This window comes from Mixophyes fleayi, chromosome 2, assembly GCF_038048845.1.
Source record: "Mixophyes fleayi isolate aMixFle1 chromosome 2, aMixFle1.hap1, whole genome shotgun sequence".
NCBI classification, from domain to species: Eukaryota; Metazoa; Chordata; class Amphibia; order Anura; family Limnodynastidae; genus Mixophyes; species Mixophyes fleayi.
The window spans coordinates 222,131,787-222,203,875 of NC_134403.1; the positions used below are offsets into that span (position 1 = coordinate 222,131,787).

The following is a 72,089-nucleotide window of genomic DNA, read 5'->3' on the forward strand; positions in this document are numbered from 1 at the left end:
CTGAATACACAAGTAATACAGGAACACCTTCAGAGACTCATGAGGAATGAGACTCCAAGATCAGGCAACGTGGTGGTGACCACAGGTGCTTAATATAGGGAGGTTGCCTGATCTGCCAATTAAGTTAAAGGGGTATACACTGAAGTATAGAAAAGGGCTGCGCATGCGCAGACCCTCAGGATGGTGGACGGCCACGGTTCCTAAATGTCCGGGAAGAGGCACTCACGGTCCGGTGAGTGACACTGTTTTTATTCCCATATTACTATTTATAGCATTAACATTCATTTATAGTCATTTCCAGTCTATTTTCTAATGATCTCTTCACAACTGTCCAAAGTTTCACTAATTTTGGCCAAAAGTCTGCAGTGAGCTGACTGGCTAAAACTAGTGCAGAATTGCGGCAAAAATACATGGCAGATTACTAAAAGATACCATCACCATATCTCACATTATAAGTCAACATTTCGGTGCTACATTTGGACCTTTGTCAAGAATACCACATAGAACAACAGAAAAACCAGATCTTAACAAAAACATGTAGTTACCTGACTTCGTATGCTATCCCAAGTTGTCTTCAGCTGCAGCTCATTATTCATCAAAAGGTGATAGTCTGCATATGAATGCAAAAAATATGAGGCAATGGCTCCAATGCATTCTCTATAAGGCACTAAAACAATATGTATTCCACCCTGGAATGCATAACCCAGGAAGTACACAAACACTATAACATCCAAACACAGAGATTCCTACGTGAGTCACTGGGGCACCTTCCTTGCAGGTGTGTACCTAAGACATGTACCAAGGAGGTACAATAATGCACCTCCTCTGTCAAATGCACAATCCGGCAGTATGCGTTCCAGCTTGGAACACATTAAACAGAAGTTTCCTGAAAATTACGTTGTGCCTTGTTTCCATATGGGATTTTGGCGCGAAGAATTGAGTCGTGTTTTTTATCTGTTCGGAACCCCCAATCTCAAATGTGTTGGATTTCTACGAACCTGAACAATTCATCTCTAATATTCGCAATTGATTTTTAGTCAATTTAGTGCATGTTATGTGAGCATGACTTGTTATTAAAATAGTGCTTTCAGAAATCACATTGAAATTTTAGGATTCAAAAAGTCTGACCAATTTGACTCTGCATGCAATGAAAGTGTGGAGTCTAACAATGATAGATTTTCACCAGGGACCCCTGCAAGGAGGTATGGGCTTAGCTCAGGGGTGGGCAAACCTGTCCTCAAGGGCCATATCCAGTTCATGTTTTTAGGATTTCTTTAATCATGTACAGCTGAGTTAATCTATTTGGCTGGGTCAGTAATTATCCCACCTGTTTCTACAGACAGAAATCCTAAAAACATGAACTGGATTTGGCCCTTAGCTGCTATCCCTCCACAGGTCATGGCCTTCCATACTGGAACTGATTGAATTGCCACAAACACATTGGAACAGATGAAATTACCAGGAACACACTTGGAGGACCAAGAAGCCAACTTATCAGGAGACTTCATAAACTGGACTCATCTTGATGTCACTGGTTTCCTGGATCTTTGAAAGTTGGGACCCGTTTTGGAGAAGGTTTAGATACAATTCACCTCCTAGAAAGCTGAGTAATGACTGAACACATAGGCATCCTTCCCCACAGACAGCCCCAACATTAAATAAATAACACACACATTAATACACAGATTCCACATTGCATTAGTAGCCTGTACAATATATTAACAACCCTCATTAAACACAAACCACAAACAAATATAATTGCACTATAAAGAATAAAAAAAATAATAATAAAAAAGCGACCTTATATTAAACTAAAATCACAAACCAGCTGCTACATTACATGAATTGCACAAGCTTTACATTTTTAAAACAGTAAATACATTTATTTCATAACATGATTAAATAATTTTCACCCTGGTATTTAATATGTACTTCTTTATTTTATTTAGGTGTTTGACAGTGCATGGTAACTTATTTTCCCCACAGCACCACCCTCCCCTGTTATTCCATTCCCCCACCTTCTACCTAATTCATTACCCCCCACCATTCCCCTTCATCATCACCCAGCCGTTATTCATTACCCCCCTCTCTGCTATTAATCATCCCCTTCGTCATCATCCTTAATCACCCCCACCCCAGTTATTCATCACACTCATCAATCCCTTTTCAACCCTGTTTATCATATGCCACCACAGCCCCACATTCACTTTCTCCTTCACCCCCACAATTTAATTTCATCACTCCACCCGTATTATTCATCACACCCACCTCCCCATCCCTCTTCAAAATCCCCTTCACTTAGCTTACACAGTGTAACACTTAAAGTCACAACTCCCAGTCATTACACTGTAAATGCAAAGTTTGGTGATAAGGTGATAAAAGCACCAGAAACTGGGAGCCACCACATCACATGATCAGCTACTGTAACTACAGCTCTTCTACTGTTTGTGTGAAGTAGGAGAAGCTGTGGAGAGAGGACTGCACAGCATACCATGCTATGGAAAAATAAAGAGAACAAGTGGCAAAGAGCACAGTAAAGGGGCCTGCACAGAGCCCATGTACACTGCAAACACTGTACCTGTGATGCATATTTCACTTAGAGAAGGGAAAGTCAGTCTCAGTACTGTGAAGCTGCTGCCTGCTGCTCATCCGTGTCAGTGATAGGCTGGGAGTGCAACCCTGCATTGTGATGTCACCTCTCAGCAGGCAGCAATATGATGTGTGTGTGATCATCACACTGAGACTGACTCCCTCTCCTCTGGCTGCTGCCGCCCCAACTTGCTCTACACAAGGTAAGAAAGGGGAGGGGAAGAAAGCATTACAGAAGAATCAGTAAGTGGGAATTGATTTGCACGGATGGTGAGAAAGGGGGTGTGACGAGACCAGGCACAATCGGGGAAATATTGTGCCAAACTGGTCTGCCAATCAGTGGACCAATTGTGCTACATTGACCCACCACATTTATTAAATGTCTCCAGGTGGCTAGATCTAGCATTGTTTTGTTGACCAAAGAGGGAGAGGAGGAAGCCCACAGGAAGCATGAAACAGAATCTGGTGATCCTGTGACATCACAAAGCAGGGGAAAGTGTTAAGAAAGGGAGAGTCAGGACTATATCTAAGTTCATGAGGTGCGATCTGACTATTTACTGACCATTGTCTCAGCATGTCCCAAACCAGACTTGATGGCAGGGACACAGCATGGGGCTGCTGCTGAGGTATTTTTCTGCCCCACCCCTGTTTCCACTTAGATTCTACCCACACCCAATGAAAACAGAACATGGCCGGTGGGGTGACCCAGAGAGGGAGCAAGGATCGGGGGATTTTGGGGATGAACAAGAAGGGATAGCCAGATGGGAGAGGGAGTTGTTGTTGGGAAATTTTGGAGAGAGAGGACTTGGAGTGATGTTGATTAGCCGTACTCTATCAGGGCAAGAGGAGATCATTTAAACCAGGAACCTGCTCAGCCACACCGGGTGCGAAACGTGTAAGACTGATTTGTCAATACTCCATTGGGAGACACTCAAAGATTCTGGGGAATTGGTGATCCTACAGTGGTAGGGAGACTGTTACACAGAGTCCCACCAAGTTGGTGGAGAGTTGGCCGACTAGCAAGACACACAGATCCACCTATCGGATCAGAGCACCTTGCCAACTCTGGACTTCATTGCTGGGAGTTTTTCCCTGTTAGGACTTTGGGCTGAGAGGTAATCTGCTAGAGACTTTGTCTTTATTTTTTTACTGACACTGGTAAATTTACTGATACTTGGTTACAGTTGGTGGGTGAACACATTTCTTCTTGATGAGCACTATTGAATTTACTTATGCGCTTCATGTCTTGTCCATCAGGTAACAAACCCCAGGCACCAATCTGCAGCCCCTTTTAATAACTCCTCTTTTAGAACAAATAGGGGTAGACTGAACTCTTTGTTAAGGGGTATAAATTCATATTGGTGACTGTAGATTATACCATATACCTAGCTGCCTTTCCGCTACAAACTGCCACAGCAAGTCAAGTGGGCAAAAATTTATAGAACTCTTTTTGTCCAGAGTAGGTATATATTGTGGCAGGGAAATATCTCCGGTTGCAGCCTTTTAGTCAGTGCCTAGTGTTTTGGTTCAAAATAAGAGTCTCCAGGTATCAAATTTGGAGATTAAACATAAAAGTGCTTTTATTTTTAGCATTGTAGAATCTGAAAATCAAAAACAACTAGTGACCAGGGCACTACCTCAATTCATGGCGCCTCTCTGATCAATGGGCGGCTAGAGCATTTACCAGTTTCTATATTGGTTGCATCAAACTCCTTGAATTGTTGGGGCTTCCTCCACAGTCAGTCACTGTGGTCTATCTCTTTGTAGGACATGACTTTTAATAGCTCCTGTCCAGAGGCGGAACTAGCGAACTGTGGGCCCCGGTGCAGGGAAGTGGGGAGTAGGGAACCAGGACCCAGAGCTCAGTAGTTCCTCATGCAGCGGACCACAGTGGGCCTCATTATCTCCATGGGCCCGGTGCACTGCACCTGCTGCACCAATGGTAGTTCCCCCACTGCTCCTGTCTTTTGCAAATCACTCTCAGTGACCAGATATGTCTTCAATTTGTCAGGGCTTTCAGCTTCTCTTGCTTGCCTCCTGCAGGCCACAACACAGCCTTTAAATTGGTTGTCCCTTAAGCTCTATGCAACGATCCAGCTCCTCAGACCTTCTCTGGGAACTCTCCTTGACTACTCGCTGAGCCTTTGTCTGGTGGATTCCAGTCTCTTGGGACAGGCCTATTGTCTGTCTCCATTTTGTCCTCTCTGCTTTCCTGCCTTCTGCAGGATAGATAGATATATTTTATGCAAATTCAAGGTAAACAAAACAACTTGTTCTGTGTTCTTTATTTCAATGAACATTTTCTAAAGAGAATATCTCAACATATCACATTATTCACTCATCCAATTAAACTCTTTGGAGAAGAGTCATCACTTTTTGTTCATACGAGGTGATTTAATTGCAACATTGCATGATTGAAGTAAATCATCACTCTACACAGCTGTTCTGTAGCATAGGAAACAGAAAGTTTCAAAATTAGTGACTTCTGTTATGAGGTTAACAAACTTTATGCTATCTATCCCTAGAAACAGCACTAATCTTGATAGTAATAGATTTCAATTTGATTACATGTATCCAAATGTTAGACAAAGATTTAAGTGAACACATCTAAAATATTAGTATGATACACACAAGCTTCTATGTGGTCACTGGATGCTAGTGGGTAAAAGTGAAGTGACATTGCTTTAGGGGTGCACTATAAAAGTGTAGAACATTCTCAACAACAGACTAGCATTAACATTTAGCAAAGGGTATGTGCCTTTAGTTAGTTATGAATTATTAACATAGTAAATTTAGATTTTTGTGTTTAAGCTAGTTTTCATTTTATCTTAGCAGAAGAATAAGTATATAAACTCAGTATCATACTACGAAACGCAAATATACACAGACATAAAATTCTCTTTGCATACTAAATAATATATTATAATATTTACAGTAAGTTATAATGTAAATAGCTTTTTAGCTTTTATAAAAAGTGTCACTGTTGAATAAGTGAGACGAGTAAATGAAATGCATAAATATAGCTTTGACAAATTTAGACACAGAAAAAATGACAAATTCAACAAAATTGGACATTAATACAACCATTAGATAATTTTACCCTGCACTTATTAATGACAGATTTCTCTTGGCAGACGAAAGTAACGCTCTAGTCTGAAATCTGTTAGATATTCTAGAAGATGAATCTGTTTTCTGTATTTAGTCATCTATATTTCCTAGTAAATATGAAGTTGAATATTTTTCAGCATTAATATTGCCATTTATGAATATGTAGAGTGTAGGTGTGCATCTTTATGTGCATAGAGTTCACCTTCTAGACACGCTGAAGCAAAAAGGTATGCATCAATTTTGGGTCTATTATATAAATTTTATTAGACAGGCAAAAGCTAATTGTAAATCGGCTTCTGTAGTACAGTACACATTTTGCACCTAAACGCAACATTAGTAAATTACCCCTGTTTTGTGTTACTTAGATACATTTTATCCAAACTTGCACATGTTGCATGTATGTCATCAAATATCATACCTCCCAACAACAGTGATATTTTCAATTTTTTTTTTGCAGATTTAGCAATAGAAATTTTGTATTATGTGTTCCTTGTGTTCCTAGTCCTACCCAACTATACCATACAGTAGAATGAATTGACCGGCCACCATTACAATGTTATTCATAGACTATAAATGTGCTAAATGCGATTTTACAAATAGAGTTTGAAATGGCCCTCAAAGCAATGGCGAAGCAAAATACAAAGATTGTATTGCCAGAACATCACACTTCTGTAAAATTGGTAGCTGTCACAATTGCTCTCATCCATACTCTCAACATTTTAAAATGCAACACAATTAGTCCTGCCCCGAATCTGCTCAAACCCTGACAATGATTCACACACACCCCATAAAAATCTGCCCAGCCATGTGAATGTATTCTTTATTTGCCAGTTTCTTAATTATACACATGAGCTTTTAACCTGTCAGATTTTTTGTATAGTCTGAGAAGGAATTGCACCCTCTTTGCATGTCATGTCTTCCTGCAAACCATGATAATGCTTAAAAAATACCTTGTTTGCTTGAATCTGGATTGCAAAAAAAAAATTCTCCTCCAGGTTTGCCCTGATAACATCCCATTTATTTATTGAAATATTAGGATTGAATAACATTTTTTTTATAGTTTTGTACTGTGCTTGTCGTAGAAATTGCTCCTAACTGGTTCAATTTATGGCATATTGTTAAGCCCGAATAGATAGAGAGATCTGATTCACAGTCATATTTGTACATGTATTTCTCAGCAGTTTAGGTTGCAGAGATATGTAGTTCTTCCTGCAGCCAACAGTAACAACATGCCTCAGAGTCAGAACACCTTGGTCTCCCCAGGTGTATGACTGCCTTATAACTACCGAAATGTAGTGAATACAACTGGAACGATTTGCAATTTGATGTGTGTGCCTTTTACTGAACTGTCTTGTGTGTACCAACCATTATCTATAAATGAAAAAGCACTGGGACCTTTTACTCCATTGTGAGTAAAACAGAATGAACTCCTACTTGAGGATAATGGGCTAGATACCTTTAACCGCATGTTCCTGCTAATTCTTTAATTAGGTTTCTAAGGAATAGGTCTGTGTAGTAAAATTGTGACCAGTAATAGATTCTGTGTATTCTCCACATGTAGTTGACCAAATTGGATAGATCCAGGGTCTAACAGTTTGGAACAACAACTGGATTACACAAGGTCCAATAAAAATGACTGGTCGAGGACTGCATACTCATACACATTGCTGTCAAAAGCCAATAATTTTTTCTGCATGCAACAGTAACAATTCAAACAGATTTCCTATTACTGAAAGGAGCAAATATAGAGAAGAATACCCCAGCACACAGCTGTTAACCAGTAACAAAGCTGATATTTCTACTTGTACATAAAAATGCAAAACTGCAGCCAGCAGTGTGTATTAGACCACTGACAAGTCAATTTTGACCACCTCACAGGTCCCAATATTATTTTCATACACTTTCAGACAAAGACTGCAGATTTAGAAGACCAAGCCTGCAAGACCTATTATTTCTATTTCAGTAATGACAATTAGCAATGGAGCAATGGAACTCTCCTCTTTGTGTGTAACCTATATAACACGGTACAATTTGACTGCACAGTCAGAAGAAAAGCCTGCCAGCCCTAGTATTTGTATTTCAGTAATGACAATTAGCAATGGAGCAATGGAGCTCTCCTCTTTGTGTGTAACCTATATAACACCGTACAGATTGACTGCAGTCAGAAGAAAAGCCTGCCTACTATATTAATTCTATTTCAGCAATGACAATTAGCAATGAAGCAATGAAGCTCTCGTCTTTGTGTGTTACTTATATAACACTGTACATTATGGGACTGCAGATTTAGTAGACCAAGCCTGCCCTATTAATTCTATTTCAGCAATGACAATTAGCATTGGAGCTCTCCTCTTTGTTTGTTTCCTATATAACACTGTACAATTATGGGACTGCAGGTTTAGAAGACCAAGCCTGCCCTATTAATTCTATTTCAGCAATGACAATTAGCAATGGAGCAATGGAGCTCTCCTGAATGTCACTGTAGACTTTTAAAAACACTGCTACCCCCCCCTCATTCAATTCTACCTATGTTGCTGCCCAGCTGCTCTACAGACTGTGCTACCCCATCTGTGTCCCTCTGTGAAATGGCACTGGATCGCCGCGGAGGGCGGTACTTATAGAATCCAAAACTCGCGAGATCTGACAACGTAATGATGACGTTTTGCTTCGTTTTCAATTCCGAAAAAGCGTGAAAGTGGTACTCGGATATGCCATGTTTGGGTATGTTCGGTTTTCGGGGGAACCGAGCCTGAGCATCTCTACTTACAATGCAGGTCTCAATGGGTGTATAATACCTGATATGTTTCATCTAACTGATTAGACTTTTTCTAACTGATTAGACTGTTTCTTCCTCTATATATACCAAAGCAGGGAGGGATAACCACTCTCTCATCATCTCATTAGTTAACATTCAGCTGTGTTCACTTCTTTAAATGTGAGTTAATAAAACATTTGAATCTAAAATGTACAAATTCAAACTAAAACCATACCTCTCAACAGTCCAATACCTGGCATCAGGACAGAGGGTCTGGCCACATCATGATGGGTTTGTAGCCAAATCACAATGAGAACATTGCCACATCAAGATGGGGGTGTGGTCTTCCTTCTCTTACAAACACTACAGCACCTGGTGTGCTTTGCCTCCCAATATTCCCAGGTGGGACAGCAGGACAGAGCCCTGAAATCCGGAAATTTGGGAGATATGCTAAAACTCAATCTCCTGTATATTCTTTGTATATAAAGAAAACTCATGTCTGTTCTTTGTAAATACAAAAGTCTCATATCTTGAACTATGTGCAGCTCAACCTGGACATGCAATTTTTGTGATGCATACTTTCAGATTGCAAAATGAATCAACATTTAAATGAGGCCCTTAATATCAATATACATTAGGCACCGTTTACGAGGGAATTGATAGGATGGATTTTCAGGAATATTGGGTTTCCATTGTGTACAGGAGACAGATTGAATAGACACCTACACACATAACACATGTGGAACATGGGTTCCAGCAAAGCAGTAACTCCAATCTGTATTGCTCTGGGGCCCTGCTTCCCTCCCGTGTCTGAGGTCTGCAGCAAACTTAATGAGCTCCATGCTGTGTGACTGCAAACACGACAAGAATGCTGTGAGTGTAAGCCTTCATTTTGTGGCTTCAAAGTGAAAGTTTGCATAAAGGGAAGGGAACTCTCTGAGAAGGAAATGAAGTGTAGAACTGATCACAGCGGAAGAAGAGGCAGCTAGCTGTTAAGGTAAATGAGAGGAAGATAATGAGTGGGGTCATGACAGTCCCATTAAAATTGCACAATTAGGCCCCCAGATTTCTAGTTATGTCCCTGTCTATTCATCTACTATACTTCATTTTATAAAGGCTATTCAAAATTGTCTCTCAGGGGAAGAACATTTCCCAAATTATATTATCACTTTGTCAACTTCACCTGTTGTCTTTTATACCTTGCATCCTTTTTAACAAACTGTGTGAATGGTTAAGATTATTAACAGGAACTATTTTTTAACAGACTTCTGTGCTATATCTGCATTGACTAATTTATTTATACAAGCAGCCTGGATAACATCTCTCTGACAGCTAGAGAAACAACAGCATGAGCCAGCAGAGAAATTAACTACTGGCAACCACAAGAAAAAATGACCTGTAGTTGCCAGTACATTATATTAATACAGTGCCAGTGTTCTATCTCTTTTTCAATTGCTTTTATAAAGATTTTTAATGTTTGCAATACCAAAAACAACAATGAAGTATATGTTACATATGAATTCATTGAAGCAAGGTAGTGAAATCGTTCAGACAATGCTAATATTCACATGCATCGCTGGTTTATCTAAATACATACTTATCAATGTTCTTTGAGGATTTTTCATGTTAGCCTGAACAATTGAGGTACGGCATTGAAAAGGGAACATCACAGGCCTGTATTCCTCTGAGCCCTGAGGCCAACCAGTTTTTCCAGCCAGTCATGTCAGCAGGTTCAGTCAGTCAGTCTTGTCAAACTAATATCACAACACAAATAAGGCACAAGGTATCTGTTGCCCACCATCACCTCATAAACAGGCAAATCTTGATCAGTAGCAACTGATTCCTATGGATTTAGTACACTTTTCATCAGAGGCATGTTTCCTCCTCACTGGACTAACTTTCTCTCACCTCTCCCCACTTCATTCTAGAGGCTGCGTGTCCCATTTTTCTCTCCTGCCATTCTGCATCTGCCTCCTCTCTCTGCCAGTCACTACACTGACTTCCTTTCACGTACAGAGCTCAGTTCAAACTCCTCACCCTCACATTTAAATGTCTCACCCAATCCTCTCCCCTCTACATATCCAACCCATGCTTGCTAACCTTTGGCAAACTAATTCCAGGAAATCCCAGGCAGGGGGGCGTGGTTGGAGGGCGGGAGGGGTGGGCGCGGTAATTCATGTAATTTTGGCTCCGCCCCCGCATCAAAATGCCGTTTTCCGTGGGGGGACGGGGGGACAAAATGACGTGATTCACAGTGAATCGAGTCATTTTGGGGAGCATGTTACTATATGCAGGATATTTGCCTGATCTCCCGGGAGTCTGGAGACCTAACCAAATTTCGGGAGTCTCCCGGACATTCCGGAAGAGTTGGCAAGAATGATCCAACCTCATCTCCCTTTACTCTCCCTCTCGCCATTTCTTGGTGGTATACCAGAACATTTTGTAAAACTATAAAATGCCATTCACTTACATTTTCCATAATATCATATTAATAGTAATGCAATCAACAAATAAACGTTCATGTTTATATTATGCTACAGTAATGCTCCAGTTCATAATATGCCCTAGTAATGCCCCCAATTAATAGTATGCCAAATATAAATGCCCCTAATTAATATTATACCACACATAAGTGCACCCAATTAATATTATGCCACATTCGCCAGCTGTGTGTGCAACTCACCTCTTGTAGACACACAAGTTCCTCAACGGGACCCGGGAGGAACTGCTGAGCATTTCGGCAATCTTCTGCTTTAGTGAAAGTCGCTCCAGCATGCCAGACTACATTGCGCTGCGTGCCATGCCGACTGTTGCCGACCCCTGTATTAGACTATATCGTGGCATAGGTATCTATGAGGTAGCATTTTGAGGCTACAGGGTTGGACTTGGGGATATGATTGTGCCCATTTAATTTTTTACCCACTAATTGAACACATTAAATGTGCTGCATTGGGAGCAAATTGTGTGCAGTGGTCATATAGTCATAGGAATTAAACTGGAAAAAACTCAAGCTGGCAAGCCAGATAAGAAGGGCAAAATCAAGGTGAGAGTTTATTCCATCAACTGTAAATTTGCAACTGAAAATCAGAGGCAAACAAGCTGTAGTTCGCAGAGGCTGTCAGGGCATATTGGGACTTGTAGTTCCATAGCAGTCTGAATGGTCTCTTAAAGAAAGTACATGGAAAGGTGTTTTTTCAAGATTTTAAATGTGAGCTTGCAAACCATTGATTTTATTTATTAAACCAAACAGCACGAACATTGATGAATTATTAATTTATTGCTCCTGCAAATAGAATTACTCAGTAGTTTCACCTTTTCCACTTATATTAAACCACCTATGTCTCCATTTTTGCTGAATTTCCTCTATACACAAAGGTGCAGTGATTCAGATATTTTGGCCCTTGTAGATCAATTCATTCAGGAGCAATATCATAAAGAACAAACAAGGGGATTCTGTCTATGAATGTTGTGGAGCTGCGTAGAATCTCGGATGTGCAGATGTACTGAACCCAGACTGTCACACCCAAGATGTTCTCATGCTCTTGCCTGTGCAGAGACGGTAGGTGAGTTACCTGTAAACCAGCCACAGTAAGGGGATATGAGTCTCATTCAGATTTGGAGGACAAACCATTGATTGAGAAAGTCGTCCAAGACCTGATGGATGCTTTTTCCTAAACAAACAACTGTGCAGGTCTCTTGGGTCCAGCTATTTCCTACCACACTGATCAGCTATTACCCACCTCAGGGGCAGAGGAATGTGCAGATTCCGTTGACACAGAGAGCTCACTCATCTACAAAAGTCATACTACAGCCTGAGCTATGTGGCCTGAACACAAGAAGCTTCTATGTGCAGCTGCGACAGAGAGAGAGAGGTGTCCACTTGGAATGTCATGATATAGAAGAAGAATTCTCTATTTGACATAGTGATCCTTTTTAGCAAAGTATACACACTCATCATTATTTTACAGTTATTTTACTTATTGTTGATGTTTAAATCATTTGGTCCTTACTGCACACATTTTTTTCTCATTATACCACAATATACTTATCTAATGTTCTCATACATTTCACAATATAAATTTGCATAGCAAACATTGTTGGTAAGCTGAGATATTTCTGTTATTACTACAAGATATATCACTTGGCACAAATGTTGGTGAAGTGGCAAATTTGACTTCTGAACAGGAGACTTATAGTACCCCTAGCTTTTCTGCTTACTCATTATCATAATACAGTGCATATGTGTTTATTTCTTTGTTATAATCTGGACTTTATAGTGTTATTATTATATACAGCAACTACAAGAAAGTATCAGTAAAAGTACACCGGCCACCCAATTTATTATCAGTGTAGGATGATTATTAACAGAGTGAATTGAATTTAGTTATGTGATCTAGTTCTTTGGCTTCTCCTTCACCTTGCACTCCGCTATGTTTAGATCTCTTTAAGTGAATGTCTGAATTGTTACATTCTGCTGTTTCTATATTGGAAGGTGGCAGTTGTAAATGGAGGTCGGAGTCATTCTAAACAATTGGGCCTAAATAGATCTGATCAGAGGTTCTAAGCCTTTTAGCACACTGACACCAAGATTAACTATGGGATTCTGCTATGGGTCTATTGTTATTTGAGGGTCTAATGTTATTTATTTACTTTAACTTACTGCCAGGTATAAGTTTAGTGGGTTCTTTTAACATGGGCATCCGGCAAGCTTGGAACAACAAGATACCAGCGTTCAATAAAATAGTACTGCTGTGTGTTAACTGAATGCAGGCCAGGCCAGCCATTTCTTTACAATTTGAATGTTTTACTTTAAACTTGAGGGGCATGGAAATATGATAAGGGTGTTCTGCATATCTCACCTTATTGGTATGTTTGTGAATGTCAGGTTTGTGGGAAGGAAAAAGGAAAGGAATACTTTCTTGGAATCATCATGCCCTGCGCGTTCAAACTTGTGGACAGTCCAGAGGCCATACAACCAGGGCTGCCAAGAGGGATTTTGGGCCCTGAAATAGCAGCTTCATGGGGTCTCCCTATAGTTGACTAGCATGTAAATTAATGTGCCGGTACCTAGGAGAAGCGTGCCGTCAAATGGATTGTGGCCATACAGCTGGGGGCGTGGATGTGCATGACACATGCCCCCTCTGCTAATATGCTTTACACACACATACCCCCTTTGCAAAGCAGCTTTACACACACGTGCCCCTTCTGCCGACAAGCTTTACTCACATAAAGCCCCTCTGCCAAGCAACTTTACAAACATGTGACCCCTCTCCAACAGATTAGCCCTTCTTCCCTTTTTACCACCGGTGATTTTCAACTGCACACGGACAGGAAGACTTCCAGCAGCAGTAGCAGCCTCCTGCACTGTGTACCATGTAACCGCTGCAGCCATACGACTTGTCTGAAGGGGGATATAGCCACTGCCTTAAAGAGATATGGTACAGGCAGCTTATGCGGTAATTGCATAGGCAGCCACATCGCATACTTACTTACTGCAGCCACATAATCTATTCATGAGGGGAATTCAATTAGCCTCGATGTTATGCTCAGGGGAGTCCCTCAGTCAGTACTGGTACCAGCTCAGTAGGGCACGGAGTCTAACAGCCTCTTCTTCACCAAGAACTGCCGCAAGGTAGGATGGGCTTGGCAATAATAAAAATTAAACAGAAAATATATAACCCCTTATGCTCCAGAGATAATAAAAATTGTCACTAGCCCAAATGAGGTTGCCAATCTCAAAAAATGTGTACCAATATATATCAAGAGATGGGAATCGCCACGATATAGTAGCACTAGAAAATACACACAGATGGCGGATAAAGTTTTACTTCAGTTTAATTAGCTTCAAAGTGGTATACATAAATAATAAAAGCAATATATTTGCTACCAATTAGATAACAGCTAGAAAACATATAAATGTTCAATCATATAAATATTGTGTGTCTGGCCAGTATACTAAATATATGTTATAGTCATTGGGCTAGATTTACTAAGCTGCGGGTTTGAAAAAGTGGGGATGTTGCCTATAGCAACCAATCAGATTCTAGCTGTCATTTTGTAGAAAGTACTAAATAAATGAAAGCTAGAATCTGATTGGTTGCTATAGGCAACATCCCCACTTTTTCAAACCCGCAGCTTAGTAAATCTAGCCCATTGAGTTTATATATTCAAAAATTGGCAAATGAAAAAGATGTCCAGATAATCACAAAAAATATGTGAGGTAAGAGATAGCGGAGAGAGTGTACAAGGATGTTTGAGGCTAGGCCCTCTCTGCCTTATATACTGGTAACAACCAATAGGATCATCGGGGCACAGCAGTGATCATCAGCCACAGGGGCTGATGATTAATTAGCCATATGCACGCGCGCCCGGCTGCCCTGAATGCCGGGACGCGGCACTATAACAAAAGAGCGTCCCGACCGTTGCCTTAGCGATGGCCGGGACAAACAGGAAGTGATGTGCCGGTCATCATGATGATGGCCAGGACGCTAGGCCAGAGGAAGGAGCGAGTCGCGGTGGTGCATGGACAGTACCCCCCCCCCTTGAGGAGGGGTCAAGGAACCCCGACATCCAGGTTTGCCGGGAAATCTTTTAAAGAAATCAGCAAGTAATTTATCTGAATGTAGATTTCTTTGCGGTACACAGGACCGTTCTTCAGGGCTGTACCCCTTCCAATGGACTAGAAAATGAATTTGGCCCTGAACTTTCTTCGAGTCCAGGATTTTCTTGACCTCAAATTCTTGATGTCCATCAACAGATATAGTGTCACGCACCGGACTCCCGCTGCCTCCTCGGGAGCCGGCGGGTGTACCCGCTAACTACAGAGGCCATCCCCACCAAGTCCCGCTATTTCTTTTTACTTACCTGGTCCACGCTGCTGCAACTCTCCAGCGCTGTCTCTCCCCTTCTTCCGTTCAGCGCTCAGTGGTTCTGCGCATGCGCAGAACCGTCTAACTGCTTTATGTGTTCTCACTGCCCTCTATTGGCTGGTCAATTGGAACTGCACTATATATACTTCCTCTGACCAGAACTCAATGCTGGTTCTTTCAGTCAATCCCTGACTTTAAGATTGGAAACAGCTCCTGTGTCTTTGCTATTCCCTCAAGCTTCCAAGCTACGTCTCTCCGGGGAACTCACCTCCAGCTGTCTACGCTGCTGCATTCCGGTAAAGCACTTCCAAGTGGCGACACTATCTTTTCCTGCTAACCAGCTCCCTAGTGACTACTCCGCTGAACGTCTCAGTTATATTCTCTCTCTCGAGTAACCACGCTGCCAACCTCCCGCCTAAACACCGCTATCAAGTGACAGCGCAGCTTCTACCTGATTCTACGCTCCGTCTGCTGTGTTCGCTGAGAACTTCTCCAGGGGACCGCGACCTGCAAGTGGAAGCCGCAAAAGCCCATATTCCCTTGCGGGAATCTCTGGTGAACACCTTTCACTTGTTAGACTCCGCGCCCCTCGCTGAAGTAACGTCAATCTCAGCTGAACTATCAGGATCCAGTTGAAGTCTCTCTGGTAACGTGACACTAAGAACCAGCCATGTCAGATCCTGATAGAGAACCTTCCGCCAAGGACATGCTTCAACACCTGGTTGGAAGAGTGGAGCGTCAGGATGCAGTTCAGATGCAACTTCTGCAAGGTTTGCAAACTCTTGCATCCCGTTTAGACGCCTTACAGGAGACCCCGCCTCAGCCGGCTGCTCAACCACAAGCAGTCGAAGTCCCTGCTGCAGCCGCTTCCTCTCTGCGTTTGCCTACACCCTCCAAATTTGATGGTGATCCTACCTCTTGCCGAGGCTTTTTAAATCAGTGCTCCATTCAATTTGAGTTATTACCTCAGAATTTTCCTACTCCCAGGTCAAAAGTCGCTTATATGGTCTCCCTCCTATCCGGGAAAGCCCTGGCATGGGCCTCGCCTCTTTGGGAACGTAACGACAATCTTCTCAATGATGTTTCCGCCTTCACTTCGGCATTCAGGAGGATTTTTGATGAGCCGGGACGAGTGACGTCCGCTGCTACTAGCATCCTAAGACTACGTCAAAATTCCCGTTCTGTGGCTCAATACGTTATTGAGTTTCAGACCCTAGCTTCCGAGCTCCAGTGGAACGATGAGGCTCTTGTTGCTGCCTTCTGGCAAGGGCTGTCAGATAAAATCAAGGATGCCCTCTCTTCTCAAGAATTGCCACCCACCTTGGATGCCCTAATTTCTCTCTGCAACCGGGTAGATCTTCGGCTTCGGGAAAGATCGTCCGAGAAAGACCTTCCTAGACGGTCTACCTTTCGTCTAGCTCCTCGTTTTCAACCACCTACGTCTACGGATGAGCCTATGCAATTGGGGCGCTCCTGTTTATCTCCGGATGAAAGAGAGAGAAGAATGAAGAATAAACTATGCCTATATTGTGGAGATCCTGGTCACCTCCTGGCTTCATGTACCCGGCGTTCGGGAAACGACAAACCCTAGCCTGCACTGGAGAGGTCAGTCTAGGGACTCTTACTTCCTCTCCAACTTCTTTTCCAGACCTAACGTGTTCTTTCCCTGTCACCTTACATTTGCTTTCAGGGCCCCAGTCGTCCAAGGCCTTGTTGGATTCTGGAGCAGCCGGGAACTTTATGTCACAATCTCTGGTTACTAGGCTAGCGCTGCCCACTGTTCCGCTGAAAAAGCCCTTGGCTACTACGGGCATTGACGGTTCCCGTCTCCCTAATGGAAGTATTCTTAAACGAACAAGACCCATCTCCATGCAAGTTGGGGCTCTCCACTGGGAAAAGATTTCCTTTCTCGTTCTTCCACTAACCATCAGCCCAATCATCCTAGGTCTACCTTGGCTTCATCTACATTCACCCCATCTGGATTGGCCTTCATCACAAATCATTGCGTGGGGTCCTGCCTGCCCTCGCCAATGCCTAACACCAGTCAAACCTCTCGGCTTCACACAGATTCCTTCAGAACCCACCACAGTTATGTTACCGCACCAGTATTCTTCCTTTTCGGATGTCTTCTCTAAAGCCTCCTCTGAGCGTCTACCACCCCATCGAGCTTGGGATTGCCCCATCGATCTCATTCCAGGGAAAACTCCTCCACGAGGTCGAGTCTATCCGCTCTCACTGCCCGAGACAGAGGCTACTACACTCTACATCAAGGAAAATCTGCAACGGGGTTTCATCAGACCTTCCTCCTCACCCGCCGGGGCCGGGTTTTTCTTTGTGAAAAAAAAAGATGGAGCTCTCCGTCCGTGTATCGACTACAGAGGCCTGAACTCCATCACTATTAAAAACCGCTATCCCATTCCATTAATCACCGAACTCTTCGATCGCATTAAAGGTGCGAGAATCTTCACTAAACTCGATCTACGCGGAGCTTACAACCTGATCCGGATTCGCTCTGGGGATGAGTGGAAGACGGCTTTTAACACACGGGACGGCCATTACGAATATCTAGTGATGCCGTTTGGCTTATGTAACGCCCCAGCCGTCTTCCAGGGGTTTGTGAATGAAATCTTTCGCGATCTGCTATATTCCAATGTCGTAGTATATCTGGATGACATCTTAATCTTCTCCAAAGATCTTCCCAATCATCGTTTACATGTGGCTGAAGTTCTTTCCAGATTACGTACCAACCATTTGTTCTGCAAATTGGAGAAATGCATATTTGAGGTTCCTAAGTTGCCTTTCCTGGGCTATTTGGTTTCTGGCTCCGGTCTACAAATGGACCCGGGGAAAGTTCATGCTATAATCAACTGGCCCCAACCAACTACACTCAAATCCATTCAACGTTTTTTGGGTTTCTCCAATTATTACAGGCGCTTTATTGCTGGTTACTCATCTGTGGTGGCACCTCTGACAGCTCTCACCCGAAAAGGGGCAAACCCGCAAAATTGGACCGCAGAAGCATTGGAAGCGTTCCAATTTCTCAAAAGAGCTTTTTCATCGGCACCTATCCTCCAGCAACCCGATGTCTCTCTTCCTTTTTTCCTAGAGGTGGATGCATCTTCCACCGGTGTAGGAGCAGTTCTTTCGCAAAAAAATATTCAAGGCAAGTTCCATCCCTGCGCTTTCTTCTCCCGCAAGTTCCTGCCAGCAGAGAGTAATTACGCCATTGGGGATAAGGAACTCCTGGCCATGAAGTTGGCTCTAACTGAGTGGCGTTATCTTCTAGAGGGGGCTCGTCACCCAGTTACGATCTTCACGGATCATAAGAATCTACTCTATCTCCAGTCAGCCCAATGCCTGAATCCACGTCAGGCCCGCTGGTCCCTCTTTTTTACCCGCTTTGATCTGCGGGTCACCTTCAAACCCGGTATCAAAAATAGGAAAGCGGATGCATTATCCCGGGCTTTCCCAGAAAATTCGGGATCAGACACCTTGCTGGAACGTCCCATCCTGGACTCCAAATGCATTAAATTGTTCTCAACTTCCTCAAACCCCATTCCCCCCCAGGGAAAAACATTTGTTCCTCCTCATCTACGGAAGAGCCTTCTTCACTGGTGTCATTCTTCACGATTTTCAGGTCATCTTGGCTCTCGTAAAACATTCGAACTACTCTCTCGACAGTACTGGTGGCCCAAATTCCACTCCGAGGTTAAAGATTTCGTGGCTGCTTGCCCTATCTGTGCCCAAAACAAAATTCCTCGCCAGGTTCCACAAGGGTTACTTCAACCTCTTCCACTACCTACCAAGCCCTGGACCCATCTTAGCATGGACTTCATCACTGACCTACCTCCAGCTAATAAATTTAATACCATCTGGGTTATTGTGGACCGTTTCTCGAAAATGACACACTTCGTTCCACTCATCGGCCTTCCATCCTCAGCATGTCTAGCTCAACATTTCATTAAGGAAATCTTCCGACTACATGGCTGCCCTGCTGAAATTGTCTCGGATCGTGGGGTACAATTTGTCTCAAAATTCTGGAGATCCCTTTGTCATCTTCTGGGTATCCGTTTGAAATTCTCCTCCGCATATCATCCCCAGACCAACGGCCAGACAGAAAGGGTCAATCAGGATCTGGAAACGTTTCTCAGGATATTTTCTTCAGCCAACCAGAGTAATTGGGTGGATTTGCTACCCTGGGCAGAGTTCGTACATAACAATTCCTTTCACGAATCCACATCAACCACTCCGTTCTCCGTGGTATTTGGAGGCCATCCGCGTATGCCAGAGTTTTCTGCCCTCCCTCCCACCCAAGTTCCAGCAGTTAACACTCTTCGACAGGATTTTCTATCCATCTGGTCTCGAGTTCGAAAGGCCCTTCAGAAATCCTCTACTCGCTACAAGCTGGCAGCAGATAAAAAACGCAGAGCTATTCCTCTTTTGAAGGTTGGCGACAAGGTGTGGTTATCTACAAAGAACATCCGTCTTAAAGTGCCCTGCATGAAACTTGCTCCTCGCTACATTGGTCCTTACAGGATCATTCAAGTAATCAGTCCCGTGTGTTTTAAGCTACGGCTACCACCCACTCTACGTATTGCCAATGCCTTTCATATCTCCTTATTGAGACCACTCATCATTAATCGGTTCTCGGTTCCTGTCACATCTACCACTCCCCTTTCTCTCCAACAAACTGATGAATTCGAGATCAGCCATATTCTGGATTCCAAAAATTCTAGAGGAACAATCAAGTATTTAGTGGATTGGAAGGGGTACGGTCCCGAAGAACGCTCCTGGGTACGGGCTGCAGACATCCGTGCTCCTCTTCTGCTGAAAAAATTTCATTCCAAATTTCCGAAGAAACCAGGTCCTAGGTGTTCGGTGCCCACCTCTAAAGGGGGAGGTACTGTCACGCACCGGACTCCCGCTGCCTCCTCGGGAGCCGGCGGGTGTACCCGCTAACTACAGAGGCCATCCCCACCAAGTCCCGCTATTTCTTTTTACTTACCTGGTCCACGCTGCTGCAACTCTCCAGCGCTGTCTCTCCCCTTCTTCCGTTCAGCGCTCAGTGGTTCTGCGCATGCGCAGAACCGTCTAACTGCTTTATGTGTTCTCACTGCCCTCTATTGGCTGGTCAATTGGAACTGCACTATATATACTTCCTCTGACCAGAACTCAATGCTGGTTCTTTCAGTCAATCCCTGACTTTAAGATTGGAAACAGCTCCTGTGTCTTTGCTATTCCCTCAAGCTTCCAAGCTACGTCTCTCCGGGGAACTCACCTCCAGCTGTCTACGCTGCTGCATTCCGGTAAAGCACTTCCAAGTGGCGACACTATCTTTTCCTGCTAACCAGCTCCCTAGTGACTACTCCGCTGAACGTCTCAGTTATATTCTCTCTCTCGAGTAACCACGCTGCCAACCTCCCGCCTAAACACCGCTATCAAGTGACAGCGCAGCTTCTAACTGATTCTACGCTCCGTCTGCTGTGTTCGCTGAGAACTTCTCCAGGGGACCGCGACCTGCAAGTGGAAGCCGCAAAAGCCCATATTCCCTTGCGGGAATCTCTGGTGAACACCTTTCACTTGTTAGACTCCGCGCCCCTCGCTGAAGTAACGTCAATCTCAGCTGAACTATCAGGATCCAGTTGAAGTCTCTCTGGTAACGTGACATATAGGTTTAAAAGATCACTTGGATCCAAACAGGTTTCAACAGGGAGCAGTGGAACATGTTGGGAATTCTTAAAGATTCCGGAAGCTTCAGTCTGAAAGACACTGGGTTGATTTGTTTTAATATGGGAAAAGGTCCAATAAATTTGGGCCCTAGCTTCTTCCACGGTTGGCGGAGTCTAATATTCTGAGTAGACAACCATATGAAATCTCCAACCTTGAAAGAACAGGCAGAACGATGTAGGTTAGCAAAGACTTTGGACCTAAAGGAGGCTTGGAGTAAGGACTGATATACCAACCTCCAGATTCTCCTAAGCCGGGTGGCCGTAGACCTGGATTCAGATGACCTATCGGCAGACAGAGAGGACAACTAATTGGCTCTGGGATGGTACCCAAGGTTGCAGTAGAAGGGAGAATGCTGGGACAAAGAATGGCATGCATTGTTGTAGGCAAATTCAGCCCATGGAAGAAGGTCCGCCCAGTTGTCGTGGTTTTTGATATGTATAACCGCAGATATTGCTCTAGGGAGTGATTTACCCTTTCAGTTTGTCCGTTTGACTGCGGATGGTAGGCAGATGATAGGCTGAGACTGATATCCAGCAGGGAGCAGAAAGATTTCCAGAAGGCTGCTATGAACTGAGAACCCCGATCAGACACAATATTTTCAGGGAGACCATGGAAACCAAACACTTGTTTGATAAATAATGAGGCCAGAGAACCAATCCACAGTTACCCAGGTGGTGTTGCACCCGGAAGATGGAGGTAAGTCAACAATGAAGTCCATGGACAAGTGGGACCAGGGTCTGACTTGAACTGGTAAGGGCAACAATAGACCAGTAGGGGATTTAAGAGGAATCTTGTTTTTGGAACAAATATCGCAAGATAATATGTATTCTCTGACTTCCGCAGCTATAGATGGCCAGCAGACAACGCGGGAGATGATTTCAATGGTCTTGGCAAAACCAGGACGTCCAGAAGTCTTGTTGTCATGACACTCTGAGAGAACAGCTTTCCTGAGGTGGATAGGTACAAAAAGTTTGTCAGCTGGAGTTTCGGGAGGTGCCTGTGATTAGGATTGTAGGAGGGTTTTTCCCAGTTCTTGCGTGAAGGCAAACAGCACAGACGAGGCCAGGACAATAGGACACGGCTCTGAGACAGGAGTCTGGTAAGAGACAAAACTACGAGATAGGGCATTCACCCTAAGGTTCCTTGAGCCAGGCCAGAAGGTAATTGCTCGGGGCAAGTATGGGTAATCCTAATCGGCAAGGACAAACAAGAGGAAGAGCACTTAGGGTCCCATTGATTTATCTCACCCTTAGTCCAGTTAATACAGGGATTATGGAGAGCAAGCCATGGATAGCCCAAGATCAGCGGTACTGAGGGACAATGAATTAGGTACAGTGAGATAGTCTCGGAATGAAGGGCACCCATCTTTAACTGCAGAGGAGGAGAACGATTATGAATCTCACAGTTGTTCAGGCGATTCCCATCCAGCCCATATACAGCAATTATGGAGTCAAGAGGAATGGCTAAGAAACCCAGGGACTGGGCGAAGGTTAAGTCTAAAAAGTTTCCAGCAGCTCCACTGTCCACAAATGCAGGAACAGAAATAGCTCATCCACCATAAATGAGCTGGGCAGGTATTTGTAGGAATTTTTTTGGAGAGATGACTTGTAGGCCTAAGTGTATTCCCTCCATGTTCACTTGGCCTGGTCTTTTCCCGGTTTGACGGGGCAGGTACAGAGCAGATGGCGCTACTTTTCAAAGTATAAGCAGAGGCCCAAAGTATGTCTCTGGGTACGTTCTTTAGAAGACAACCGATATGCCCCATTTGCATTGGTTCAACTTGATCGCTGGAAGAAGTTTGAGAAGACACAGGAAAATAGGGCGAAGGGCTTTGCTTCTCAGCTTTCCTTTCTTTGAACCTTCGGTTGATCCAAATAGCCAACTGCATAAGTTCCACGAGAGATCCTGCAGTAGGATACTGGACAAGGGAATCTTTAATCTGTTCAGAGAGAACCAAACGGAACTGACTGCGGAGAGCTAGGTCATTCCATTCACAGTTGGAGGACCAACGCCTAAAGTCGGAGCAATTTTCCTCAGCAGACTGTCGTCCTTGCTTTAAAGATCGAAGCTGTGCTTCTGCACAAGTCACTTAATCTTTGTCATCATAAATCAAACCCAGTGCTTTAGTAAATATATCCACAGATTGTAACTGAGGGCTGTTAGGATCCAAACTGAACACCCGAAACTGAGGATCCCCTTGTAGAAGTGAGATAATTATCCCCACTATCTGTTGCGGTGACCCTGACAAAATTGGCTTTAATTTGAAATAAAGTTTGCAGCTTTCTCGGAAGTTGCGGAAGAGTCTGCGAACTCCCAAAATGTGATCCGGTAAATTCATTTTCGGTTCCACAACAGAAGACTGGGCGGCTTGCGAAGCTCTTGAAGCCTGCTCCTGTGCAGCTTGCCACTGAGACAGCTCTTGGATCATTTGAGACAAGGTCTGGATTTGTCCTGCAAACACTTGAGTTGGGCTTGGTTCCATAGGACCGAATTTCAAGACAGTTCATTCACTCCTAGTGTTATTTTTTTTTGGGCCGGTTATAATGTTAGGGTTCATGCCCCAGGCATCAGCTCCTAGAACCGCTTCAGAGGTCTTCGCCTATAGCAGCCACCTTTCCCGTAGAGCTAGATGCGCTCACAGGTACTCAGATGCCCCCAGGTCTTGTTCTCTAGTAGTAGGAGCTGATACCTGAGAAAGTAGCGCAGGTGTACACAGAGATGGAGCGAGTATCCTGGCAAAGGTATTAGGGTCACAGGCAATACAGCAGCGTCAGAATCCAGGCCAAAGGTCAAAAAGAAAAGTATGCTAGGAAGCAGGGACTCTAACTGGCAGGGAGGCTAGGCCCTCTCTGCCTTATATACCGGCAACAACCAATAGGATCATTGGGGCACAGCAGGGATCATAATTGGCCATATGCGCGCGCGCCCGGCTGCCCTGCATGCCGGTGCTATAACAAAAGAGTGTCCCGACCTTGGCAACGGCCGTGACAAACCGTAAGTGACGTCCCGGTCGTCATGACGACGGCCGGGACGCTGGGCCAGAGGAAGGAGCGAGTCGCGGCGGTGCCTAGAGCCGCGGCGGCTCATGACAATGTATACCACTTTGAATCTAATTAAACTGAAGCAAAACGTTATCAGACATCTACTGCTACTATATCGTGGCGCATCCCATTTCTTGATATATATATAGGATGGGCTTGGCTGCTGAGAAACTGCAGATCGCGGCCCCTACTGAGTTTACAGGCGTGAGGAATAGATAGACTAGCAGCAAGGTAATACAAAATCGGTACCTCAGGCAGGGTCCATTGTACAGTGGGGATCCTTCCAGAGGTTGATGAGGCACAGCTAAAGGAGAATCCAAACAGAGTAGTGAGGGCCAAGTCGGGTCTAGTACACGTTAGCAGATGTCCGTAACGCCAAAGGAGAATCCAAACAGAGTAGTGAGGGCTGAGCCGAATCTGGTACACAGAAAAAACTCTGGAGATGCAGGAGAACACAGGGAGACACTGGGAGCTGGAAGATAGGGAGCAGGAGTCAGGAACGTAACTTGTTGCTCTGACAGAAGGCTTGTGTCAGAGCGCGATATATATATAGATAGACAGACGGAGTTTGAATTCCTTGCCGGGGGTCACATGATCGGATCTGCCGCAACCTGGAAGTGACATGTGGCTAGCAACGTGAGGATCGAGGAGAGGTGAGTATTACACGCGAAGAGTCTCGTCACCATTCCAGAGGCACTTTGCGGCAGAGAAATTTCTACTTTTGGGGGTCGAGGAAAAATGAGTGGAGATTTATACCGTAGGAAAGATAAAAATACACAGCTGTAGTACAATATTCTATGAATGACTGATGCAGCCGCATTTAGTATTATGTGATGTGGTCACCTATGCATGGACTGCGTAGGCTGCCTGCCCGACACCCCATTGCATTTCCTAGCCCCCCCAGGAAATGCTAAAACAAAGTAAAATAAATAATGAAAGGAGCAAAAAAAATGTTTTGGTCTGGTAATTAGTAACCTTCCCCACCCTCCCTATTGGGGCCCCAGCATAGACCTATACATTATATATTACACACTTGAAGAGCCTACACATTCCCTGATCTAACCTCCTCCTAAAAATAAATAACTAGATTGGCCAAAAAGGAAAAACAATAAAGGATGTCAAGTTTTAATATGACTATAGTTCATACTTGCCAACTCTCCCGGAACGTCCGGGAGACTCCCACATTTTGCGTGAGTCTCCCGGACTCCCGAGAGAGTGTGGCAATCTCCCTGATCTGCCCAGAAGTGGGCAGAATATGGTTCAAACGCCGCGATTGACCGGGAATCGCTGCATTTGGCCCCGCCCCCACTGTAAAATGACGCTTTTTGCGTCATTACATACGCGATTTTGGGGGCCCCGCCCCCTACACGCCTACCTCCTACTAGCAGCTCCCGGGAAAAAAAAATGAAATGTTGGCAAGTATGCTATAGTTACCAATGGGACCTAGACCAAAATAAGTAATTCAGATTTTTATGGCTGTAAGGAAATTCTTTTGTAGGCTAAAAGTTACTACAGGTGCTTAATAGTACACCAATATCAAACAATGGAAACAAATCAATTTGTCAAATAAAAGTTACTGGAAAATCTAAAACTGCTGTCATGTGTTTTCTTTATTGTATGACACCACCAAAGTTTTACAGATATTATCAGTACATCCTGATAACTTTGCTGCTGCAAATACTCTGAGAGGAACTGGACAGCCGCAGCCTTGAGGTCTCCATGTAGCAAGATTTCACATATATTTTCTCACAGTCACTTAGGGATACTTACATGAAGATCAGTCAAATAAAACTTAATAAAGATTATCCTGAATATAATCATTCCTTTCTAATCCCAGGTTTTCTGCAAGGACTGTAAATTATAGAGTAACAGAGCAGAGATACAATGATATTGTGCAGTGGGACAGAAATAAAAAGCAAAACTTTGATAAAATGAAGATAAGCATAAAATTGCAATAGAAAAATTGAAATGCACATAAATGATACAAATGAAGACTGGCATTTTAGTCTGTGGACATAGATATGGTTAAGTTAATTTGCACTGGATCTAGAGAAGATGCAGAAATAAAATACATACTACTGTATAAACCACTGAGTAGCCAGTTCCTAAAACTTTTCAAATAAATAACCAATTGAAATGACCAAAACCTTATCCTCCATAAGTACTTGGCTGACTTAGTATACATAAATTTAAAGTTAAAAGCTTAGACAGCAATAATTTATATATTGTGATAATTTCTTGTGTATGGTATGGAATTCTTCAATAGTTTGTGTTCTCTAACAGTAGTGTATATATTACCAATGTGATAGAAGACTCTATAAAGAAAGATAAACAGTATACTGTGCATCAACTTTTCAGCATACTGTAGAAATCATTTTTCGATCATTTAGAAGCACAGTCATCATCATCATCTATTTATTTATATAGCGCCACTAATTTCGCAGCGTTGTACAGAGAAATCCTTCACATCAGTCCCTGCCCCATTGGAGCTTACAATCTAAATCCCCTAACATACACATACACAGACCCATAGAGACTAAGGGGAAATTTAATAGCAGCCAATTAACCTACCAGTATGTTTTTGGAGTGTGGGAGGAAACCGGAGCACCCAGAGGAAACCCACGCAAACACGGGGACAACATACAAACTCCACACAGACAAAGCCATGGTCAAGCACAGTATAAAATATGAATTAAAGCATTTGTTACATCACTGTGCCTGCTATGTGCCTCAATTTTTCAGTATAAACCTGGCTGGATAAGGAGCAGATTGTGGTAGGTAGTTGGACTTAACTAGGTAAGTGCAATTTTTAGGCATTACACACAACAAAAGCAAATGTTGACCGTTTTTATTGTTATGGTTGATCCAAAACTGTGATTGATCTAATGTTGGCACTTAACATGCCGACATGAAAATCATCGTCAGTGTGATTGGTGACATTATCAATGCTGTCAATCACAATGCTGACATTTAAAGAACAATGCCGCCGGGTCCAGGGTATAGCCAATCACACTGACGACATTGTAAACCTGTTTGCATAATGTATGTATCAACATTAAGCCTCCCGACATTCTCATGTCGGCAGGTTAAGTGCCAACATTAGCTCAATTACAATTACGCACCCTAACCGCTGGGCGTGTGCTGGATATATTTGTGAAACATAACCAATTACTTTCTTGAATTTACTAATAAATCAGGGAGAACCAAAGAGTTAGACAATGGTAATTAAGAAAAATGTTATAATGAGGGGGTTGGTGAATTACATTTCAGACAGAGATTGCGGGATTCAGAGATGGTCACAAAATGGTTGTAAATTATTCTTAAAAATAGCATCATTCCAAAAATAGCATCATGTTGACCCATATGCAGAGACATAGACATCTCGAGATGTGTCCGCCTTTTCATCAGCAGTATAGGTGTCTGGTTTACATCAAGTCATAAGTTTGTATTTTCACTTGCCCTCTAGCAGAAGTAAAAGATACTCCTCCTGACAGGTGTTTCTGTAGGTCTGCATGAGTTGTATTTGTGTGAACATACCCTAATTGTACTCAGCCTGTGTTGCATGCCCCTACTTTACCCTGTTCTGCCTCTCCAGCCCATTCTCTTTGTGATCACTAGAAGTGCGAATTTGTGCAATTTACGCTAAACAAACTGAGATAAGTTCAACTCTACATCAAGCACAGTGGGCCTGAGTCATTAAGGAGAGCAAAGCAATAAAAAGGAGTAACTTTGCACCTTGTCAAAACCATGTTGCACTGAAGGGTGAGGAAAATTTAAAATGTGATGACCGATTTATATTTGGGATATGGCATGTCCTAGATAAACTTTAAATTTCAATGTAAAAATAAAGCTATCAAATATGTGTATACTACCTGAAAAAGCAGCCAGCAATTTCCTTACATGCAAAATAATAAACTAATTTGCACCCCTTGCAATGTAACATGGTTTGTCCAGGATCAAATTTACTCCTTTGTTTTGCTTTGCTCTTCTTAATGACTCAGGCCCAGTATGTCTTCAGTAGCTTTGCGCACAACCAATTGCAAGAGTGCAAAAGGATACACACATTTGTGCACAGTTTGCTATCATTCATCTCAAGACAATCAAAATATAAGAGGTGCAATTATACCCAGTAGATTTTAAGTATATTGTTTTGGAAATTGAAAAAAAAAAAGTTTAAAGCTGTATAGTGATGTATTTAACATCCCCTTTCTTTTTATATCTTTGTCACGGGCAGATACAATCTTGTTGGTTTTGACCTATTCATTTATGTAAAGGAGAATGAGCACAGGAAGGAAGCTGGGCAGAGTTTGAACATCAAACAGTTTTCTGCCTCATTGACATAGACCTAGCAGAAAGAAACGCAAGCAACAAACATGACACCAGAAACATCCAAAGGAGCCCTGAAGCTCAGCAACTTTAAGGGTCGAGCTGTAGCTCACATCTTGGCCATATACCATGGGGTGAGTTATATCTGTGTATTGGTCCTATTCACTTTATATGCAGGAAATCAACATATTTATTACTATCTATTACTTTCTATCTACTCTGATTTATTTGTATTGCCTTGTACAGTTCTAAAAGGTTCCCACATTACTTACTGTTACACCAGTGTTCAGAGCAGTGAGACTGGTCCATTTGCAGTGTAAGCTTAGATGCCATTATTTGTAACTGGTTTTCAAATTCATTTAAATTGTGATCTGAAAACCAATCAGGATGCATCAGTACTTGACTATGTAGTTGAAAACAGGACAGAAGGTAAACTTATTATTATACCATGCACCTTATTTATCATAAGATAGAAAAGCATGTGTCTCCTACAACACAGATCAACCATGAATGTGTCAGTAGGTAATGGGTGGGGTTGATAGGTAGTTGTGCTTTTAACATATAGGATATCTCTGTATTAAAGCAAAATAATAATGACAGTACAAGAAGGTAGAAATCACAATACCTTTCAAATTCTTCTAAACAATAGGTAAAATGCTTAGCTGTGCAGACAAACAGCAGATTTCGGCAGTATAATTTGAAGTAGTAGCATAGAATTATCTGTGGTAAACATACTAGTAGGTTAATTGGCTGCCAATAAAATGACCCTAGTTTGTCTGTGTGTATGGTAGGAAATTTAGACTGTAACCTCCAATGGGGCAGTGACTGATGTGAGTGAGTTCTCTGTACAGCGCTGCGGAATTAGTAGCACTACATAAATAGCTGATGATGATGATGATGATTAGCATGTTTGTGATATCGCCCCTGATGAAAGTAACTGGAACTGGAACGATCGTTGGCCAGAAATGTTTTGTTATATATTATCTTTTATTTTGGACTTTTTGGGGCAGATTAAATTCACTGCGTTATATTTTAGAACAACATGGGGTGCGCATTTTTATCATTGCTATGGTCATTTTAACGCAGATTTTTGCTCGCAGCTCACAGTAGTAACGATAATAATGTGAAACTATGACTGTAGTAACGGTAATAATGCTCAGCTATTACAGTAGTAACGGTAATAGTGTGCAGTCCGAGTTGTTCTAAAGAATTGAATCTGCTTCGTTTTATGATTTTGCTGGTGCTGGTCTGTTCATTCCTTTTGAACATTTATGGATATGATAAATAATATGGTTATAAAATATCTTTATATATCTATCTATCTGCTACTACCAGATTTAAATAAATACAGACGATAAGGAGACAAATTTTGTTGCACACTATGGACCTCATTTAGAGTAGAACGTAAAGTCTGTTTTAGGCGCAAGTGTCCAAGATGCAGGCGGATTTGGTGTTTCTGCACATTCATGATAGTGTTTTTTGTTGGATGCGCTTAAAACGGACTTTGCGTCCGACTCTAAATGAGGTCCTATAAGTCGTAAAATCATGTCATCTCATCTAATATTTATGGGTCCCATCTTATTTAAAAATGAATCTTTATTATTTATAATTAAAATGAAATCTTAAAAACAGCGATATAAAAAAAAGTGAAATAGTGAGTTTCAAAACTGCTGAGCATACTTGTAATCTCTCTATTACATTTATGTTTGTCTCCTAATCAAGCCAAAATTGAATGAAGGTTTTACCTTTTACTAAGGCAATAACTGAAGTCTGGATTCTGTTAAGTGCTGCCTCTATTGTGCTACAACAATGAAATAATATTGTACTAGATGCCTTGAATAAGCTACTCCAGCGAAATGTACCTTGGCATTCGCTGAGTAGACTTAATCCAAAATTTAGAAATGAAAGATTATACACCTCACTAAAACCATCAAATTAAAAGATTATTTAATCTAATATTAAATATCACAGCAAGATAACCTGTGAATCGATCTTGCTAAACTGAATTGATTAGGTCTGATTTGCCCCAAGTTCTAGTGAAGCAATGTTAGGTAGATAGTAAGTCATAAATTATAGACCTCAAAACCAAGCCAGTAGAGGACAATTCTATATAATAGAGGTATAAATCACAAGTAATTATACCCATTTTAAAGCAATTCATCTGGCTCTCTGGTATGAATGTAGCATATTGCAAAAAAATGTATCTACCTTTATAAATATTTTGAATAACCTTGGTACAATATTTATTCATTGTTGTAACACAATAGAGATGGCACTTAGATGAATCCAGATAGCAGCTATTGCTTTAGTAAAAGGTAAAGCCTTCATTCAAGTTTGGCTTATTTAGGAGACTTATATATAATAGAGAGATTACAAGTATGCTCAATAGTTTTTAAACTCACTATTTCACTTGTGTTATTTTTCTGTTTTTAAGATTTCATTTTAATTATAAATAATAAATGTTAATTTTTAAATTAGCTGGGACCCATAATCGTTAGATGAGATTATACCATTTTGAGACTGGCAGTGCATTACATTAAGCAAATTCTGTCTTCTTAAATTCTGTATTTTCAAAAAAAAGCCTGCTCTTTGTGTATCAAAAGTGCTAATAAATTGAAATAAAAACATCAGTATTGTTCCTATGAGTGTACATAGGTAAGGCATAATTAGAAATCAAGTGACAAGCTAACTTTCAGATGCCAATATATTGTAAAAGATTCTCAGATATGGCAAACATCTGGACTAAAACCACATAAAAAACATAATTTAAATCAATACATGGCCAAATACAGATTTTTTTTAATTATTATTATTATTATTATTATTATATCTACTATGTACAATGACATTAAATAGAAAGTAAAGACGGCTTTGCTCAAATTAGTCGTTGTGGCTACTGTAAGACAGAAGCATTATCAGCGACCAATTTTAAAGCAGCCATTAGCGACTGAAAGATTTGTGTGGTTATCATTGGTGCAGTATGGTTGGAAAGGGGAGAATTGGATGAAGAAATAAAGACAAACTAGTCATTGCAACAATGTTTAGATAGCCAGCTGCCATTCTACACAATTTCCTATTTCATATCATTTTGCTATTGTTCTGCATCAACACTCGTATAGTTATGTACCAGCTCTGATAACATATTAAATAAATAAACATCTTGCAGGTTGTTGAAACATCAAAAAGATGAACAGCCATGTATCACTGTCACAAAAAAATAAAACAAGAAAAAACAAATAAAATGAGCATTAATGTAAAATATGTATAATATTAGAAATGCGTGGCCTATTAAAAATAAGGTCTGTCTGTAAAAATTATTTGATGTATACCATCATTTGAACAACCTAATAAGTCTCTAGGGTTCATTTTGAAGTACAATCCAGTATAATCCAATAGTATAACTATAATGTTATATGTTTTGCAGTTTAGCAGTTTTGTGACATTACAATTCCTACCCGTACATCAATACACTTTTACTGGTGGATTATTTGTGGTCAAGACTGGAAATATACCGTGTTCTCTAGTCAAAACACATCGACTTTCACTATATTTTGTGAGATGTCCAAAACAAAGGGTTTATTTTGTAAATATAATCACTATGTTATCTTTAGTTGTTGGCTTGATACTGTTACAATGAAGGCTGATATTAGGACCCCTGGGTCTGTCTAGTTTGACTCTATTCAACCCAAAGGCACAGAGTCTAACAAAGCAGATGTTCTTCGCCAGGGACCCCCACAAAGAGGTATGGACTTTGCAGCCTCTGCCCTGTAGGTCGTGGCCCTCTGGGAGAGTGCTAGACGAAGCCCATTTAGGAGAATGAGAGGAGTAGTGGTACTACTGGAACAGTGGTGTAGAACGCTGAGAAAAGGTAACCAATGGCCGGAGGGTGTCACAGGAATATCGAGCCAAACACAGGAGATAATCTATGTGCTGAGGATGTCTCTGGAACAGCGAGCTGAGCACAGGAGCTGATAGTCTGCGGAAAGGGGATACTACTGGAACAGTGAATTGTTGTCACGGGCACTAGGAGTCTTTGCCCAGGATATCACCAGATGATGGACTTACCAGAGTGATATAGTTGGTACTATGGTTCTCTGGTAGCAGGGTGACAACGGAACAGGAGAAACAGCAGATGGTGAGAGAATGCTCGAGGAAAGTCTATGACTAGCAGCAACTGGTAATGAGTAGATGAATGTACACGAGGAACCAGATGGACAAGGGAACGTGAGGAGAGTCAGTGGTCTGCGTATAGCAAGTTGTACCACTGCTATAGTGAGGAGGAATATCCAGGAGTAGCGAGGAGGTAGTGAGAGTTAGCGGTCTGCGTATAGCAAGTTGTACCGCTGTCTATAGTGAAGGAATGGAATCCAGGTGAAAGAAGGTAATGGGGAAGTCAGTGGTCTGCGTATAGCAAGTTGTACCACTGCTTATGTGAGAGGATACTTGAAGCTGGTGTCACAGGGAACAGGAGTCAGTGGTCTGCGTTAGCAAGTTGTACCACTGCTATATATATGTGAGGAGGGGCACGAGGAGATGAATGTAAAGCAGAGTATACACGGGGCACACAGAACTTGATCCCACGATGATATCCACAATACAACGATAACTGACAAGCACTGCTTGAAATATACAAAGTCACAATAGCTATCCCGGCAATAGTGAACAAAGTCAATGGTAACAATAGCTTCAATGGATAGGAGGCTCCTGAGGAGAACTCAACTCAGTCCAGATGGATATGCAATACATAAGCAAAGTCAATGGAAGGTATGCATACCGCGGTTCAGGAGAGCAGGCTGTCAGAGAGTCGTGCAGGGATACCCGAACGGCTGAAGGCCAGCAGGAGGAGATACCACTGGAGAGTGGAAGCGGTAATCAAGTTGGTGCAGCGCACGGCAGGTAATCCAGAATCAACGAAGCAATACTCAGGAAGCAGTAGTAAGTAGAACTGGAAACATGAAGAACACGGGAGAGTTTAGGTTGTCTGGTATCCAGTAGTAGAGGTGGAGGCAGCGGAGAGCTGACACGATAACCCCTGGAGAGATGAGACGATCAGGAACTCTGCAGTAGTAACGGAGGCAGCGGATAGGAATCAGCTGAGTGCAGGCACGATGAACACAGGAGAGTTGAAGTGAACAGGAACTCTGTAGTAGTAATGGAGGCAGCGGATAGGAATCAGCTGAGTGCAGGTACGATGAACACAGGAGAGTTGAAGTGAGCAGGAACTCTGTAGTAGTGACGGAGGCAGCGGATAGGAATCAGCTGAATGCAGGTACGATGAACACAGGAGAGTTGAAGTGAACAGGAACTCTGTAGTAGTAACGGAGGCAGCGGATAGGAATCAGCTGAGTGCAGACACGAGGAACACAGGAGAGTTGAAGTGGTCTGGAAACCACAATAGCAGTCAACAGGAATCAGCAGGAGCTGAATACACGAGGAACACAGGAACACCTTCAGAGGCTCATGGGGAATGAGACTCCAAGATCAGGCAACCAGGTAAAGATCACAGGTGGTTTAAACAGGGAGGGTTGCCTGATCATCCAATCAATTAAAAGCAACAGGTACTGAAGGCTTGATAAGGGCTGCACATGCGCAGACCCTCAGGATGGCGGACGGCCACGGTTCCTGAATACACGGGAAATGGCACTCACAGTCCGGTGAGTGACAATTGTACACTAGAAGGTGTTTATCTGCGGAATGAGGATATCACTGGAGCAGCGGGCTGAGCACAGGAGTTGATAGTCTGTGGAATGAGGTTACCACTGGATCAGCAAGCTGTACACTAGGAGGTGATAGTCTGTGTGCTGAGGATATCACTGGAACAACGAGCTGAGCACTGGAGGTGATAGTCTGCAGAGTGAGGTTACCACTGGAACAGCGAATTGTACACTAGGAGGTGATAGTCTGTTACTGAGTATTTTATTCATACAAAGTATAACAAAGACCTAGTTATCAATCATCTTTCTAGGAACATTATGGAAATTTTATTGCAGAAAAAACATCATCATCATATCAAAAAGCACCTAAAAAAATCTCACAGCTGCAAGAAGCCAGTCTATTATGTAGACCAGTTGAGTGAAACAAAGAAAAGTGCAGCAAAAATAAATAGATAACACCAGTTTAGCTATACACATATACGTTATAAGAATAAGTTTAGGAACATCTCTAGAATAGTTTATAGGAGTACTGCTGAGTTCACTAAAAGATATAGACTATGCTCATGACAAAGACATGTTTACTAGACCAAACATGTTAAAAATATATCACACAGAGCATAATGCTGTTATAACTGTGCCAAACTCAGCATATACAGGAATTGGGAAGGAGTCTGTGTTTACAGGTAACAGCTGCAGATTTTAAACTCCCCTTTAAATCTCCAGTTGATGGTCCTATTCTTAATTTTCCAGATTAGAGGTGAGGAGTGGAGGAGTGTAAAGTGTTGACCCAGGAGAAAAGCAGAAGTAAGTACCCCACAGTACTGTAGTATAGTACCAGCAAGAATAATAGACTATTGCAGTAAAAAATACAGAGGAAGCTAGTCATAAAGTATTGGTACTTCCTGTACCATGTGCCAAGGTTATATTGATTTCATGACCGTCAGTGTAGAGTTGATTTTTTGTAGCACTGAACAGTACACTGACAACCAACCGTCTTCTGTAAATTTACCTCCCTTGCCAGCCCTCCAATGCGTGAATTAGCTCTGTTTTCCTGTGATGAAGATCCGCTCTGTTATTAGCATCTTACAAGAAGGGAGGGCAGGAACTGAAAGGGCCTGAGTCATTAAGGATAGCAAAGGATAAAAAAGGAGTAACTTTGCTCCTGGGCAAAACAATGTTGCATTGGAGGGGGAGGTAGATATAAAATGTGGGGACAGATTTATAATTGGGATAGGGCATGTCCTAGATCTACACTAAATTTCAGTGTAAAAATTAAGCTATCAAGTATTTGTGTGCTAGATGAAAAAACAGCCAGTATTTAACTTATGTGCAAAATAATAAACTCATTTGCACCCCTTGCATTGTAACATGGTTTGTCCTGGAGAACATTTACTCATTTTTTGTCTTACTTTCCTTAATGGCTCAGGCCCAAGATGTCTAGTGCAAAGGTATTGTGAAGGTATGTTTGGGAGATCTTGCAGCCGATAGCTGGAGTTGTTTTACACATTTCTTTAACAAAAGTGATTTTTTTACAATAATATTAACACTAATTAGTTAGTTAGGATTATTGCAAATGGGAAATAAATGAAGAAAGCAAAAACAGAATATTCTCTTATAGTTAAAATTGGTTTTGTTGGCAGGTCGGGTAGTCTAGTAAAAAACCCATTGTAAAAAGGGATGTCAGAATAACTGAGCCAATTGCTCCAATATACAACTAGTTGTGAAAAACGCAAGGATCAAACAAATTCTACTCTGTGGCAGAAAGTTTAAGAGCAGCATGAGTAGGAATAATGTATGAGTTTTTTTATATCCTCCTTTCTTCTATTCTGTTTTTAACAAGTGAATGGTAGAAAACGAGAGCTTACACAGGAGATCATGATCTTTATGGAGATAAAATAGTACAAGAACCACAGTAATGTTACCCAAGTAGATGGTGGAACAGTCATGGGATAAAGTAGAACATGATCCACTTCCCCTGCTCCCCCATCCACCTTGTCAATGCACTGATCAAAGATTTCTATATGAATGTTCCTTCTCCTTGTGAAGATATCGGGTTTTTCTGGCCCAATGCTACCACTTCACGCTGGCTGGCCACCCACGGATGCCTTACTATGCCAGGGAAGTCTACCCAGTACTTTCTAGGGTTCTCAGTCACTCAGACAAAATGAAGTTATAAAGTAAAGCAATAAATTTATTGTATTAAAAACAATCACTAGATTATTATGTACACACTGTAAATAAATGCCAGGCACGTTTACTACATCATCTGTCCCTTACCCCACTAGCTACAGTCACCTGGATATCCTGTCTTAAAGGCCCATGGATCTCTCTCAGCTACATATGTAGACTCTGGTAGAGAACAACAACTCACAACCAAACCTTGCAACTTCCGTAAATGAAATCCCAGAATGAACACCGCCTTCCCCCCTGGAGTGGCTCCTTATATCTAGGGTCAAATTTACACAGTGCTTTCCCCTCCCTCTGCAAATCCCTGGGTCTCCCTCTCTTTAAACATTGGTAACTCCTGGATCAGGGGGAGTGGAGATGAGCTGTGCTTCGTCAGAAGTCCCGCACTGGTACGCAGGCACAGTGTCTGGACTAGTCCTATGGAGAACAATGGATATTAATTGGCTTCCCCCAACTCCAAGATAGGGTAGCAGTCAGACCCTCCAAAAATTAACCCCTTACACTACTTTGTGATGTCACAGGGTCCCCTGCTGTTCCATGCTTCTTGTAGAGGAAGGAGGGAGACAATGAATCCTGTATCCTGGACACCACCTGATCTTTAACCATAACCCACCTGGCTTCAATTTAAGGATAATGAATAACAACCTCACTGCCACATCATCAATATACAATATACAATATACATATTTACAATGAGCTACAATGTCCGCTTATCCACATGTAATTAGACACTGCAGTGGTATTCTGTTGAGCTGGGGAACAAAAGCAAGGGCTATAAAAAGTACATGCTATAATCCACAAACGAGAAACAGGCTGGTTACGGTGTTATCAAATTCGTTTCGTCACACTCCTCCATTAAGGTTTTTGAAAGTGAACAGAGGAAAGAGTGATACACAAATATACATTTTTGATGGATTTGAATAATGTCCATTGATGAAATATCTCAGTTCAGAGTTGTAGAATATCTCAAATCCAGTAATTTGCAGGATCCCATACAGTATTGATTTACTGGGGGGAGATCATGTCAAACAAATCTTATTGACTTTTTTGACTGGGTGACTAAAGTAATAGATCAAGGGGGAGCGTAGATGCAGCTTATCTCGATTTTAGTAAGGCTTTTGAAACTGTCCCACATTGCAGACTGAAACAAATTCAAAAGCATATGATTGGATTCTAAGATGGTTAAATGGTTAAGATCTTGGATGCAGGATAGGAAAAAGAAAGTTATAGTAAATGGAGTGCATTCACAGGAGGGAAAGTTATCAGTGGAGTACCCCAAGGATCTGTACTTGGACCAGTGCTTTTTAATATCTTTATTGGTGACATTGCAAATGACATTGAAGGGAAAGTATGCCTTTTTGTAGATGACACAAAGATATGCAACAGGGTAGACAAACCAGGAGAAGTAAAACAAATAATAGATGATCTAGATAGACTATAGAAGTGGTCAAGAGAGTGGCAACTACGATTTAATGCCAAAACATGCAAAATCATGCAGTTGGGTCTCAAAAGCTCAAAGGCTAAATATAGTATTAACGACACTATAATGGAAACCACTGAGGAGAAAAAGGATCTAGGAGTCACTATTTCAGGGGATTTTAAGGCAGGTGAGTAATATAACAAAACAATGAGAAAGGCTAGTCAGATGCTTGGTTGCATAGGGAGAGGAAAGAAAAAATTAATAATGCCACTGTAATAGGTCATTGGTACAGCCTCATCTAGAATACTGTGCTCTTCTTCTGTGTATTCTGGCAAAATCTGTAGAAAGATATAAATACATTAGAGCCTGTACAAAGAAGGGCAACTAAATGATGCATGGTCTAATTCACAAAACTTACCTGGAAAGACTAAAAGATCTTAATATGTATAGTTTGGAGCAAAGAAGGGAAAGGGGGGACATGATAGAAATTTTTTAATATATCAAGGGTTTTAACAGGGTACAGGAGGGAAACATTCTTCAAAGGAAAAGAAGTATTAGAACACGAGGACATGCACTGAAACTGGAGTGAAGTAGGTCAAGTGGACATTTGAGGAAAAACTACTATACAGAAAGGGTAGTTGATAAATGGAATAGCCTCCCATCATAGGTGATAGAGGCTAATACAGTAGAGAAATTTAAACATGCTTGGGATAGACATAAGGTTATCCTTACAAAAAAATAAAGGCTCAAATAGGGTTGGAGGTTACTATAGGTTAAAAATTGGGCAGACTAGATGGGCTAATCTGCTGTCAAATTCTATGCTTCTATGTTTCTATGGAGTGCATCATCACTTCCCAAATTACTCCTTCTTTCCAACACATAGACATCTCCCCCCTATCTTTAATCCTATCATTAATAATACAGCGTTTGCAAATTCCTAATTGCAAAATACAGTCAACACATTCCCCCTCTGTGTCATATATGCGTTAGGAATTTATTTAAAAGGGTTTTAATTATGGGCAGATGGTCCTGGGACTCTAATCTTGCAATCTTTCACAGCCAATGTTCTGAAAGCTAGTAGTTTGATGATGCCACAGAATGTTTCTTAGGATTACACATGTTAACATTCTTATCAATTCTCATGAGTATTTACACGTACCCTAGAGATGTCTAACTTCATGCTTCATGGAAGAAACACCTGCTTGTACAGTGTAAACTTAAGCATGTGCTTCGTCATGTGCTATTGTGTGTAGGTGACAGGTATGCTTTTAAAATGTTATTGTGGAGATAATGGAAAACAAAAACTTTAAAAAAAAAGTTGCCCTAGTTGTATAATAGACGTACAAAGTATTGGTTTCTTCTCTCATTTAAAATATTTTCCAAAACTATGAGGTAAATTTATCAAGCTGCGGGTTTGAAAAAGTGGAGCTGTTGCCTATAGCAACCAGATTCTAGCTGTCATTTTGTAGAATGTACTAAATAAATGATAACTAGAATCTGCTTGGTTGCTATAGGCAACAGCTCCACTTTTTCAAACCCGCAGCTTGACAAATTTACCCCCATGATTCAAAACACACTGCAATGCAACAGAAATTCTGAGCAGCAAAGGAAACTGCATATGTATTAAAATAAGACTTAGTAACCCTGAATGCTGTAAATACAGACATTACTGGACATGTGATAAAGTTAGACATGATTGGCCACGTAATGACTGCAGACATAGCTGGATCCACTGCAGCAGCTGGTTCCTGTGGTTACATTAGTTACAGCAGGTGCAACCATGCAATCATCATCTTGTCTCAGAGATTACGTATTTATTTCCCAGGGGAGTCCAAGTTTAACTGAGAATGGAAACTGCGACCTTACCACTGAAACGGAAGGTGAAAACATTTCCAGTTAGTGGTGAATCGTGAGCGTAATCGTGTGAAATAGTCTCCAGTTATTGGGGTCTTTGATAGACCAGTATAAAAATACAGGTTGTGTGTTCTGCTTTTCTTATAGCTTTTGCTGGCAGATATTTTTGACTGACTTGAGGCTGAATCCCCGTTTGAAAGTTATATGTCTATGGCAAAAAATAAAAGGCCAGGAGGCATCCTAAGTCAAATGAGTGACTAAGAAACATATTTATCATAGGTTTGATGCACCACCAATAAGATAAGATAAGATAAGATAAGCTTATTTATGCCGGGCAGATGTCTTGGCGATCATTTCTTGATAAATTATGGCAATAGGTGATTTTTTAATGCTGAGAAAAGCAGTGATAAAAAAAATCAGTCTTATCACCTCATATTAATAAATATACCCTTAAGTGGTTGAAGGCGAATGTTAAAAACTTAAATTTAATTTCTGAGAATGTCCACTGATTATCTGCTTATTTTTTATTGATGCAGTCTTGTCAGCTCCTCCTATTGAAGTGTTAAATCTGCACACACACTTTTGAATTACACCTTTAGAAGCATGTGATATATATAGCTCACATTCTATATCTTAAGGGGTGGTTTGATATAATCTAGTCTCCACCACAAGCCACTTTTGATCTGCAATATCAACTGTATTTGTAGTAACATATGTACTCTCAATAAGGAAAAACAGACTGTAGCCCCTATACAACTGGTATTACTAAAACTCTTTGTTTTTTTTTTGTTTGTTTTTTTACAGATAATCAGCATATTTCTCTTTATCGAATATTCAGTTGAAATGAAGAAGAACTACTGCTGCCTTGAAATCAGTAAATATAATGAGATTGGTGAGCACAAGACTAATACCTGCAACTTAGCCTAGTTCTTCTTCTGCCAATATTACCTAGAAATAATTGTGTTTTCACACAAGGATAATTTTTAAAGAATCACAAATAGTCTTCCAGGAATAGAATAGATCAAATATATGTGTATATATATATATATATATATATATATATATATATATATATATATGGATAGATAGATAGATAGATAGATAGATAGATAGATAGATAGATAGATAGATATGGTAAGAATCACCTGTGTTGCCTACCACATTCCAGCTAAAGCAACATGTCGCTCTGGACTGCAGGAGGGGTGGATTGCAGGATATTTGAATCACCCACATCCCTGCAGAACCAAATCAATACATTTCACACATATTGTAGATGAATGTCGGCCACGGGTTTCATAGTCAAAAGCTTTGCAAACATTCTGATAATCACCAATGGGTAAAATCTTGTGGACATATGATATAGGAATCCCCAAAGTCAACTGCGGACAACAACCTTCTTCCTAGACTCAGTACATTGCACATAGCACAAACATAAACATAAAAATGATCAATTTGCAAAATATCTAACCACTAAACTAACAAGTAGGTTTGGGGGCTGCCTTCAACAGGAATCTACCCCCTCCTGAAGTTAAATTCATCCGATCCCAGCACTCTTAGTTCTGGCAAGACCCTAACTCCCTGGAGAGGGGCTCCAGCAGTCAGAAGAACATTCATTTTATATTGAAGTCCATATTCTGTGTATCAAAAATGAGATTGTAAGGCTGATTACAAAGTTTGATTTTGATTCAGTTGATCTCCTTCCTTCTTCCTGTGTCTACACCATTCCAAATGTGGGGAAAACTAGCTGTCATTTTGTGAGTGGCAGCAGGAAGGCAAACCATGTCTGTATTGCTTAAGGATCACATCCATTAAGCCTACTGCCTTAGTGGTCATAATTTCATTGCTACTTGGAGCTTAAGTGATAGAGTTTCAATAGTTTTCTTACATTTTAAATCGTGTGTAAGTTTAAGAAGCCTTAATCTGACTGGTTAATCTGTAAGGCTTCTTTATCTGGTTTGACAGACAATAAGGCTCATAAACAAACTGCCTTTCAATATGCACAAAAGTGCCATTTGTCCACCAAGCTCATATTAAGGGACCAACTAACTTTGGAGCTCTTTGCTACTGTCCCTCTAGAAGGAGGAGTTCAACTCTTTCTGTCAGTTTGTGGATCTAACTAAATAAGTGCATAGTAGAAAAAGCCGTTCAAAATCCAGCCGACTACCTCTTTAGGACCACTACAGTCACTAATTGAAACTTTTACAAGTTTCTTCTAAAATATTGTTTGGTTTAGGTTGATTTATTTCTTAAATTAATCATGACAGTAAGCGTACATTGAGACTGCATTTATTATGTGTCCATTTGGGTGTTTAAATGTTTTTATTACTTTAGCCAAAATACAAAATATACTTTCCTCTAAAAGTGCAAAGAAAGATACATAATGCATCCTAGTGAAAGTTTAGCATAGGCTGAAATATGTCACTTCACGGGATGTGGAAAATGTCAAGTCCTTTTGCAAAAATGCTTGTGCCCTTCAAGAAAATAGAACACAGAATAAATGTATTTTCTCCAAACTTTTATCTCACTTAAATGATATCATCTTGCAAACTGAATACTACCCATAAATGTCACATCTTGGCCTGTAAATCCATACATTACCCAATAACAAAAGGTGCATTTGCATAAAAATAAGCAAGTGGCGTGACAAAAGAGCACTTGTGTTTCAGTTTTCTGCTTTTGTTACCGATATATCTTTGGTAACATTTATTGTTTTATTTTGATAACTTGGCTTGTATGTGGGATTCATACTGTATGTATGTATGTAGGTGTATTGCACCTTTACCAAATAAGTCAAGGCAGCAGAGGGCAGCTCCTGATAAATAATAAGGTAGCAGAGGGCAGCTCCTGATAAATAATAAGGTAGCAGAGGGCAGCTCCTGATAAAAAATGAACTATCAAAAACAAGGAGAAAATATCATTGGTGTCTTTGGGAGGACACAGCTTATTTTTTCTATTAGTTAGTTTGGCAGTACCATGTTTTTTAGATGGGCAGTCATCTTAAGTTTCCATTAATGTGTGGAGGGAATAGCTGAGGTTTTAATTAGGGGGCTGTTCATTATTAAGAGTCCCTTCTAGTGATAAGTAAAAATTGGCACAATGTTATTAAAAATTGTCTCAGAGTGGTAAGTGTTACGTAGTAATTAATTTACCTAAAGGTAACCAGTTTCCCCATTTGTGCATATGTGACCTGGTTTATCAGAAAATAGGTAAAAAAAAAATTCAAAATGTAGCAAAAATTAAACATTTATGATTTAAGAAAATAATTTATGCAATAAATAAAGCATTCTTTTTAAGATTTTATTTCTGCTATCAGCATTGTAAGATGGTGATAGCAGATGGTGATTACAGGACAGGTGTCACAGCAGCACTTGTTAAGTAGGCACCCCATGCTATTGCTGACGGTTACCCCTTTGATGAATTAGGTCAAGTGAAAATGAGCCCTTTCATAAATATGTCCCTTAAGGTCAAATCGGTCATTAAAAATTTAAAAACATTTAATTAGAAACTGATTTTGCTATCTGCCTGATACAGAGAATGATGCTGAAGATGAATTATAGTGTATAAGTCTAGAAAAAGTAAAGAAATATTTCAGTACAATTATGAATATGGAGCTGCCCCTCCAAATTCTGACATACTTGGCACCTACCAGTATGGATAAAATAAATCCTAATTACCATCCCAATGACTGCACTACTTGTCACTTTCAATATGGATGGTGGGATTGCTACAAAATATGGTAATGATTCAATGATTAAGTGCTGGCATACTTCAAGCGCATTTCAACCATCTGGAATATCAGTTAACTTTCATTCTCTGACATCGATACTAATTTAACAAGGTGTGTAGATAATAAATTTAACTGGATTTTGGGGGTGTGACATTGATAGCCAATATTCAAACATGCAAGGTGCATTATAACCTAGTAGGCTGAAAAAGCAAGGCATTCAATAAGCCAGGTGGACTGACCAGATTTTGCTACCCCTTCTTATTTTTCTTTTACACATTTGAATATCTAGCTAACTATGTGTAATAGATGTATTAAAATCTGCTTAAAGCTGCATTCTTGGGTGGGGTGAAAAAGCCCTGTACTCGTCGCCCCGGAAGCTGCTCCATGCAGCTTTTATCAAACAGCTCCACTATTTATATCTCAGCCAGGGCCAATAGGAAACCACAGCTTGCATCTTCCTATTGGAATGGCAAACAAACAGCACTTTCCAGCTAGCCAAGAGTACACCTTTAATGAAATGTAGACTGCTTTCCTGGAGCAATGAATACAAATATATGTTTAAAAAATGTAGCATTCCCAAAAATGATGTGTAATACCTTGAGATATACTGCACCATGTGTTTCTGATTTCCCCCCCCCCCTCTTGTTTTCAGTATACATAGGTTCAGGCTACCTCCTACTTGTGGTCCTATTCCTGATCAGCATCCTATTGTTATGTGGCATTGTAGCAGTAAGTGAACTACAATCTTGAAAGTTTGTAGATAGCCCATATTGACACAACACATTATTCTCAGCTATGTGCAGATGGTGGCATCAGACACCGAATACAGGGGGGGTAGTAATAGACAACCATACCTATTTTCCCTCTTTTGTCCCAACTCGGTTTCCTACCTATTGCTTCTCCCAGCAACAAGTACAAGCACTGTTCTGACACTTGATCAGTAGGATCCCTCATGCAAAACTCCAGTGGGGTTATCATATGGAGAGCAAAATGTAAATCAAAATGGAAAGAAGTGGTTATGATATTTAATATTTAGCAAATAGTTTACTTTACCCATTAGTATGACGCATATGTGAATTGATATGCATAATTACCAAGCAGGTTACACATAGCAGTTTATGTAATTACAAAATGTCATGTGTTATCTGTTATCTAAGGATCATATTTTATTAAAAATGTGTTTCATTTGATTGAATAAGGTATATCACGGGGCCAGATCTTAAAGTATAGAAATCTGACAGTTAATTTCAGAAAATACAGAATATACCTTTCAATGTCTAGGTGCATAATTAGCTCTGACATGTCTATATTCATTAAAAGTCAGGAGGTTTGGGGATTTTCCACTCTAAATACAGTAAATTATATCTTGGCATCATGTATACAAACATTGAGATGTGAGCCCTATGGGATTAATACGTTTTAGAGTGTGCTTGTAAGGGAGAGCAGAGTGCACTGTTGAGCATGTGATCATCCACCAGTCAAGTTACTTTTGTTAACTATCTCTGTAGAATCAGTGCATGCTTATTTTCCTTATGTTTCATTTTCTTATCCCATGTTTTAGAATCGGGGATATCTGGTTATGCCATTTATGGCTTTACAGATAATGGATCTCATCCTGAGTTCTCTGGTGTTCTGTAGCGTTTACAGTGAGTTGCCTTCCACCAAACAAACGATTGCAGAAGACAATCTGGTATGTGAGCTCTAACATGACTCTGTTGTGTATCTCTATTACATGCTTCTATATAACCATTGTTAATTTCTTCTAGGCAATGTCCAGGCTTCCAACTCAGTCGTCTGCATGGGGATATTTTGAAATGAGCCTCAGAGTGATGACTTTTTGTAGCTGCTATGTTGAGGTCCCAAACTATTTAAATCTCAAGTCTATAAACTACATGGTATGTAATGGCCAATAATATTTATTATTGCTAACAAGCTAGATGTGAGTGAACACTAATTCTGCAATATTTCATTTCGGAAATAAATCTATTGCCTAGATATTTGGACACAAATAAAACTTTGAGATACACAATAGTAGTATAATGATTATTTTGTCAATAGCAGTTACTCCCTTGAAAATAGGTGATAGTCTAAAGTCGATGTAAACAACCCCCCAGGGCAAAGTTTACAAATGTGCTCTTCACACTTAGTTTTGAATCAGGATGTGACTGTACAAAACAGTGTATGTGGCTAGTCAGATGGCTTGTCAAGTAAATGCGCTCTAGGCTGGCCTTTACTTTAAACAGTTTATATTGTCTATATTCCTCCCAGTGACAATGCCTCAAGTAAAAACCAGCATATAATAATAAAATGATACAGCCTCAATTGTTAAACATATTTTTTCAACCCCAAATTATCTTAAATATAAAAGAGCCCCAAAGAAGAGCATATGCTTGATCTACCATTACTACAGAATATCCAAGGCCTTCCTAGAATAAAAAAAATATTAGCCCCTTGGTCTGAATAATATACTGGACAGTTGCGGGCTATATGAAATGCTGGTCAACTGGTTGCCATATAAAATGCTGAACACTGGGGCATATCATTATTATTATTATTATTATTATTATTATTATTATTATAATATTCTATACTATGTATAATACAATGCACTACAATCCCCAACCTGTCATGTTGGGGATTGTACCTCTATACCAGTTACATGGACTGTTTGGCTATATTTATGCCCTATACTCTTCATGCTAAATCTGTTATGTTATGTTATGTTATGTTATTATTATTATATTCTATACTATGTATAATACAATACACTACAATCCCTAACATGTCATGTACTATTCATAATTCAGTTGTATTTTAAATACGCTTTCATATAAAAACATGACTAAGAAAAGATACAAACAATTACATCCAGGTTACAGTTGTTCATACATACAGAATAAAAAGAGGTGCTGAGAATCGCATACAGAAAACAGGATCTTATAATTGTTTTGATGTACCTGATGTGAATATTATGAACACCAAGCCATGGGGGCTCATGTAACAGGTCAGCAAATGGTAGAAGAAGTAATATCTCCAAATGCTACCTGAATAAATCAATATTCTCTATACCAGTTACATGGACTGTTTGGCTATATTTATGCCATATACTCTTCATGCTAAATCTGTGAGATTATAAAAACCATTAGCAATTATCTATGTGGTATGAAAAAATAATTAACTATGCTCCTTATTTTAGAATTATTTTCTAGTGAACAAGTCTTCTCAGAAATACGTCACCAGGCTCATCATTATCACCTTGCTTCACACTGCTGTGTTTCTATATAAGGTACAATTTCAGTCTTTGAATATAAACATTACAGTGAGCTGTTTAATCAAACCGAGTAAGCGAGAGAAAGAGATGATTCAGCAATTCCCTGCAATGCAATTAGCAAAAGCAATATATACCATGCCTGCTTCATAAACTCCCTTACTTAGCACCATTTCAGCACCGGGGGCTGGTTGATATAAACAAGGCATACTGCCCAGTGTTGTGTTATTAAAAGGCCAATGGTAGATGCATAAACGTCCTTGAACACAATAAATCTCAAGAAATTCAGTCTGACTATCTGTAAGTTCTTTCAATTACACTTTCACAGGGGAGAAGCACTTTTGGCATTCACCATAATTTCTAAGTTCTCTACAAGTATACTGTGATAATTTGATTTGCATATAGCATTTGAGCATTATATAATATAGCAGTATACTAACTAAAAGTCTGCCGGTTATCCCTTACATTGGAAAGCTCGCTCCAGATTTTACTGTAAAAAAAATTCTGCTAAATGGACAGTTTAAACATCTTAATGTCTCTGATAACAGCGGAAAGTACTGTGTTCTATTTCTACCTCGGGATATCAGGAAATATTTTTAAATCATATTGCCAAACAATGAGGAGCTTCTGCAGTTCTGCAAATGAGTGTGTACAATTTTCATTCAGATACAGGTCTATTCAATACCACAGTTACAATTTTTGTGTTTAACAATGTAAAATACGTTTTAGGGGATATGTAGCCCCTTCGCCACTGGACACTTCAGCATACCTAGAAGGGTAATACATTTTATAGTCTAACAGTCAGGTTAATCTGACCTTTCCTCAACCGCAGTGCCTCCACCTGGGCCATGGGGACAGTATTCCCATTTAGACCTACAGGCACGCACCTTAAACTAGGGATGTGCACCAGCCACTTTTGGTGTCTCGTGTTTTGTGTTTTGGATTCGGATTTCCTTGAGGTTTTGGGTTTGGATTTGTTTCGCAAAACACCTGACGAAAGGTTTTGGTTTGGATTTAAAGGTTTTGGATTCGGATTTATTTTGAAAAAAACATAAAAAGTGTTAAAATCAAGTTTTTTGGTTTATTTTCACTTCTACGCTATTATTAACCTCAATGACATTCAATAACAATCATTTCCACTAATTCCCAGTCTATTCTGAACACCTCACACCTCACAATATTGTTTTTAGTCCAAAACAGGCTCTACTGAGGCAAGATGTCGTCCTCATCCTCAACCTCTGATTCCTCTCCCCCTACAGTGTGTACTTCCTCCTCATCACACATTATCAATTTGTCCCCGCTGGACTCCACAACCACAGGTCCCTCTGTACTATCTGGAGGGCAGTGCTGTACTTGATTGAGGAATTGATAATTCATTTTTATGAACATCATTTTTTCAACGTTCTGAGGAAGCAACCTCCTTCGCCGCTCACTGACCAGGTTCCCCGCTGCACTAAAAACTCTTTCCAAGTACACACTGGAGGGGGGACAACTCAGGTAAAATAGAGCCAGTTTGTACAGGGGCTTCCAAACTGCCTTTTTTTCCTGCCAGTAACAATATGGACTGTCTGACATGTCTATTTGGATGGTGTCAACAAAATAATCCTCCACCATTTTTTCTATTGTGGCAGCATCCAATGCAGCAACAGTAGACATGTCTGCAATGATTGGCAGGTCCCTAAGTCCGGACCAGATGTTATCAGCATCCCCGCCAGCGGGTCTCTTAGGAAAACTGAGCTTTTTCCTCGCAGCTTTATCCTCCAAATTTTTGTTTTCCATTATATGTAGCATACGAGAGCGTACCCCTAAGCCACACACACTCGGCAAAGCCTTTAAAAATTATATGCGGCACAGGAGAGTACCACTGGACTTGTACTGCAGAATCAGTGAACTTTGTAATATTGCAGTACCACTGGTGGACTTATACTGCAGAATCAGGGAACTTTGTAATATTGCAGTACCAATGGACTTATACTGCAGGATTGTTTTTGGATATTTTTTTTTAATTTCTTTTTTTTATAATTATTTTTTTTTTTTTATAACTTTTTAATTTTTTTTTATAACTTGGGAATAATGGGTTAATAACAATGCCCTTAGAAGGACAGAGCACAGGACACAGCACCACTGGACTGAACAGGACACAGCACAGGACCCAGCAGCACCACTGAACTAGGAAGGACAGAGCACAGGACACAGCACCACTGGACTGAACAGGACACAGCACAGAATATAGCAGGGCAGAGGACCACCTAACACAACCTCCCTCTACCCTGATCAATGGCTGAGTGAAGATGGCGGCGGCCAGCGGGGAATTTATAGAATCCGAGTATCGCGAGATCCGGCAACGGGATTATGACTCGGAGCCTCGCTTTCAGTTTTGCAATTGGCGGGAATACCCGGATCTGTCTCGGATCCGGCTCGGATCGGCAAGGCTCGGGTGGGCTCGGATTTCAGATATCCGAGCCCGCTCATCCCTACCTTAAACTGACTAAAGTATCTTTAAGTTAACAGGATGAAACAGAATTTTTGATTTGGCATAGCCATGCCCCTCTTTCATTCTGATTGGAGGGGCCAACCCCCTCTTTCAATTGGATTGAACCCAGTGGCTGAAAAATGGACAGAGGATGCTATCCAGCATCACGGATTCTGTTTAAAAACATAATCGAAGAGACCAGGCAGGATGCTCTTCCTGCCTGCCTTTTTGCAGTCAAACAGACATATGTAGTGTGCTGCTATGGAGATGTGGAGGGATAGTGTGCCGATCACCCCCAAGCTTCCTACGCCCAGATTCGCCACTGTGATTAAATGAAAAAAGTAAAACCTGATGACTTCAAATCTGAGCGTAAAACTGTTCTCTGAGTCAGAAAATGATGGGTCTGCAGCATGTAGCGGTGAGGATCAGTACAACAAATATAATATATAAAAAGAACAATGAAAAAAAGTGTTTCTCTCTTTTAAACAAGAAGATGATTGGCGTCCCAACAATAGTGCTTATTGTTAGTATTAAGAAGACAATACTGTGGGTAGTTGTCACAACAACACTAATAGTTGCTAATAGGAGCAACATAATGATGTGGATAGTAGTTGAAATTAGAAGAATTAGCACAGCTGTGTGCAGAAGAGTAGTCCCGGCAGTGTTAAGCAGTTCAAGGTCAGTCCTATTGACTCTCATAAAACACATTATTGTCATTATCAACATTACTGATCAAGAACACTCTATAATATATAGAGTAAGCTCCTTTGTAATACCTGTTGTGTGTTTTTTTGTGTTGTTGTTTTTAAACTGGTTGGTCGTGTATTATGTTGTACTAAGCAATACTTCCTCTTTTCAGCATTGAATAGCTTTGTTCTAATGAGGCTGATATGCAATTTTTTAAGTCTCAAGGTGGATCCAGATATTAGCAATCTCCCCCTGCCCTTCCCCATGACTAGGGACATAGAGAGATTATAATTAATTCAGATTAATCTTTTTGGCAGGTAGTATTGCTTGGGATTTAGTCAATCTGTCGACGTTGAACCTGTCGACAGCCAGACTGTTGACACCAAAATGTCAACAGTTAGAACTGTTGACAGGTTTCAGTGTGTCACCATGGTTAAAATTGCAACATTGTGACTGTCGACAGGTAGTAAAGACAGCAGTCACAATTTTGACATTCAAACAGCAATGTCAACATCAGTCGACAATACAGCCGCCAGTACATTAATACCTCCCCCACCCAAAAGCAGCTTAACCCTAGTGCTGCCAGCCTAGGCTGGTACTAGCAAAATGTGAGGGACAAAATGTGTCAGATTGTACTCCCCTTCTATATTGCCACCAAATTCTAGTGTTGCTTTTTTTTTTTTTTTTTATGTATCTCCTGTATTATGCCTGCGGGTCCGGCAGCAGACATTGTGACTGTCAGACCTTGCAATGACTTTTAACCACGTAGACACTCTGAACCTGTCGAGATTTCTGACTTTCGTCATTTTGGTGTCAACAGTCTGGCTGTTGACAGGTTCAGCATCGACAAATCCTACCCAATCCTATTTTTTAACAACTGCTATGTTTGCTATAGGTAATAATATTTGCGGTGATCCTGCCACATATAGTGCATTAAATGCTTATTATAAATTGTAAATTTAAAAGTGTTGCACTTTTTCAGCCTCAATAAAAATGCCTTAAAAATTAAACATGAGAAATTTTAAAGCTGGGAAAGTACTAACATGAAAATTTCCTGTGTAACACAATCTTACAATTGCAGAGTATATATCAGTGTGTAGTACATGATAACCAGTCTCCACAGAAAATTTCGCTGGGATCCTGGTGATAAGTGATATCAGCCCTGGAGATCCCAGCACAGTTTAGCACCATTTGGTCTATCAGTTCCGGAAGTGAACTAAGAGCCCAAAAGGGTACATGTGCCCAGTCATGCTTAGAAGAGCATAGCAAGGCCTCAGGAGAAGATTAAATAGTATCCCGGGCCCTATGGGCTGTTATTGCAGTAGTTATCATCATCATCATCATCATTGTTTATTTGTATGTCGCCACAGATTCCATAGCACCTGATATAGTCGTACAGATATGACATACATGAAAACAGTAAACATAATAACAGGTACGAGGGTATGTTTGTGCAGAATATTAAATGCATTAATGCAGTTAACTGAACAAATTGTATAGCATAGAGAAAAAAATCACCATAAGACATGGCAAGGACGACAGAGAGTGGACAGACATCAGACATAAGGTTACATTCTAGTGGCAGGGGTAATAAGATTTAATACAAGCTAAGGGGACATTAAGCTTAGTGGACCATGTGGATAGCAGAGTAGGTGAAGCTGGAGTCTAAACAGCTGAAGTAGTAGGAGGGCGGGTTGAAGTTGTGATAGGGTAGGTTGACAGGGATAAGGATATCTGCATATACCTTTTTTTCAGCAAGAATTCTAAAATGGGATTTGAATTCATTGTTTAGCCTCTAATGTTCCCATACTAAATAAGAATAAACCTGAATAAAAACACTGTGGAGGACAGGGTCAGGGCTTAAATGTATGAAGGACCTATTGTGAACAGCACTGTGCTGTCAGAGGGGTAGTGGGCAGCATCATGGAAGGTATGGGTAAATACCTCCCAATTGTTCCTCAAGTTCCTGCCTAAGCAGGACAGTCCCCAAAATCTGAACTATCCTGATGTAATTAGGACAATTGAGAGGTAAATTTATGTTATTTTACAGACCACGGCTGATGAAAGGCACTCACCGAGGCCCTGTATCCCTCCTCTCTCCTCGTCCCTTCCGCCTCCCTTTTCCGGATCTTCCTCCTTCTTTATCTTCCTCACCTTTACTCTTCTTCTTCCTTCCAACTACTTCATACTACTCCTCCTTCATCCTCCTCCTCCGCTATCCTCCCTCCATCTATATTTTCTTCTTTTATTATCCTGTTATGAATCACAGTTAGGCTGAGCATTAGAAGAGTATGTGCTGAGCACAACACACATAGTTACTGAATACTAGGGCGGAGCAGTGCATGTACCACCACATCTGCACTTTAACATGTGCCAGTGGAGGATCAGTCCAGGGATGATCCACGACACTTGTTATAAAGTAACTGGTCCCTGGGGAAAAGCAAGTCATCATAAGTGGACCCAATTAGGCCTGAGGTGATAGGCCAGGGCCAGGTCTAATCAGCCTTGGGCCTATTTGTGATGGGCGCCCTTGTGCTTTAGCCCTGTAGTAGGATGCAATACAATGATGCACTATAGCAGTTAATGATAGACTAATATACTTCCTCAGTAGTAACTTGACTGGCAAAAACTAAGCAGCATATAATAACACAGTAATGCAGAAATCAGCTAGGAAAAACTAGAAAATCAACAATTTTAATAACAAAGTAATAGTGGTATACACATACACCTATCTCTTGGCTTCTAAACTCTTTTAGGACACATAGATCATAGCATATTGTTGTGACACATGCAATTTAAAGGAACACTCCAAGGTTCTCTCGGGTACAAACAATCATTATTAACAGCACTACACATTTCTTGGTTCCCTCTCCATGTTACATATGAATAGTAACTTGTATGTTCTGTAACTTGGATGCTTGTAATACTTTTTTGATAACATAGAAGTTAATTGATGCATAGAAGTATAGTCACTAAGGGGATAAGTATACTAAAAAACCTGCTGCAGCATGCTCTTGGACGCCTCCAGTTTCCACTGTCATGTAGGTCCAAGTTGCTATCTCACTGGCATCCCCAAGGCATAGGAACTGCTATCACACTGCATTGTCGGATGTGGCCAGGCATGATGAGCTCCCTATGCAGATATCGCCCTTTTTTTAAGCTATCCAGGCTGAAGAGAGCAAGATCACATCAGTCCTAGCAGCTGGGGCGGATGGGCCAGTAGTTTCCCAAGAAGTTAATTACTTGGAAGCTTAACAGGACCCAAGGGGTCTGCCAAGGAATTTGCCTGCCTGATAACTCCTAGTGCCAAAGGTACTTAAAATTATTTTCTTTATTGTTGCTGTTAACAGGGACACATACGAAAATGATAGCACTTTTTAGGATAATAATGGGGTACAATTATGAAACTGTACTTTATGTGAAAAAGAAGTGTTGCCCAACGCAACCAATCAGATTCCACCTCCAAGTTTTCTAGTATAGCTCAGAAAGCATACACCGAACTGTTTGACATAAGTAACACTGATTTTTCTACAAAGTTGCCTATAGAACAGTTTTCCTAATTGTCCACCACTGTGTCAAACAATATGGAACAAAGCTTATTCGCACACTGCCTTATATTTTAATGCACTCTAGCCAAATTAGGGACAGGTAGCAACCAGTGGAATTGTGACATGCAGTGCATGGGAGGAGAGGAGGATTAGCAAGTCATGTCATGACATTGGGGCGATCTTTATTAAATTTGTATTATATTCTCTTCATGGTATATTTAAAACAAATTATGCTCCAACAAGCTATAGGTGAAAAAAATGTGGTATTAAATAAGTGTAGTTCACATGTGTTAGTATGGCATTAGTAACAAGTCAGCAAAATGTTTTAAAAAAGTATATGCAAGAGGATATGAATAAGTTCCCAGAGAAGCTTTCTGTCCAGATACATAACGCTGCTAGATGCCTAGTCGCGTAACGCTGAAAAAATCCAGATCCCTCCTCCAGACAGCAAGTCCTCAATAAAATCTGTTTTCTGACAACTATGGAAAAAAATGTCAGCGGACTTAAATAAGAAAATCCACAAATTCTCTCAAATTTGGGGCGATTAGTTCATTTACAATAGCCCTTCTGGCCCCGCCCCAATGCCTGACCAAACCCAGAATATTTCAGCTCTCTTCCTTATAATTATTAGGTAGGATAATAAATGTTTTACCGGTCCGGTCACTAGGGGTACCAGGTTTAGTCTCATCACCCCCTCACATTCCTCCCTCTTTCTTCCTTCTCCCCCCTTAACTATTGCATACACCTATACGCTATTGTTGGCCTCACTCAGGTTGCATATCGGCGCTCAGCTGGTACCATACTCTCATCTTTGTACAATATGCATTTCCTCCATCCGAGAATGATATAATTTCCTTAGTAACTTTTGAGTTACCACTTGTGTTTGTCCGCTTGTGTTCATATGGAATATTTGTGTATTGTATACCAAAAACTATAAGAAAAGTCTTAAAAGAAAAAAGCATCTGCAAAGATGAACATCAGAAAGGAAAAGGGCAGTGTGCTCCAGTATATGACCTCAGAGGACAGTGGTCCTTAGCTTCGTACTCAGAAATGCACAGCAGCGCATGTTTTACAGATATCCCAATTAGAGGAGGTTTGGGGATCACAATATGTTCATGTTGCCTAGTGGGTCTAAATATTGTTGAAGACTAGTGATCACTCCCTAATAGTTTTGCAAAACTCATAGACCACTAAAATCTAAAGACCAACCAAAGGAAAGCCAAAAAGAAATTTGTAGGTTACACTACACTATCAAGTGTGACATGTCTAAATCAAGTTTTATTACAGTATTTGTTCTATAGAATTTGCGGGTGCTATATAAATAAATGGTGACGATGATGTTGACGATGATGATGATGATGATGATGATGATGAATGGCATTCTGCAGAATCGTGAAAAAAAAAAAAACGGAACTGGAAGATTCTGCTGCAGGAACTTGCACGTTTGCAAATTGTCCTGTTCTACCATGAAATTCCATCAACATGAATTTTGACTGCAGTTTTTTACTCGCCTTGTCCAAAATCCTTTGTAGATTTTGCGCAATAGGTATGTCCATACAAGTCACTTATATCTGCTGGCAGAGCAAAGGTATATTAGTATAGCTTTAAAAAAAATTAAGTCACTGACAGCAATGACAAAATATTTGCTTAAATACATCTTTTCAGTGTGATCTGAAAATGGAAGTTTCTGTTGCAAATAGAATATTATTTATTTGGCCTAAACAAACTTCCTTGATTTTATTGGCTAAAAAGTTGTTTACAGGCAGGTATAAACAAATCTTCCATTTGTGGTGCTGTGTCAATCGGTAATTTGTTTTATATCTTATATTTATCTTTGTTATGGTCCAATTTGCCATAAATAAATAGGATTTGAGCCCATACCCTGTATTTAACTTCTGTTTAAGACACTAGAACACAGAAGGGGAAATAAAAAGTGTTGTGAATGAACTTTGCCTTTAAATTGGAAATATTTACAATTTAAAAAAATCATTTATTTTTATATTTATTTTAATGTACATGGACAGGAGGACATATGGTATGGTTTATTATGTGCAGATTATATGCAACTTGTGCATGTTTACATTTACAAATATGACTTATAAGTTATAACTGTCGTTTTGCTTGTTCTGCAAAATTATCAGCAGTTTACTGGGTCTTTGATGATCAAATAATTGCACATATCCATAAAAGTAATAGCAACACATCCCATCAAAAGATTTGTGTGTCAGTGTTTATCCACAATCTTTCATATAGCATGTATATAAATAATACGCTTCATTCATTGTCTACAGGTACTTATGATCTGGTGTCTGTGGAGAGTTTTCAAGTCTTTAAATGCTTCAAAAGGGAATAAATCAAAAGATGCACCTCCGGTGCAGGACTTCTCAAAGGTAAGATGTTAAGGTAATTAGGGCTCTATTTACTATTATGAAGAGATAACTGCTATCGCCACTTATTGCAGCGATAGAAAACCTTGTACCAACGCAATTAACATAGAATATGATGCCGATACTGTCAATACTACATTAACCTGCACATGTATGACTCGGCTTTGCCAGTTCACACCTGCACAGTGGTACTGGAAGCCCATTTCCACTTCCCACAAAAGAATAAAATTAAAATATAAATGTTAAAAATATATAAAAAATAGTATAAGTAAAGAATAATTATGCTTCAATTCCATTAGACGCTTTATTTAAGTAATTGAAGCATTTTTTCTATAAAATAACCATGCGATCATCATCCAGAGATGGCGACAACGATAGAAGGATTGCACATGTACCGCTGTGATCCTTGTTAAATAGTCTTTCTCATGCTTTGCATGGGGAAGGTTTCAGGGGGACAAGCCTGGTGAATTTGTTTACCGAAGGTTGGTAAGGCTTGATAGATAGGAACAAGCCCTATCTCTGGCTATAACACACATCTTCTCCCACTAATAAATAAAGCAATTAGTCCACTAAACACACCTTGGACTGGAACAGATAGTGCATCTAGAGTAATGGTATTGTGAATACAAATAAACGCAATAAGTAAAATTACCAGATCTTAACTGATATGGTACATCAAGGATAACACATATTATCTGAGCTCTCTAGATGACATCATTATTAGTACCATAACATAGCCTTTAACCTGCTTTACCAAACTGCCATGCCAAAAAAGATTTAAAGATTCACACAATATACTAGAGCCTAAAGCTACTCATACTGGTCTGATACTGGATGTGGCTACTTTAAGGTATCTTTATTTGTGTCCATGTACCCTATCCTAGTCAATAACACATCACCATACAAAACTAACTAGCACTATACTCAGTGTGCTTAGGCCTTAAGGTACCACTGCTGAACACTTAATATATACTCTGATGCCATTTTGTTTTAATGGGAATTGCAAAAAAAAAAAAAGGAGATAGAAGGGGGAGGTAAACAATTACGCTAAGTAGGGTATTCCGTAATATACTCTGGCTGTAAAATATACATTGCAACATCTCAATATCTACTTGCTGCGTATGCTCATCTACTCACTAGTGCCCAGATCACTAAAATATTTCACTTAGCCTTTTACTTAAGCTGGGTACACACTACAGAAATTTTGACCAACTTTTTATGCTGAGCGATTTTACATGCGATCGATGTTCCGATCGCTCGGTCCATGGACTGCATACACACTAGCCATGTTTAGGACGAGAAAGGGAAGAGCGGACGTCCCTTTATTGACTTTTTACAGCCATGTTGTCGTGAGCAATGACTGTAATTTCATACTCACTGTTGTGGATCGGTCGGCAGTTTATACTCACTAGACAGCGGAAACGAGATTGGAACGAAAATATTAAACAGTACGACCAACCAAATGAGGCGACAATCGTCCATTTGGGCAGACTTTCGACCATCGTGTCACTGTACACACTGACCCGACTTTTGAACGAGCGGTCGTATGTCGGCTGATTTAGCCGATTATTGGTTGAAAACTGTGTAGTGTGTACCCAGCTTTAGCCAAGCAGTTTGCATAGCTGCAATACTCAACAAATACAGATGGAGCACAGTTTGTCCTGGCTAATAGTGTACTGTGCTTCCTGAAGTGCTAACACTTAGCTGGATCCTGACATATTCACCCTAGTCACGTTATAAAATAGTAATTAGAGGTGAACAGTGAGATGAACGCAACAAGTGATAGGACTCATTTAGTGTTCTTGGTTATGTTGCCTTATAACAGCTACAGTAAAGCTTTATAATAAGCAAACTTTCTGCATAATAAAATACATATTGTCATTGTTAAGTAGTGATGAACAACTGGCAAGAACAAAATATTCTGTGAAGTATGACCATTTTGTTTACCAGTTCCTCATATTATATGCTCTTACCATTGTATTTGTTGTGGTTTCTTTGTGTTACAGGTAGCACTGCCATCATATGAAGAGGCTATTAAAACAGAATCCAAAGATTGCCCACCTCCCTACTCTACTGTTTAGCCTACTAAGCTGCAAAAGTTTTAGCTTCTGTCCCTCTGCAACCAATTTAATGAATAATGCAAACCTTTCTACTCCAAATTATGCAGACAGAAGGGGGTTGTGTGCGAAATGGACTATATCGCACTCACCACAATCAAAGATTAAAGTACAAAATAGTACATAGCCACATAGTGGCACAGTTAGAATGGAGCAATGGAAAATGTATCTAAATCATGTCAAGACAAAGAGACTTTACAGGAGATCTGTATAAAATAGATCTGTCCCATCTCTCAATAAACACTGCGCTATAATAAATAATATTCTTTAAGTATATGCATTTGTATATATTTCCTTTTTTGTAAAGACTTATTGTTGTGTTTTATTGTAAATCAATATTTTTCATCAAAAATCAAACTGGTCTGTACATCAGTTCCCAGATTATTTAGATTAATAAGGAAATATCCAGTGGAATTCCTTTAAATAAGTTAAAAATGTCTTAAATGTATTATTACGTTTGGTAAGTAAAGTTGCATGTAACTGTAATTAATCAAGATATTGCTAATAATGCAATTCATTATATTAAAGGCATTTCACCAGTTATCTAAACCTTGCAAAAACAAAGCCACCAGGTATTACAGACTTACCAATTTCTCAAGACTAAGTATGGAAAAGGGGGACGCTATTAAAAATTGATGTAGTAAATTGCTGTGGAAATCACCAAAAAAACATTTTCACTGGCTTAAAACCTCTAAAACTCTTCAAAGCCCTATGCCCCAAAAGATATCCTATGTCACATTATAAAACATTTGCCCCTACTCTCATCCCCTATGTAAAGAAGACCTTCAACAGCATCTTAGAAAGCAGCAATTTTCATAATGACACTACGAAACCCAAAATTATCCCCAAACCAGGTAAAGAGCTCCTGTACTAATTATCATCCTATAGCCCTACTTAATACTGATCTCAAAATCTTTACAAAAGTCCTGACAAACAGACTAAACAGACTAAACTTAATCTTACCTTACCTCATATACCCCAACCAGGCTGGCTTTGTTCCGTCCAGGCAAGTGTTAGACAACATGTAAATAACAATTAACTTAATATATTATGTCAATATATTTGTGCCACTGCTCTGTCACTAATTTTAGCCAGCCAGATCGCTGGAGACTTTGGGCAAAATTAGTAAAAATAGGACAGTTTTGAAGGGATCATTAGAGAATAGACTGTAAATGACTGTAAATGAATGTTAATGATATACATAGTAATATAGGAGAAAAAACAGCTCAAAATGACATGTTTTTATGTAACCAAAACTGTTTGCATTTATTTGACAAAACTGTCAGGAAAGCCGAAACACAAAGTTGGGTTAGAACCAACACCTGTTTCGAAATCGAAACACGAGGGTCAGTGCACATCTCTAATATAAACAGTAGGTTTCAATGTAAATGTAATCAGTGAGCTCTGATGTTATGAGCTCTTAGTGTCCATTAGAAAATGTGTGTAATATAAGGAATAATGCACTTACTTAATGTAAATTATTATGGGTATTAGAATTAGAGATGGGCGGGCTCGGTTCTCCGAGATCCGAATCCATCCGAATATCGCCTATCCGAGTACCGGGACGAGCACGCTCTGTACTCTCCCGTCCATTCGGAATCGAAATGGAGGCAAAACGTCATTGTGACGCATTCGTATTTCGGAACACGGTTTTAGCGAGATTTGAAAAGCATAAATACCAGCTTCCACAGCAATCCATCGCCATTTGACAGAGGAAGAGAGCAGGTTAGGTCAGAGGTTGTATTAGCGCAGGGACAGAGCAATTAGTGTACACATAACTGTTTCTATCCTAATCTCTACAATTACAATATTAATACCATTTGCAATTATTAGAGCAGTAATAGAGGAGAATAGAGGAGGTTTTTTTTTTCTTTTGTGGGCACTCCAAGTGCTTTTGGGGTGTCTCATATTCTGCAGTGTTTTACACTAAATTGTTCTGGCTGTCAAAAAAAATCATCTTTGTCAGCAATATCTATCTAATACATTATTTTGCACTACAAGTGATTTGCGGTGTGCAATACTCCGCAGTGTTTTATAACTACTTTTCTGGCTGTCAAAAAAAGTCAACTTTGTCAGCAATATCTATCTAATACATTATTTTGCACTACAAGTGATTTGGGGTGTGCAATACTCCGCAGTGTTTTATAACTACTTTTCTGGCTGTCAAAAAAAGTAATCTTTGTCAACAATATCTATCTAATACAATATTTTGCACTGTAAGTGATTTGGGATCATTAAAATGGATTCAAAGCAGTCCACATATGAGCAGAATCCGCAACCAGGTTCTGTCACCAGTCCTGATGGTAGTGTTCCCAGTACGTCATCTGGGAAAGGCGATGTAAAAGTACATAGTCTTTTTAAATCAAGGAAAAAAACACACACCCTATAAAAATGTACTATGTTGAAGCGAAAAAGAAGTGTAACTGAGGAAAAGTTAACTGCCGATAAAAAAAAAATTGCCAACATGCCATTCTACACACGCAGTGGCAAAGAAAGAATGAGGCCTTCGCATTTCTCTATTACTGCCAGATCTAAAAATATTACTGAGCCTTCCTCTTGTAAGGTCACTCGTGAGCAAGCAAGACCAAGTAATTTGCAGTCTAAAAGTGGTGCACAACTACTGTTACGCGGGAAAGCTGAGCTGCAAGAAAACAGTAAGGCATTAGAAGATAATGTATGCTCTGAATCAGAAATGACACTAATCCCTGTGGAGAGTCCATCCAACAGTGGTATGTGTAATCGTGACCATTCTGATAGTCTACCCATAAAGAAGGGCACTTTCAGCATTTCTGATGATGTGTGCCTGAACAGCCCGAGTGTAGCCGGTGATACACCAAGTGAGGCTGACACTTTGGAATTAGAAGAGGATGTGGGGGAGATATGGGTATCCGACGAGAGCGCTGATGAGGATGCGGTTGATTGTGTAAGTCCTGCAGCAGTGTGGCACCAGTGGCAGGTGAGGTTCTGGCACCAATTTGCACTTTCCAAACACAAGCAGGGATGACGCAGGTGGCAGACCACAACAGTTTGACATCTGGGCTAGTTTGAAGGATTTGACCAAAACATGTGACCTTGACCATAACTCCAACCAATCCTACTATTAACATGCAAAGGATGGTGGAGGGATTAAACTGTATTTTTACTAATTTGCACTCATAAGGTTTGGGTGTAATATCTACCCAAAGACGAGTGCTCAATTGCTAAGAGTCATTGATGAAGAGGAAGACAAGCAGGCTTGTCTATAGAATTTGCAAGACCAAGTAATTTGAATTCCAAAAGTGGTGCACAACTACTGTTACATGTGAAAGCCGAGCTGCAAGAAAACACTGTACCCATAAAGAAGGGCCCTTTCAGCAGTTCTGCTGATGTGTGCCTAAACAGCCCGAGTGTAGCCGGTGATACACAAATTAAGGATGCCACTTTGGAATTAGAAGAGGATGAGGGGGAGATTTGTGTAGAAAACGAGGGCGCTAATGATGATGTTGATGATTATGATGCAGACAGATACCAAACTGCCTTTGTCCATTTCTTTTAATATTCTAATTCTACAGTCTATGCAGGCTGCTTTTTTTCTATTCAACTACAAGTGGAGGTCGGGGGGGTCATAGACAGCCACCAAACTAACTTGGTCCATTTATTTTTTATATTGTTCAGTCTATCCAGGCTGCTTTTTTTCTATTCAACTACAAGTGGAGGTCGGGGGGGGGGGGGGTCATAGACAGCCACCAAACTACCTTGGTCCTTTTATTTTTTATATTGTTCAGTCTATCCAGGTTGCTTTTTTTCTAATCAACTACAAGTGGAGGTTGGGGGGGTTATAGACAGCTAGCAAACTACCTTGGTCCATTTATTTTTTATATTGTTCAGTCTATCCAGGCTGCTTTTTTTCTATTAAACTACAAGTGGAGGTCGGGGGGGTCATAGACAGCCACCAAACTACCTTGGTCCATTTATTTTTTATATTGTTCAGTCTATTCAGGCTGCTTTTTTTCTATTCAACTACAAGTGGAGGTCGGGGGGGGTCATAGACAGCCACCAAACTATCTTGGTCCATTTATTTTTTATATTGTTCAGTCTATCCAGGTTGCTTTTTTTCTAATCAACTACAAGTGGAGGTCGGGGGGGGTTATAGACAGCTAGCAAACTACCTTGGTCCATTTATTTTTTATATTGTTCAGTCTATCCAGGCTGTTTTTTTTTTTATTTTACTCCTAGTTGAGAGGGGATCTGATGCAGACAGATACCAAACTGTCTTGGTCCTTTTTTTTATATTGTTCAGTCTATCCAGGCTGCTTTTTTTTCTATTTTACTCCTAGTGGAGAGGGGATCTGATGCAGACAGATACCAAACTACCTTGGTCCATTTTTTTTTTATATTGTTCAGTCTATCCAGGCTGCTTTTTTTCTATTCAACTACAAGTGGAGGTCAGGGGGGGGGGGTTCATAGACAGCCACCAAACTACCTTGATCCATTTATTTTTTATATTGTTCAGTCTATCCAGGCTGCTTTTTTTCTATTCAACTACAAGTGGAGGGCAGGGGGGGGGGGTATAGAGACAGAAACCAAACTGCCTTTGTCCATTTCTTTAGATATTTAACTATAAGTGTAGGGTGTAATATACACCCAAAGACGATGGCTGCATTGCCAATATGCATAGATGGAGAGGAAGACAATCTGGTTTGTGTGTAGAATTAATGAAGGCCTACCAGGAATTAAACTGTTCTTTGGATCATTTATTAGCTTTACAATTACATTAATTATCCAAGAAACAGGTGGAGCACTAAATTTGGTTATTTAATGCCCAAAAATATTGATTTTTTCAACAAAATAGGAAAACAAAACCAAAACCAAAACACGCAATGGCGTTTTTGCAAAACCAAAACACGATGGTAATCCAGATCCAAAACCAAAACCAAAACACGGGGGTCAGTGAGCATCTCTAATTAGAATCCACCTTAGATTTCGGCAATCTGTATAAAAGCGCTAAGACTACAGTGTTTGATTTTATATGATCACAGAACTCCTCTGTAATTTCTGATATCCTTATAATTTACAGCTGGGAGTGTATACCCTTCATATTTTCCTGATGGAGCAATTGCAAGCCCTATGCAGCAGGTTAATAATGGTAAGGATCAATGAGCTGCTTCCCTCTCCAACACAAGGATCACAAATGCATACATCTTTAAGCTGTCTACGTGCTAACAGTGAAGAGGAAAGAAGAATGAACTAAAGTGAGGAATTTTAAATCAGATACAACAAGACATATAATAATGCACGTTGGACACAAAAATATAAAAGTAGAATACAGAATTAATGGTAATGTAGTGTCACCAAAAATAAAGGCAAGGGACCCTGGAGTTGTAGTGTGAGATGATATTAAGGTAAATAATTAGTGGAAAAGAGTCAGTAGTAGCAAGTAGAGGGAGGTTATATTGACACTGTATAGGTCACTGGTAAGACCTCACCTTCAGTACTGTGTATGTAAGTGGAGGCAGTATCTACAAAATAGAAAACAAATCAAGAAAAGGTTGCATAAGAAAACTTTGTAAATATTTTGAGAGCTGAATATGTACAAGTTAAAGTTGAGAAGGGACAGACGGATTAGAAACATTCAAATATATGAAAAGTATTAGTAGAGTTCAGAAAGACAGTTGTTTTTAATATAGGAAGGCTCCTAGGACAAAGGGACATACTTTGAAATTGGAGAGAGAAGGATTGAAAGTTAACATAATGAAGGGTTTTTATTTTACAGAAAGGATATTAGAGCCATGGAATAGTCTCCTAGTAGTTGTGACTACTAGTAATACATTACAATACATAAAAATAATTAAACAATGCTAGGGACAAACATATTGCTATATTGGTTTGTTGTTCCTTGTCATCAAATTCTTTAATTGTATATCAAGAAATGAGAGGGAAAAGTATCCCATCTTAGAGGGACCCAGTGCTTGTGCATTGCCAAGAAACACAAACAAACTTAATTTATAATATTATTATTATCATTATTTTTATTATTAATCTTTATTTATAGGGCGCCACATGAGGTCCGCAGCACTTTACTGAGGGCTAACAGCAAGACAGTACATGGTATAACAGTACAATATAGTAAACAAATAACATTAAAACTCACAACATAGATAATGATCACCTGAACAAAAAAAGCTATAGGTAATGAAAACAGGAGGGAAGAGGGCCCTGCTCACTAGGGCTTACATTCTAATGGGGAAGGTGCAGACAAATGGTTGACACGTGGGGGTGAGCAATGTAAGGGGATCTGAGGGCAAGTAGCAAGAGTGGGAGAGAAGAAGAATAAAAGAGGATTCTTGGATTCATACATGAGTTGTGGTTACCAGAGGGGAGAAAAGGCGACAGCCATTGGCGTGTGGCAGTATATGTAGAGATGAGGTTAAAGATCAGTGGAGTTGGAGAGGGCCTTGTACGTGAGGGTGAGCTGTTTGAAGAGGATTTTGTATTTGAAAGGGATCCACTGTAAGGCTTCGCAGAGAAGGGAGGCAGATGCTTAGCAGTGAGAGAAAGATAAGTTTACTTGCAGCATTAAGTATATCAAAGAGGAGCGAGGGAAATCCAGTAAGATATGGTTACAATGGTAAAGACGAGAAATGATCAGTAAGCGAGTAAGAGTTTTGGTGGCATCCTGGGAAAGGAAGGGTCTTATATGAGCGATTTTGCAGAGCTGGACTGACAGGATTGGACTAAAGATTGAATGTGAGGGGCGAAGGAGAGGGAGGAGTCAAGAATGACACCTAGGCAATGGAGTTGGGGGAAAGAGGAGATAGAGGTGTTGTCAAAAGTGATAAAGATGACAAGAGGAGTAGACTCTTAATGCAGGGAAGACAATGAGTTCAGTTTTGGCTGTGTTAAGTTTGAGAAAGCATAAGGATATACAGGAAGAGATAGCAGAGATGTAACTGGACACTCGAGAGAGGAGGGAAGGGAAGAGATCAGGAGATGAGAGGTAGAGTGTCGTCGGCATAGAGGTGCTAATGGAGGCCAAAGGAACTGATGAGTTCACACAGGGAGGAGGTGCATAGAGAAAAGTGCAGCTCACAATCATGAGTGATTTTACACACTGTTGTTGTATTTTTCCCTTCTCATCTTCTCATTGTGAGCCGGACTTTGCACAAAGTATAGCTGTATTTTTTCTCTGAAGAAATTACTGTGTAGGACTCTTAGAAAAAGTCACTTTGCAGAAAGCGTGCAAGGAGTTTTAATTACGGAATTGCAGACATCAATTGCGTGAAGTGGCCCAAACATCCTTTGTCTTGTGCACATATTTGAAGGAAACAAAACATCTCATTTGCTGACTGGAACAGTATCTATGACTTGCTGCAGCAAGCGGCCGGATGGATTAAATGCATGTCAGACACTTGATAGCCATCCTGGTTTCGCTTGGAAGGACCACCTGATATCTAGGATTGTTCTGACTCACAGTGTCCCTAATTGGTGTCATCAGAGGGATTTCCTCACTATATCATTTTGGCTCAAATTATCTGAACTTCCGGTACGGGAATTACCTATTTGTGGAGATTTTTCATTATGTATCACTTTTAATGCACTGTGTGTGGCGCCCCCTGTCTTTTGTATTTTATCTGATAGGTATGACACTTGCAGACAGGTGTTGAACGATTGGGGAGCTGCCTATTGTATTTAAGTATCCATTTATTCTGATTTTCACTTATTTTATCTGCACTTTAAAAGCGCTCTATAGCTTAAAGACTATTGGGTTTCAAGTAAATAACATAATTTGAGAAAGTGCAGCCAGGACAAATAAGACCAATGTGTATGTGAAAACAAAAGAAAAGATAGTTTGGTGATCTGAAACAATATATAAATCATAAATGGAAATGTGAGGAAGAAATATTAGTCAGCAGTAATATAGTAGTAATTCAGTAAACTCACCAAAACTCCCTCCCACTGAAAGAGAAAATCTAATTTGGAATGATGCAAATGTTTTTTGAAGAAGAATGATGACGAACCACCCAAATTCTGCAATTTTGGACAGAAAAGGTAGAATGGCCCTATGGTACTTTCACCTGATTGGTAATTTGTGATCTACTGGAATATTGCATATTGATATATTAAATAATAAATACAGTTTTTGCTGTAATTATTTACAGCTTTAACACAACTCTCTTAAAGTATGCCCCAGACAATTATTTGTTTTATTTGTCAGAGTATATAGATCTTTTCCTTCAACTCCTAATAATAAAACAAAAGAGTTATCTGAAAGACACTACTCAGGAACTGAATCATTTATGTAAGATCTCCCAAGAGAATTTCATACTCATGACATATGGTATCATATCCCTTTACTCAGTCATTGGTCATAAAATATTGTGTAAACTCCTCTTTCTACTTTGCCCCTCACATTCTCTTTATTGCCAAATCCTGCTGCTTCCAGCTGCGCAACATCGCACACATTCGTCCCTTCCTCTCCCAAGATGCTACTAAAGTTTTTATCCACTCTCTTATTATCTCCCGCTTGGACTACTGCAATCTTCTCCTGACTGGCCTCCCCTGCTCTCATTTTGCTCCTCTTCATTCTGTACTCAACGCAGTTGCTTCACTCATCTTCCTTTCTCGCTGCTCCTCTTCTGTCTCCCCCCTCTACCATGCCCTTCATTGGCTCCCCTTCCCCTACAGAATCCTGTTCACGCTCCTCACACTCACATTCAAGGCCCTCTCCAACTCAACTGCTCCCTACATCTCCAACCTCATCTCTATTCACGCTCCATTCCACCCTCTGCGATCGGCCAATGACCGTCGCCTCTCTTCCCCCCTGGTTGCCTCCTCCCACGCACGTATCCATGACTTCTCCCGTACTGCCCCCCTCCACTGGACCAGGTCCCCCGCACCATCAGAACATCCCCCAATTTGTCCAGCTTCAAACGGGCTTTAAAAACCCACCTTTCCCTAAAAGCCTTCCAGTCTCCCACTTAACTACCCTGTTTGTCGTACTCCTCTCCCCCCTCTTCCCCCTTCCCTGACGTAGCCTCTGTTCACCCCCTTTCCTCCTCTCACACTTATCTCTGTCTGTCCACCCCTCCCCTTAGTTCGTACGCTCCGTCGAGCAGGGCCACCTCTCTTCCTGTTCTCCACCACTTATAACTCTGCTCTCTAGCTACTTAGCCTCCTCCTTGAGGACCTTTTGCCCTTTGACTCCTCTTTCTACTCTCTTCACCCCTCTGGGGCTCTCACCTGTCATCTGCGCCCTACATTTTGGGCTCAGTCTACCAACGTATGGAGACTATCCCTTTCCCCCACCCCCACTAGCTGTACTTTGAGCTTTCTGAGTTACCGTGCTTCTTGTTAACTGTACCGTGCTGTCTCACCCTGTACTGTGATACTATCTGTCCCTGTACAGCGCTACGGATACCTTGTGGTACTCTATAAATAAAAATTAATAATAATTAATAATAATAAATACTACAATGACACAGTTCTGTAAGAATTACTAAAAGAGTTACTTCGTTCTCTGGTCTTTTTAACTAGTTGTTGTTTTATTTTGTCACACAAACACCGTAACACAATCATTAAAAATTCCACGGCTTCCTTAACTAAACCAACCAGCCCTAGCTATCATCCGACTCACCCCGCCCACCCACCAGATCCCAGAATTCATGCCCACCAGATCCCACAATCCTTTTTTTTTATACCTAACAATCATACCTCCCACTTAGGGCACCTGTGAGTAAAATCCTTTCTTAAGGCAACATCAGGATCCTTAACCCTGTCTGTACATCTCTGTAGGACGGGTGTTCTGGTTATCCGACAGTGGTAAATTGCCCCCTTTTCCACTTTTAGTAATGTACTCCCTCCCAAACTATAAATAGTTTATGAAAAGGCTGCCAACTTTATAAACAATTTGGTGCAAGTGACTTTACCCCAAGTGCAACCATAAACTAGAGATGGTCACTGACCCCCCTGTTTTGGTTTTGGATTCGGTTTTGGATCTGGATTACCGTCGTGTTTTGGTTTTGGTTTTGGTTTTGCAAAACCGCCATTGCGTGTTTTGGTTTTGGTTTTGGTTTTGTTTGGTTTTGTTTTGCTATTTTTTGGGAAAATCCATGTTTTTGGGCCTAAATTAACCCAATTTAGTGCTCCAACTGTTTTAGAGACAAGTAATCTAATTGTTGAGGTAATAAATCATCCAAAAAAACAGTTTAATTCTTCGTTGGTAGGCCTATTCTACACACAAAACAGATTGTCTTCCTCTCCATCTATGCATATTGGCAATGCAGCCATCGTCTTTGAATGTATATTACACCCTACACTTATAGTTAAATATCTAAAGAAATGGAAAAAGCCAGTTTGGTTTCTGTCTCTCAAGGCCCCCCTCCACTTGTATAAAATACCAAAATATTCAGCCATTATAGACTGTACAATATTAATTGACATGGAGAAAGCCAGTTTGGTTTCTGTCTCTCTAGGCCCCCCTCCACTTGTATAAAATACTAAAAAATTCAGCCATTATAGACTGTACAATATTAATTGACATGGAGAAAGACAGTTTGGGGTCACTCTGTCTCTCTAGGCCCCCCTCCACTTGTATAAAATACCAAAAAATTCAGCCATTATAGACTGTACAATATTAATTGACATGGAGAAAGCCAGTTTGGTTTCTGTCTCTCTAGGCCCCCCTCCACTTGTATAAAATACTAAAAAATTCAGCCATTATAGACTGTACAATATTAATTGACATGGAGAAAGACAGTTTGGGGTCACTCTGTCTCTCTAGGCCCCCCTCCACTTGTATAAAATACCAAAAAATTCAGCCATTATAGACTGTACAATATTAATTGACATGGAGAAAGCCAGTTTGGTTTCTGTCTCTCTAGGCCCCCCTCCACTTGTATAAAATACTAAAAAATTCAGCCATTATAGACTGTACAATATTAATTGACATGGAGAAAGACAGTTTGGGGTCACTCTGTCTATGACACCCTACCCTTAAGGATAAATTGCCCTAACAGCAGCCTTTCAAGATGGTATGTGATATGGAAATGCCACAAGTCCCTTTCCTCTTTGGGGGTAGATTGCACCCTACACTTACATAGAAAGTTTTAAAAAGATGTTATCGGCATCATCTTCAGCTTCATCCTCACCCTCATCAGTGTGTACGTCATCATCACAGACTATCAATTCATCGCCGCTTGAATCCGCCATTAGAGAACAGTCAGTGCTTGGATGTCTTGGATGGTGAAGGCCTTCCTCGTGGAAGATGTAGTTCATTTTTATAAACATCATTTTCTCCACATTTTTGGGAAGTAACCTTCTACGGCGATCACTGACTAAGTTCCCTGCTGTGCTGAACACTCGTTCAGAGTACACACTGGAGGGTGGGCAGCTTAGGTATTGCAAAGCAAGTTTGTACATGGGTTTCCAAATGGCCTGCTTTTCTTCCCAGTAAGGAAAGGGACTGTCTGACATTTCCATATCAACTACCTCTTGAAAGTAATCCTCCACCATCCTTTGCATGTTTATACTCATATTGGATGGAGTTATGGGCAAAGTGACACATTTTTTTGAAAAATCCTTCAAACCAGCCCAGATGTTAAATTGTTCTCGTCTGCCCCCTGTGTCTTTCCTGCTTCTTTTTTGGAAATTTAATTTTTTACGAGCAACAGCTTGAGAAAGTGAAGGAGGACACGTCGTCAAGCCGAGGCCCAGTTCAGCGGCCAACTTGCTGAGCAATAGCTCCTTGCAAAAGTTCACATCTCGCTCATTTACAAGTAAAGACTCAATGTAGGTTTTAAACCTTGGATCAAGCACAGTGGCCAAAACGTACTGATCCGAGTTCAAGATTTTAATAACTCGAGGATCATTGTGAAGCGAATTAAGTACTTGATCGACAAGGCCAACATACTTTGCTGAATTGCTTGCTTTCAGCTCCTCCTTCATTTTCTCAAGCTGCTTTTCCAATAGTCTAATTAAAGGAATGACTTGGCTCAAACTAGCAGAGTCTGCACTGACCTCACATGTCACAACTTCAAATGGTTTCAGCACCTTGCACAGCACTGAAAGGATTCCCCACTGTGCAAGAGTGAAATACATCCCCCCTCCTTTCCCAATGTCATGACTTGTGCAATATGCTTGGATGGCTTTGCGCTGTTCCTCCATCCTCTGAAGCATGTACAGGGTGGAATTCCACCGAGTTACCACCTCTTGCTTAAGTTGGTGGCAGGGCAAGTTAAACTGCTCTTGGAGCTGCTGTAATCTCCTACATGCTGTGGCTGAATGCCTGAAATGGCCTGAAATTTTACGGGCCACCGAAAGCATCTCCTGCACCTCACGGTTATTTCGTAGGAAGCTCTGCACCACCAAGTTGATGGTGTGAGCAAAACAGGGAATATGTTGGAAATCACCCAGCTGTAATGCTCGCACTATATTGTTGGCGTTATCTGAAATGACATACCCTGGGGAGAGTCCGAGTGGTATAAGCCATGCATCAATCACATCTCTCAGTTTGCGTAACAAATTGTCAGCCGTATGCCTGTTAGTGAAGCCGGTGATACAAAGAGTGGCCTGCCTGTGACAAATGTTACGTAGTGGTGTACATGCTGCTGCTGTTCCTGCTGGTGAAGGTGAATGACCAACCCAGTGGGCTGTCACAGTCATATAGTCTTTGGTTTGGCCACTTCCACTTGTCCACATATCTGTGGTTAAGTGAACAGTGGGCAGAATGGCATTTTTCAGCGCAATCTCTACATTTTTACACACTTTTTGGTATAGTTGTGGAATAGCTTTACGGGAGAAATGGTGTCGCGATGGAATTCTGTAACGCGGACACAAAACCTCAATTAACTGTGAAAAACCAGCTGCGTTTATTGTGGAGATTGGACGCAGATCTAACACTAACATTGCAGCCATGGCGTCTGTGATTCGCTTGGCGACTGGGTGACTGCTGTCATATTTGCTTCCCCTCGCAAATGATTGTTTCACAGTTAATTGCTGAAATGTAGGACTGCTCATTTTATTCACCTGCCTCTGGGATGACGATTCACCCCCAGCAGCAGCAACAGCAGCAGCAGGACTAACGCTTTCTTCAGAGGAATCAATAATAGTGCCGGAGTCATCCAGCCTTAAGTGGGATGCCGGGCTAACTCCGAGCGCTACTGAGGATATTGATGAGGATGGTGTGGTGGGTGTATTTTGTAGCCGTCGGTATGTCGGTGAGCGGAGGGTCTTAGCTGATGAGGGAGTGCTTGTATTCTTTTGGGAAGAACTTTCAGCTTTTCCCAACACTTTGCCATGAACTCTCGTTAAATGGCGTAACATAGACGAGGTTCCAAGATGGTTAAGGTCCCTCCCTCGACTGACTGTGGCTTCACATACACTACAAATGGCTATACAATTGTTGTCTGGATTTGGGTAGAAATAATTCCACACATAAGAAGTGGATTTTTTTGTTTTATGCCCAGGCATGACAATGGCCTTTTTCTTGTCACGTGCCAGAACTGCTGCCACTGGTGCAGGACTTACACAAACAACCTCATCCTCATCAACATCCTCATTAGCGCCCTCGTCGCCTACACAAATCTCCCCCTCATCCTCTTCTAATTCCAAAGTGGCATCCTCAATTTGGGTATCACCGGCTACACTCGGGCTATTAAGGCACACATCAGCAGAATGCTCACGATTAGACATCCCACTGTTGGATGGACTCTCCACAGGGATTGTTGTCATTTGTGAATCAGAGCAAATATTCTCCTGTAATGCCTCACTGGTATCTTGCAGCTCAGCTTTGACGCGTAACAGTAGTTGTGCACCAATTGTAGCCTGGGTAACTTTTTGGGATCTGCCACTAATAGCCAAAGGTGAAGGCCTCATTCTCTCTTTGCCACTGCGTGTGTAGAATGGCATGCTTGCAATTTTTTTTTTATCGTCACTTAACTTTTGCTCAGTTACACTTCTTTTTCGCTTCAATACAGTAAATTTTTTTTTGGTTTTTGTTTTTTGCACTAATTTGAAAACACTCTGTTGTTTGACATCGCCTTGGCCAGATGACGTACTGGGAACACTAACATCAGGACTGGTGACAGAACCTGGTTGCTCATTTAGATCATATGTGGACTGCTTTGAATCCATTCTGAGCGCAAACCACTGGGGAGTGCTAAAAATTATTGAGTAGATACTGCTGACAGATATGACTTTTGACAGCCAGAAATATTAATGCACAATTAGGGAGGACACCCCAAAAACACTGAGGAGTGCTAAAAATTATTGAGTAGATACTGCTGACAGATATGACTTTTGACAGCCAGAAATATTAATGCACAATTAGGGAGGACACCCCAAAAACACTGAGGAGTGCTAAAAATTATTGAGTAG

At 40.6% G+C, this 72,089-nt stretch overlaps 1 protein-coding gene across 1 annotated transcript; it reads left to right on the forward strand.

Moving 5' to 3' along the window:
- Positions 1–28,341: 28,341 nt before the first annotated feature.
- Positions 28,342–58,013, forward strand: LAPTM5 (lysosomal protein transmembrane 5). The gene is made up of 8 exons (XM_075198109.1): positions 28,342–28,549; positions 40,335–40,422; positions 43,910–43,986; positions 44,819–44,947; positions 45,024–45,152; positions 46,454–46,543; positions 55,525–55,623; positions 57,627–58,013. The coding sequence occupies exons 1-8, from the start codon at positions 28,463–28,465 to the stop codon at positions 57,699–57,701; spliced, it is 774 nt and encodes a 257-aa protein (XP_075054210.1). The 5' UTR covers positions 28,342–28,462; the 3' UTR covers positions 57,702–58,013.
- The last annotated feature ends 14,076 nt before the right edge of the window (positions 58,014–72,089 follow it).

What these genes read in the sequence shown, in the direction of transcription:
- LAPTM5 (XM_075198109.1), top strand. Translation starts at nt 28,463, where the DNA reads ATGACACCAGAAACATCCAAAGGAGCCCTGAAGCTCAGCAACTTTAAG. An exon ending in CAGTAAATATAATGAGATTG is followed by an intron (nt 40,423 to 43,909) that starts GTGAGCACAAGA and finishes TCTTGTTTTCAG; the next exon opens with TATACATAGGTTCAGGCTAC. An exon ending in CGATTGCAGAAGACAATCTG is followed by an intron (nt 44,948 to 45,023) that starts GTATGTGAGCTC and finishes AATTTCTTCTAG; the next exon opens with GCAATGTCCAGGCTTCCAAC.